We start from the raw sequence: 70,477 nt of genomic DNA, 5'->3' as shown, positions 1-70,477 counted from the left end.
CGCCACTGCTTCGCTGGTGTCTGCACACACAGCTTGTATCCCAAAAACCCACTTACTTTAGCCCTCATGTTCCTGAACTGATTTCCTTTTCTGAAGCGCCTCCCTTGATAGGGATCGCTTTATAGTGTGTTTGGGCTGCATACACCACCACAGAACCTCCCAAGGTAGAGTTACTCGCATCAGCTCCTCGCGTTGTGGTGGCGCCCAGCGAGGCACTCTCAACCTGTCGTGTTGTGGTCAAAGAGACTGTTACTGACTTCTCCCTGTTTCCTGCTGGTGTTGCTGTAGAACCTCCAGAGGTGGCAGCATCCACTGCAGAACTTCCAGAGGTGTCAGTACTGTGAATCGCCCAGTACTGTGAATCGCCCAGAGTGTTCTCATAGACCATTCCAAGATCTTTTTTTTTCGAACTGCAGCCACTGCAATGCAGTCTCAATGAGTTCCGTGAGGGCTAGCCCTAACGTGCTTTCGTCATCATGCGTAACCTTAACTTGTGCAACTACTGGTGGGAACAGTGACATCCAATAATATTTAAAAACTATTTTTAAATTTAACAACAAGGAAAAAATAAAGAAATACTTTAATCTCTTTATCAAATAACGGGAAAGATATGGGGTCCATTTATAGTTTCAGGGCTCAAGACAGGCAGGGTTTACGGTTCGAAGGCAGGTTTTTGGGCTGGAACAGACAGTTTAGAATCAACACCCATGGATGGTTCAGAACAGGACGGAAGCTCAGAGATGGCCTTCTCTGCCGGTTCAGATCTGGATAAAGATGCATAAATGGCCTCCATAGCCTTGACAGGACAGGCAGATAATTCACAAACGGCATCCATAGCCGTGACAGGACAGGCAGAGAGTTCACAGATGGCCTCCTTGGCCAGAACAGGACAAAAGTTCACAACTGGATACTACTGACACCTCTGGAAGTTCTGCAGTGGATGCTTTCCCGTTAACCCTGTAACTGACGTAGAGACCATTCAGGAACTGTCTACTTATTTCATTTCCCCAAGCGTGTCTAATTCTGAACTATATGTCTTGTCCGTCTCAGCCAAGAAATTAAATAATGAATTTGTTCCTAAATTATCTGTCTGTACCCTAATTTCAAGTAATATGTCTGGTGTACCATCTGTCTGTCCAGTTTCAGTCACTGATATGTCTACCAGTCCAGTTTCAGTTAACACACCTAATTTTGAATTGTCGGTCCATCCCATATCAACCCAGGAATCTGTTTGTGAACTGTCTAACTGTCTAGCTTCAGTGTGTGGACCAGGGAGACTACTGATGAACTTTCTGTGTTCCCTGCCTCGGTCCCTGAGACCATGAATACACTGCCTGTGTTGTCTGTCTCTTCTTTCCATGGGCCCCAGTGTCTACCATGGGTCCTGGCCTCGTTTGCTGCACCCTAGTGGGCTTCTGTACCGTCTGCCCCACCCTGGTGGGTTCCTGCTTCATCGTGGAAGTCTTCTGCTCTGCACTGGTGGGCTTCTGTCCCATCTGCTCCGACATGGTGGTCTTCTGCTCTGTCTGCTCTTGTCTGTTGGTCTTCTGCCCCTCCATTGTGGTCTTCTTCTCTGTGTGCTCTGGCCTGGTGATCTTCTGCTCCTCGGTTTTGGTCTTTTGTTTCATCTGCTCTGGACTGGCAATCCCCTGCTCTGGTGTGGGTATCTTTGGACCCGTCTGCTCAGCTATGGTGGTCCTCAGCTCCACCTTCACTGCCTCTTGACCCTGGTTCTCCCCCAGCCCTGGCTTCCTGATTTGGCAGTTCCCCCAGTGTGCCCTGCTCTGCCTCAGTCCGAAGTTTCTCCACTTACACAGGGACCTGGCCCTCCATCCCTCCCCCTTGTTCCGTCTCTGCTCCACTGCCCTTCTGGACTGATACTTTTGTTGTGAAACATGTCTGAATCCATGTAACATGCATCCATACATACCAGAAAACTCATTGTGTCCGCCTTAGAGGAGTAAACTGCTTAATATAAATAGAAGGCTTAGAACACAAGAATCTCTTTCTGATGGCCAACAGATGATTCGCTTCCTGAAGGAATTAAAATCTGATTAAATAGTGCACAGCAAGCATATATAGCATATGTAAGTATGGGCGGTATTGCCAATAAACTGCCGTGATGGTATAAGGGCTTCAGACATTCATCACCCCGGAAGTGTTCCCAAAGCGACGATGACATCATCGCAGCATTGAAGTGAACCTATGAAAGGGAACAGAAAACACAATATTGACATGAATTCAGTAAAGAGCTTCATTGTGCAGCATTACAGCATCATTCATTATAATGGCAGTTTGGGAAAATGTGCAGATACACTCGCGATGTGTGATTGACAGCTCTGAACAATATAAAGGGAGTTTCTTTAATTGCTCTCTGTAGGTAAATCACAATTTAAATAACAGATTTATTTCAGTAACTAAGAGAAACAACGTGAAGTTGATCATTTAGACACTGGCTTGATTCAATGATGCATAAAGAGTATTAAACGATTTAGAAATAAAGTCTATGTGAACTTGAATAATTAGCTACACATCATAACTGATCACAGATCAGGCATTAATGAAACACTGTTACTTATTGTTTATGGCTGTGCTGTCGAATCCATATCGTAAAAGTCTGTTTGTAATGCCTGTGCTGACATTGCGACTGAATTAAATGTAAATGTTTGGGCGGGCAAAGCAGAGAAAGGGGAAGTAACCTTTCCCATTATGACAACATAAGGGGAAGATTCAAGATCGGCCCGTCTGAGCCATAGACAGTAAAAGAAATGGACACAGCGACCCAATTGGATTCAACGGAGAAAAATGAAGTCAATTAAAAGCAAGCACGTCCTGGGGGTCGGGCGTACTGCGCAGACTCAAACTGAGCTTGATGACGTAAATGTCACGTGAGCAATTTGTACGTCTTCTAATCGCTGTGCCAAGAGAAATCTGAATCACCCACCGTATCTTCCAGAGAAGGCGAGCGTGAACAGGAGCAAAGTTTGGTAAGTATTCTGATTAATTATCTCCCTTGACTTCATGCCTCCACATCCCCCTGATAGCCTCATAGACCGTAAAAGATTTCCTGCGAGCTTCTCCTCCTGTCCATAAGGTAATTTCTCTACTATTTAAACAGAGAGAGTGTGTCTGAAGCTCGAACATTATCAGGAAGGCTATTCCAGAGTTTGGGAGCCAAATGTGTGAAAGCTGTACCTCCTTTAGTGGACTTTGCTATCCTAGGAACCACCAAAAGTCCAGCGTTTTGTGACCTTAGGGTGCGTGATGGGTTGTAGCGTGGTAGAAGGCTAGTTAGGTACGCAGGAGCTAAACCATTTAGGGCCTTATAGGTAATGATAATTTGTAACTGATACGGAACTTAATAGGTAGCCAGAGACTGTAAAATTGGGGTAATATGATCCTATTTTCTTGACTTCGTAAGGACTCTAGCTGCTGCATTTTGGACTACCTGTAGCTTGTTTATTGAAGAAGCAGGACAACCACCTAGAAGTGCATTACAATAGTCCAGTCTAGAGGTCATAAATGCATGAACTAGCTTTTCTGCATCAGAAACAGATAAAATGTTTCGTAGCTTGGCAATGTTGGAAGAATGCAGTTTTTGTAACATTGGAAATATGATTTTCAAAAAACAAATTGCTGTCTAATATAACACCCAGATTTCTGACTGTAGTGGAAGTCGTGTGCCATGTGTCGGCACATTCAAGTACCTGTGCATCTCATACTTCTGCGAGCCTAAGTGTAAGTGTGACTGTACTGAGCAATGATACTGCATAGTTGATTAGTTTTGGTTTGGTTTTCTCATGAACTCCCTCATCAGGCTCGACTGTTGATTTGTGTTTGCAAAGAATAACAGCTGATCTTGGATTTTACCTATTCTCTATCAGCATCTCTTCAATTTTAAATTCACTGAAGCTAAATTTATTTCTGAATGTTTTTTTTGGTCTTTCCTCTTGTAAGACCTAGCAGAAATATAATAATAGAATATTACGCAGATCTGAATACGGTTTTGTAAGATAAACATTTCTATGGGCCTTGCTTGTACACTTTGTTGAGATTTTCCTTACAAAAAAAATGCTTTGCAAATATGAATGATGTGTATCTTCTTCTTAAAGGGGTCATAATATGCTCTTTTACAAGGTCTTGATTTTGATTTGGGGGTGTACTAGAACAGGCTGTCATACAAGGTTGTTCAGAAAACACATTATTACAACACCTCTCTCTCCAGTCTGGCATGAACAGCTAAGATGGTTAACATAACACTCAATGTCTTCACTAGTGCAGCTCAACCAGGTCTCGTCCCATTCATCGGTATTTGTAATATCACAAATCCAGGAAAATATGCATTGTAGTCCAAACGAGTCGATCAATGTTGTTTTTGAAAAGTAATTTCTGTTACATAAAATATCTCCTTTTGAACTGGACTTAGTTTTGCAACTTTGCAGATCTTTTTATGCTCAAACAGCAACACTACAGCATAAAGTGGAAAAAGTGAAAGCACCCCTTTAAATCATGTTGATTGTAAACACCAGCTTTATCTTCATTTACCAAGTATTGGGATAAAGTAACATTTACAGGTTACCAACATCGTAACAATACAAAGTTGGATATTCTTTAACATATGAATTCCAAATGATTGCCCAAACCAACTTGTCTTTCATTGAATAATAATTAAATTATTATTATTATTATTATCTTTCACTGAAAAACTAAAGGCCAAGTAAACCTTATGGTGCAATCTTGCAAACCTTTTTTATACAAAATTTGCTAACTGTAACTCCTTTTTTTTTTTTTTGCAGTTTGAGGGGAAAAAAGATAAGTCAAATAGGCTAGGGCCGGCACCAAGTGGCACTTCAGTGTCCTTTTTAAAATTAATGTTTAAAAATGTCACTGCTTGTGTTTAGGAGTATGGCATTAATTAAAATACAGCTTAAGCACTAAAGAATTGAACACAAGAAAGCAGAGAAGTCAGACTTACTCTGTATTTGGTGAAAACAATCTGCCAGTTTAATAACCATACAATAAAACCTGTAAATACAGATGAATTACACTAAAAAAAAAATTATTGTTTAAAAAAAAAAAAAAAGGATGAAAAATGCACAACCAGCTAAAGTGGAACAAAGGGAATTATCAGGAAGGACGATTAGAGTTCACAACCCCCGATCCCCAATACACTCACTCTCACATTCAAACACACACACATTCAAACACACACACACACACACACACACACAGTTACTCTCTGTTAGCAGCACACACAATCTTACAGTCACTCAGTCACGCATGAAGGACAGGGATTGGTAATCAGTACATGTTAAACTCACAAAAAAATGACTGGGCCTGCTATAATGTCAGAATGTCACCCAATGAGCCACCCCACCCCCCTCCCAGCCACGGGGGCTTCGCAGAGCATCTTCCTGTAGGTGATCATCACTCAGAAGGTACAGGGAAGCGGATACAGGAACTGGATTTTGAGAGGGGTGGGTGCTGAAGGGTGGAACGAGGTGGGAGGGTTGGTGGAAGCCATTTGTGTATTTAAGGTGGATGTGTGTGGGTGTTTGGAGATCAGTGGTGCTCCTCTAATTCTCATTGTCGCCTGCTTCATCACCCTGGTTTTCTGATGTCCAAAGCTGCAAATATGAGAATTAATATAATATATGAGCCAATTAAGCACTTAGAACAGAAACATAACTGGTGCAGAATGTATAATGGAGGACTTACAGTGAGGTTGTCCCTTAGAAGCTGCATGATCAAAGTGCTGTCTTTGTAGGAGTCCTCATTTAAAGTGTCAAGCTCAGCAATGGCTTCATCAAAAGCCTGTAACAGAGGCACTGGTTTCTCATTTGGGTTGAACGGGCATGAAATACACTGGTGGTTGCATTTGATTTGGCTCAAACAATGTTCATTGCAGTCAAAGAAATAAAATACAAATTTATATGATGAAGAAGAGTAAGAGGCTGCTCACATAGGACACTTTCTATTATTATTATCATTACTTTTTAAACATGCACTAGATGGATATCTTTGGCAACTGTACTCTGTCTCAACTCAACTCAGTTCAACTTCTATGAAGGGTCTCTGTCCAAATTTTATTACATTCAAGAACTCGTCCTGTGTGAACGGCCCCTTATGCTGCCAGAATTTAAAAAGATACCAACCGTCTTTGCGAGGTGACAGGCATTCTCAGGAGAGTTGAGGATCTCGTAGTAAAAAACGGAAAAGTTGAGGGCAAGACCCAACCGTATAGGGTGTGTGGGCTGCATTTCCATCTTACTTATCTCAAAAGCATCTTGGTAAGCCTTCTGAGAGTTCTCAACCGTGGCTGAAAGAACAAAAAGTTGATAACGTGTTGATTACATTCAAAAAAGTCAAATATATAATTTAATATACGTCTCTCACTGGTCGTCAGACAGATAGATAACAGTGATGCAGTGAAATTTATGTTTTACCCAAACCAAAAAAGTTCTTATTTAATAAAAAAATAAAAAAAAACTGAAAATGAAGTTTCTTGAATTAAATTTGGGTAACTGAACTCATTATGCTGTTCATTGTGTAAAGTTCTTCAGCAACAAGTAATTTCTCAATGTTTCAGCCGAACAAATTTTACATACTACCCTAGAATCATTTTTAGTCACACTTAAGTGCATTTACACTGCTGACGTCTTCACCTGTTGTAGTTTTAAAAATGTGGGCTGATTTTTGCGCTGGTGTTAACAAAAAGAGCAGATGGGCTGATTGAAAATGCTAATTTTCGGCAAGTAGGAGGCACTTTTCAAAATGGCAGAAATAAAGTTGATTTCCACAGTTAACAGCAAAGCAGCACTGCGCTTCTAAACACTACTTTATCAGACATTATTTAATAAAATTAAAATGCCATCAATATCTTCAGAGATACATTCATATAAACACATTGCATTTTGACTTCATATTTATTCAATGAAATCATAGCTTTTTTAAGTTTAATCCAGCCGTATCGTGATTCCTGCATGAGTTTTGGACAAATCTGTGTAACTCTATTTGTGGCAGTCAATGTTGATATTGTGGCAGGCCGCCACAAAGAAATCAATGTATGGAAAACACTGAAGCGACAGACGATAGAACGACAGATAGACACACGCATACAGTGCACTTACTGGTCTTGGATTCTCCAGACGCAACCTCAGATAAGTATCTAAAGTAATCGCCTTTCATTTTCAGGTAAAACACCTTGCTTTCTGCCTGAGAAGCATTGGGAATGAGGTACTTCTCCAAAAGACCCTGTCAAGACAGATAGGGACCATCAGGATCTTTGGTCAAACATACTGAAATATGGAACAACATTTGACTCTCCCACTTTTAATACGGAGAATAATGGTTCTTTTGAAACCTGAATGCTAAATATTTAGTATTTAACTTCATGTGATGTCATCATTATAAAAGGTTCAGAAGATGAAGAGAAAGAAGTGAAGGTACCAGCACATCATTGCAGATGTCCTTTAGTTCAGCCTCGATCTTTTCACGATACTCGCGTGCCATCTGTTGCTTCTTCTCGTTCCCCTCGGTCTTCTGCTCGATGCTGGAGATCACACGCCAGGAGGAGCGACGGGCGCCCACCACGTTCTTGAATGCCACAGAGAGCAGGTTGCGCTCTTCATTGGAAAGCTCCACACCGCCCTCGGTAACAGACTTCATAGAGGCTGCCATGTCATCATAGCGCTCGGCCTGCTCTGCAAGCTTGGCTTTCTGCACCAGGTCACTCTTGTCCATTTTTAGACTAAGAATCAGATAAGAGTAGTTGTGAGCACAATAATTCACAGGAAACAACCACTAAATTTTACATTTTGAAAGCACAAGACAGAAACATGTAACACACTATTGGCATTAATGGACAAAAATGCATGATCAGCAGTAGTTTAAGGGCTGCTTCGAGGATATTAATTACAGTTTTTTTTTTACATCAATTCTTAAATCCCAAGATCAGCATTTTAGTCTATTCCGTTTTCATTTGATGTGCAAATCTTCTCTAAATATTATTTGTAGCGTGCCTCCCATCCAATAATGTTAATAAGCTTTGTGTTGTTGTTTCGTTTGATTTGAAACCGTCTCAGCTTTGAAATTTTGTAAATTTAAGCATTAAAAAATATTGAATATTAGAAAGTGTTGAAAGAAACAGTACAACTTACTGAAATGCATCATGTCAGTAAGTTGTACTCAATCTCAATCTGTGTTTCAACCACGGAAAGACATTAATAAAGCAGCTTGTAAGCAACGTCACGTAACAGGTTACATTTACACCTCCGAAAATTCATTCAATGTCCATAAACCTTTAGAAAAAGGAACTCTAGATATTATATTTTTACTTGCATGTTTGAATAAATCTGTCATGTAAACAAGTTATGACAGATGTTCAAATGTTTATTCATATATATATATATATATATATATAATGAAAATGCCTAATTAACATGATGTATGTCCTGGTGTCCTCTACAGAAGACATGCATGAAAATAACGCACTGTTCAAGACAATAATAAGTCATAATCCGATTTTTTTTTTTTTTTTACAACAAACTAAATGGAAAATTTGTGAGAATTTACAGTTAAGTTCAAAACATTATATTTACCTAAGAGTGCTAAATTTGATCAGACGGTCAGTATCAGTCATTTTTAAAAACCAAGGAGAGGGCATGTTTATGAACAATCCTCCACACATTTGATATCTCTAAAAAGCCCTGAATGTGCTCCGTACAGGACATCTGGAATTAAAACTGTGGCATGTTGAGTCTCAGAGAAATACACTGAAAATATGTAAATGATTCGAAACCGGATCGCATGATGTGAATCGGAAACGAATAATAGAATGTGTAACAAAACACAGCCCTATGATCTCATTGAGAAGCCTATTTTAGACTGTCTAAAACGTAATGCTCTACCAACAGAAAACATTATGGCATCATGTTTAACACTCATTCACATTTAATAAGGCCCGTCTTAAGAGAATATATGGTGGGAACCGCGACTACATAGTAAATGAGAACGTGTTTTTCTAAAAACAAATTGAGCATTCAGGCCTATCCTTAAATAATCGGTTTTCAGAATTTGTCCTTTTCTCGGTCGTGAACTCCAGCAATCGATTCGATTGCAGTGTCAGGCTTAGCTGGTGTGAGCTAGCGCGCTAAACACACATACTTTCACAGAAAGGACGAAATTATCCGACAATATGTAATGATTCTCAACCTTATACTCAACGTTATACTGATATCTAACACCAAATTCTGTCAGGGGTCTCGGATATATCATTGTAAGGATTGATCTCTTCTGACAGACCCTGAGGCCCGCAGCGCTTAGCAAACTGCTAACGTTAAATCCCTCCGCTGCCCGCGAGGAACAAACACAAGATCGCTTTCGCAATCAAAACATGTCCCGTAAGACACACGGAGAGTCATACAACGAATAAGGGATATACACTCACGGTATAAACAGCGTTTGCTCTGACTTTAATCGTTAAAAAGACACAAATTGGGTCCCCGTCCTCCAGCTCGCTCTTCGGTTGTTCTGGGCTAAACCTCTTCCGCTTTACAGTGACACTTCCGCTTCCTGCAAACCGTTCCCACTGCCACAAAGTTTTTTTTTTCTTATGTAACATATATTTGATACCATGAATAACCCGTTTAGAAAATACTGACTCATTAAAACAAGAACTAGTTAAGCACATTTGTAGCACACAGAGAGGAGGTGAAACAGTACAATAGTTTAAAAAAAAAAAAGTAAAAAAAAGAAAATACAAATTAACATTTGTGTTCTTAGCTGAGGTTTTTGAACTTGATTAGCATTATGTTTATTTATAAATGCCACTGTCTGCATGTATAAGTGATTTCCTGAAGAAATACAGCATAGATTAAAAATGTTGCGGGTTAGAGGCCAGTTAAAATCAGTGAACCACATTCATGAGTGAGGTAAGGTGTGGCAGCTTTACTTTGGGACATCTGAGTAATACACCTAATGCTATTTCAGTCTACTGAGATTACAAAAACAAAACATAAGGAAGGCCACAGAATAAAAATGTTTCTTAAAATAAATAAATAAAACAAGTAAATACTAGCAATCATTTTTAAAAGAAAAACCGAAGTTTACGGAATAAGCTACATCAGCCTCACAAAGTGAAAGATCTTTTGAATGATCAGGGTTTGAGACCAATAATATATATAAATATATTTAAGATGTTTTTATAAAAAAAATAAGAAATTTTATTTTCATCAAGGTTTCAAAAATATATTACAATTAAAAACTATTTTCTATTTAATGTAATACACTCTTTTGATGCAAGGCTGAATTTGACTGAAATTACTCAATTCTTAAGTGTCACATGATCTATAAAAAAATCATTCCAATATGCTGATTTGCTGCTTGAGACTAATTATTATCAATGCTTAATATATTTTTGTAGAAACAATTTTTTTTTTTCAGGATAAACAGGAAGTTTAAAAGAACAACATTTAATTTAAATAGAAATTGATTATAAATGTCTTTACTGCCACATTTATCTATTTAATGTGCCCTTACTTCTAATAAAACCCCTAAAGACCCAAACATTAGGATGCACCAATAAACACGTAACAAGTGCACAAAACATTTTTATTAAAAAAAAAAAAATTCTAATTCAAATATGCCAAAAAAAACTTCAAAGCACTGCAAACATGCTCTAACCTCTGCTGTTCAATGCTCTACTGAAGAAAACAATGCAATCTGAATTTGTCTGAGTAATTACATAAGAACAGTGATCTTGTATTCTAGTGTTCAGGAGAGATTTAAAGTCACACTTCTACTGGACCTCTGGATCAACAAACATTCGCTTGGATCCAATCTGAGCATTATGAAACGACTGTCCCATAAAAACATATTTTGAGATTTGGAGATTCTGTTTTACTTTGACAAATCAAAGTCTGATATAAAAAGCTGTGGTTCATTTTCCAAAAGCATGGAAGATGTTTGCCTATTTCTGGTTTCCATCCAGGAATATTACCTTTTTCTCTAAAAAAAACCAAACAAATACTGCTCAGAGTAAAAATTCACCAAATAGACAGAAATATGCTATGGTTATCAGATATGCTAAATGCACAAAATATATAATATGTCTGGAGGAAGGAGGTAAAGTAAGACAAGCAAATCAAAGGCTGTCTGTTCACAAGCCCTCTAGCTTCAAGGTCATATTTATTAATAGAGATTACACTCGAAACCCTCCAGAGTTCACTCCAAGCCTTGGGTCACTGAGCTTCAGAGGAGAGCAGAGAGGACCGTCGTCAGCCAGAGGAGCAGAGCATCAGCCTGGGAGGCCAGAACAGGGAGCTTGTATTAGTTGGCTTTGGCTCGAAGCTGGGCTCTTTTGCCGGTGACGGCCTGGAACCCGGTCTTGATGCTGGCTACAGAGCAGCGTGAGTGACAGGTTTCACACTGCAGGAAGTAGAGCCGTGTATCCTTCTGCAGAATTGTATCCGGTGAGCGGCAGGTGTGACAAGTCACATATTCCTCTGTGAAAAGCAAATGTGTAATATAAACAGTAAATACTGAGTTTTTCTCCTGTAAACCAAAAAAAGTGAGTGAACTGAACTAAACACTTCCATTCTACATGTACTACATTAGAAAAGAGGTCACTACCTTTTTTTTTTTTTTTTTTTTTTACATGAAACTAGGGCTGCCCATTTATTAGTGCAATAACCAAGATTACAAAAGCACAAATCACACGGGAAGACGTATGTGCCGTGACTCATTTGCATATGAGGGTGAGATAATACATTAAAATATTTGACTTACTTATATATCTTCTCAAGACGTTCTCTATTTGTTTCTGTTGAAAGCGTCCCTTGATTACAAGCTGGTTATTTCCATCTATGGATCCACTAGAAGCATGAAGGGAATACTTGCGTTACAGAAGAAATCACCTTTTCACATTAGACGGAATACTGGAAATGCAATTAAAAGCTCACCATGTTCCCAACTCAGCTAATAGGAACGCCAAAAGATGTTTGGGCTGTCGATGCAACCTGAAGATGAAAAATATTAACATTTCAAAAGATTATTAGACAAAATTATACCAATAAACTAGAATCACTGATCACATGTTAAAGAAAAGAAAAAATGTATATCTTCCCCACTTATGTGTGATTATATACACTTTAATCAGAAAATTTTAAATATATTTTTCAAAAGTACAAATATTTTACAAATATCATAAATTATATTTGTATAGTAATTCATGCATATTCACTGTTATATTTTTTGTATTTATTATTAAATAAAAATTACAATCTGACCTAACCATGTCTTGCTATAAAAAGCCATTAAATATTTTATATAAAATATTTTCAGAGACTTCTCTATGTCTTGACACACACACAATTGAAGGGGTCTTTTTTTGTGCATTTTGTTGCACCTGATTTTGATTTAGCAGACATGGTAATTGTATTATTTTAATAAGGATTTACTTTATTATATTAGGACAGTTCTGTCACTCTGATATTTTCTATTTTGTCCATGTATTCATTTTTTGCACTTCAACGCTTTAATGTATTTTTGAATAAATTGGAAGGACCAAAAACATAAGCCTTGAGGTTGACCCATGTATCATCTGTTGTATTATTTTTAAGAAAATACAGCAGACACGGATACTAAATGTTTATACTCACAGTTTGCAGATGTCAGTGAAGTTGACAAAAGAGGTTTTCTTTGTCCCAACTCGGACCACCTGAGGCGGCTTCATCACAAACTTCCTCTTCTCCCCTGCCACCATATCAGGGTTCTTCTCCCTCATGATGTTAAACACCCGGCTCAACAACTGTAAAGACGCAGACATGTTAATAATGACAAATGAAAGGAAAACTATGTCACAAGCGTGGGGTAGAAGTATATCGCGTGTGAGGAATGAGAAGGATTACTCATCATACCTCATCGTAGGTGTAATCTCTCTCTGAACCGGCCCAAGCTGGGCCCGACTGTGAACTGAACGTGATGCCATCTGTGCTTTTATCATCCTCGACAACTGGAGTAAAAGATTCACACAATCAAATATTTAATCTTTGCCGATAAAATATTTTTAATTAACTCTATAGTTACTGGTATTAGAAAATTCACAATTTAAAGGTAACATATCATGAAAATCTGACTTTTTCCGTTTTCCGTTGTGTTTTAAGTGCTATAATCCCCGGTGCAACTACCAACCCAGGTGAAAAAGATTAACCCAGTAACTTTGTTTTGGTAAGCCTTTTTCTGCAAGCTTCTGAAAAAACAAGCGAGTGATTTAGAGATGTGGCAAAGGGATCTTATTATAATATCAAAACCCCTTTATCTGCACATTTCCACACACGGCGCCGCCATTCTTGTTTTCACAAGCAACACAGGTGTACCAGTTCTAGTGCCTTGGTAAATGTTTGAGCAAAGCTTGTTAACCGTTCTATCGTTGGAGTCCCAGCCTCAGAAGAGACCAGGGAGAAGTGGATTTATTAATTTATTTACTGTATACAGCTGCTGCCACACAGATATAATATAAACATGTTTTCTTTTCCAGCTGTTTAACTTTCTAGACATAGCGGACTGTTTTTGTTTTTAACAAACTTTTGTGCATTTGACAGTTTAAGCACAAGAAGACATGAAAGAGAACTTCGTTTAGTCCTCACATGCTGTGTGACAGCTGCTTCGGATGTGTGCGCTCAGAAAATCCTGTATCAGAAGTTTAAATTAATGTTGCTTCAAAACGCATGATTTCAGCGCGATAGACATGACAATCAAAACAAAAAAAGGTATTTTTTTTTTTTATCAGAGTATCTGACCTAGGAGCTGTGAAGGAAAAGCCCAATTCTGGAAAAGGGGGCGGGGAGCAGCAGCTCATTTGCATTTAAAGATACATGTAAAAAACAGTGTGTTTCTGCTTCCTCTCAAAATAGGTGTTTTAAAAATTGTATAATAAATGATTTGTGGGATGTTTTGAGATAAATTTCACAAACACATTCTAGGGACTTATAGTACATAATGTAGAAAGGGGCATATTAGGTCACCTTTAAAACAGTGCAATTGTAGTGCATTAAATATCCTGAAAAAGAAAAAATAATATATAGATTTGATAATGTAACACAGACTTGATTTTTTTTTTGCAGACATATGGAACAGAACATGTAGAAGGGAGACTGTTTCTTGTAAAAGCGCAAGATGAAACTGAGCTGCATAACTAAAAAACTTTTTAAAGCCAGTTTTGAGACTGATGTGAATGGGAGCTCTTGCTAACAGAAAGCTTGTTATACACACTTATTCCCTTAACTTCTGCCTTTTATTATTCTATAAATAAATACAATTATGCAGCATACTTATTAAAATTAAGTGTCTTCATACCATCATCCTTTTCCACAGTGTCACTTTCCTCAGCGAATTCCACTTTTTTTTGTTTCTTTTTTTTAGCTGGAAGCATCAGATCCAAGTCATCTTCCTCCATCATTTCCTGCTGCTCTCCCTCAATTTTCAGCTCCTGGTCACCAATAAAATGAAAAGAGTCAACAGCCTTTAGAAGAACCACCCAATACAAGAATATAAGCTAAATGGATGTAACATTAGGAATCATTATACCAGACGGTTAAAAAAAAAAAAAAAAATACCATAAAATGTAATGGACCCACTTTATATGAGGTGACTATGTACTTATGTCAAAAAAGATCACTGTCAGGTACTTAATGTTGCATAACAAAACACTTCTGATGTAAGACAAGATTAAAAGTTAGAGACCGGTTTGGCGGTATGGTTAGGTTTACGTGTGGGTTGAGAGGTAGGTGTAGATCACAGTGTAATTATAAATGAACAACAGAAACTAATTACAGATGTAATTGCATACAGGAATTCTTTAAATAATATAATGTAAAAAGTTATCTACACACGGTAAGTGCAATGTTTCATGAATAATATAAATGTTAGTACACAGTAGTTAAAGTTATTAGTAGTTAAACAATATAAAGTGGGTGCAATTTCTTTAAATATTGATAATGCTTAGTAATGCAGCACACAATTAATGTTTTGATCATATTTTCCCCTGTTGTGACATATAAGTCAAACGCCTTCTTGAACAAGAAAATATGGTTTTCAAGATTACATCAACTTAATAATGAAGTGAATGGATAAATCATTCAATAAATGATAACATAGCAGCATAATTCCGTGGCAGTTTCCTCATTAACAATTACCTTCATGCCCTCCTCAATGTCATTTTCAAACACCTTCTTTGGTTTCTTTTTCTTCTTTTTCTGGTTAAAGAAGTTCAGATCATCTAAATCATCCGAAGGCTCTGTAAAGATAGACGAGGGTCACACAGTGTCAAAAATTACCAGAAGTACAATCCTAAAACAGCACTGTACACAAACTCCACACGTGCGGTTACATTTTCAAGGTTGTGGTTTAAATACAATTGTTGAGAAACATTTGACTTCACCCAAGGCCCAGAGATAAAAGAGAAGAGCAATTGGTCATAATTGCATCCTCTCACCCTTTTTCTTGACTTCATCATCTTCAGGGTCCAGTTCTCGCTCCTCTGCTGCTTCAGGCTCAGCTTCCTTCTGTTCAGTCTGTTGAGCCTCCTCGCCTTCTCCATCCTCGTCGAGCATAAAGGGCTTCTTCTTCTTCTTCTTTTTCTTTGTTGTGGAGGGGTCGAATAAAATCTGAGGACACATATCGCACCAGGTTAATTTGCTCAAACATGCCTCACTGTGCAGTAAGGAAATGATACGACGTTTAACTCTTTTTACAACGTTACTCAAGCAAGTGTTGTTTATTTGTTTTTTTAATTATATACAAGCAGAAATAAGTCATGAAAAACACGGTTGTGAATGCAGCCTACAGCACGCTACACTGAAACTGCTCTCACAATCTAAGCCAAAAATCAAAACATGACTGAATGTATTCCCTCAACTGTGAATAATAAAAATACATATAAATAGACCATCACAATACCTCGTCTTCTGACATGATGATTGACTCAAATATCGCTGTTTCTCGTCCTGTTCAATGTCGTTGGCACGGCTAAAACACTACTGCTCTCGCCCCATCCAGTCTTGCATCAGCTCAGCGCGCAAATGATTACATCATAATGACGACATCATTACGCGACTTTACTTTTGACAGTGGAGCTGTTGGGTTTCGATTTTCTTTTACTGTCTATGGTTTCAATCAAATACGAGATTTATGTTCCGATATAGATTTATAGTTATAATTATTGCGGTTGTTTTGATTCTTATAAACATGCATGTAGAACACTACGACTCTAAACACGAATCATTAAAGAGCAAGAGCAAGATTTTTTTTTTTTCAAGAGGCAAACGGCCAAGTGCTTTATTGAAAATCAGTAATTCCACCCCTACCAACATGAATGTAAAATAAAGAACAACGAAAGGTACTTGCCAACGAATATACGGGCAAGAAGAGTGAAATAAGCATATGGATGCAGTACAAACACCATACCTCACTCTTCTCATAAACCTAACCATGAGGCATTTCAGTCATTTAATAGACATGCCATTAAAACTGCATCAGCATGCCATCCATTAAGGCACATAACACAGCATTATATGCTTTTCAGTGCACATAAGTTATTTTTTTATTTAACTTCAACAAGAGCTTGTTGAAAGTTGGATACTGCAGAAAGACTAGAGAAAAGGAAGAAAAGGAATCCAAAAGTTTAATGATCTCTCAAATAAAAGCCATCTGCATTTTTTTTAAAATACAAATGTACACATACAACACATACACCTCAACCTGAATAGATACAGCATTTTTGCATCTCAAAAAAGTACATGATCCCATACGAGAGGGGAAAAATATGGTATAGTTTATTTTATATAATTACAAACATCTACTGTCAGATAAAACCTCAGCACATCAATGAATAAAGTCTGAAAAGAGTACAATAGGTTAAGATGTGTTATAAATTAGGTAATTTTCTGTAACTATTTGGATGCACCGAGTAAAATGTGATGTACAGTCAGGTAATATATATATATATATATAAAATGAAGCTAACATCAGTTATTTAAATGTCTTACCAAAACGTTATGTCACTGTCAACAAACTAAAAAAAAAGTTTATGCTATTGGAAGTGCATGAATAACATTAATGAAACACATTGAGATTAAAGATAGAAGTAAACAACAGTACCAAATATATTTCATATATATCAGATGAGATGAGAGTGTGTTGGCCATATACATAAAAACTGTATTGGCAAACATGCAAATCTCCATGACAGAATAAAACTTTATGAATAGTAGAGAGGTAAAAAAAAACAAAAAACACTTCTATAAAAAGAGGAAAAATTAGAAACACCAGTTCATTACCTAAATAACCATAGCCAAACATTTAAGGGTCACTTCATATATTATGTCATCAGATTTTATTGTCCGATTAACCTGCTTCATATCCATTTTCGTTTGTAACTCTTGTTGTTCTGGGATTGTTTTAGCCACACTGCAAGAGCAATGGTAAATTTTGTTTTGTAGTGTAAACCCTCTGAAGGTTCCCAGGTTTGCCTGCAAAGGCCAACCACGACGAGCAATGGGAGTCTGTCAGATTGGGTACATTCACATGGCCCATGCCTTGAGATCTTCCATGTCATCCTCATCCTCCTCTACTCTCTTTTTTTGGGCTGGGGAAACACAAAGACAAATGGTTATAAGGTTTAAGCCACAGGGGAAACTTTATACTAGTGTCAAAGACCATTACATTGATAATCAATTTTTTTTACCTACCAAAGTCAAATTTTACATGTATTATCTCATATGTAAACTCTTGAAAGTAGTTTGCCAGATAAAAAAAAGATTTGTATTTTTGTTGGTATTATGTGAACAGCAAGAAACAAACCAGCAGATTTCTTGGGTAATGGGTTTGAAGGCACACTCGGCAGAGGGACATCCTCAGTGCCACCGATCTCCAGCAGGTTCTTGTCCAGCTCCTCCTGTTCCAACTCCTCCAATTCAGCTAAGAGCTCATCCTAGAAAGGGCAAGCATAACATTGTTCGGTCAACATTTGTAAAAAACTGCATTAGAAGAGAATGTTGCAGCAAACAGCAATGTGAGTCTAAGTAAAATGCATTTATTATGATCTAAAAATATAAGTCCAATTGAGAAGAAAAAACTTTTATTTGTTGGTTCATCTTCATTTTAATTTAACATTAGCATCACTATGTGAACTATGTGTTTGTGTAAAACCTGATGAATCATGTTCTCAACAAGATTTAAGATTCCTAACAAGTTCTGTTGAGGAACTTTGTATACCATACTGAAAATATCAGATTTTTTTCCCTAAAGTGGATTAGAATTCTTAAATGCTCCTCAGTGTGCATCAAACATCTCACAAGTTCACTCCCTTCGACCCAACTCACCTCATCATAGTCTTCTCCAAAACCTACAGGCCTTGAAATGGCATCGGATATCTCCTGTGCCAACTCCTGCTGCTCTGTGATGTCCTGCATGAGGTCATCCACTTTGTCAATATCCCTGAAACAATAAAAAAAAAAACATCAAATAGACACTTATCTATATATCACTAACTGTATTCTGTGATACAGATTCAACAGGAAATTTTACTCCGGTATCTTACATATTTTCATGGGCTGTCTTCATGGCCTTGGCTGCAAAGCCCATATTTTTAAGCACTTCTGTGTTTGTATTAGCATTCTCCAATGCTTCCCGCTGGAACTCAATAGTGGAGAGAGTGCCATCTATCTGAGCCAGTTGCTTCTCATATCGCTTCTTTCTTTTCAAGGCTTGTAAAGCAGCTAGAAAATGGGACAACAGACATACAGACAATTCCTTTACTTATATATATATATATATATATATATATATATATATATATATATATATATATATATATATATACACTCAAGAGATTCCCATCATGTGGGATGTTTAATTATTATGTAAACAAAGCACTAGATTAAGTCAATGGCTGTTATTTCACAACACACCACATGACACTAATGAGAAGTAACAAAGTTAAGTGATAAGAACGTCAACCCTTTATTAAACCCAACTCTTGAATTTTGTTCCTTGACAGCAAGGATTTTATTGTTCGTAGCCATGCTATTCTACGAGATATAAGTCTTATTAATAAACTGACTTGATAGTTTCGATTTTCGCCCAGTTTAAGGCAAGTGTCGCATGGGTGTAGCTACCCAACCAACATCAATGAAACTGAAATCGACGACAGGTGGGCGAGAGAAGGAAACACGAGAGAAGATTTCTTTTAAAAGTTAAAGAACACTCATATGATCCAGATCACATTGAAATTGTGCATACATACCTCGTTTGTTTTTTGTGCCGTTTTTCTTTGCTGTTAACAGTTCCGCATTAATCTTCTGCTCTAAGTACTCTTGTTTCTTGGTTAACATCTCTTCTGTCTCACGGAGTTTCTGAATGGCTTCTTGTGGGCTCGGGCCTTTGCCTCCTTTCCCCCCACCGCCAAACAGTTTGCCAAATACGGACATATTGTTTTATATTACGCGAAACTAAAAAAAAAAAAAAATCACTCCGAGTCTGTTTCTAGACACTACTGATAAGGTCTATCGCTGTTCCGTGTTCAGTTGTTGATTGTCTTACTTCCTCCTTCAGGCCCGCTGACGTCATGGGACTCGTCACGGTCATGCCACCAATCAACGCGCAGCTGCTGAGCAGTAAAACTACAACTCGTGACCAAACCATTTTTTGTTTGTTTGTTTGAAAGTTTAGGCCACCTTTTATGAAGTCTTGACCTAGTAAGTTTTTTCTGTAGCGCCACAGAAGATATTTTAAATAAACTTTTAGTTTTACAAAAGGCCTTGGCTAAATCTAGGTCATGATCTAGTCAATGAAGAATGAAGATATTCATGTTTAAGTGAAACTATTAATAGAAAATATTTAAATACTGAAACACATACATCTATCGAAATATAGCAAGCAAGAATATTATTTCAATCTGTAAAACGATTAAAAACAAAGAGGTCCTTAAAACGCACTAAACTTCTGGCTACATACGTACACATGGATTGACCCCCCAACGAAATGTAATTTAATTTGTTTTATAATTTTGCTTCACATGTTTTGGTATTATTTAACTAGAAAACTATTTATTTATTTATTATTTTTCTTGTGTTTATGATATCCTGCATGGTTTTATTGTTAATGTGTTTAACAGTGGAATGATGACAATGCCTATTTTTTATTTAAAGGTTTAATAAAGTGACAAAAATGGCACTAGCTTATTATAATCATTCACTCATATGTTTGAATTTTGTTCTACTGAAATTATCTTTATACATCTTTTTAATAACTTGTATGTGTTGTAATGTTATTTGTCAGAGAGTGTCACATGAACCTATAAGTTTGTTCAGTGCCACTTTGAGTGATTATGGCATGACATTTTGTGTGGGTAGCCTACAAATTTATATTTAGAGAGCAGGATGTAGAAAAACAAACTTTATTACTAATTAGTATTACAAGAGTGCCACACTCTCAAGTGTGTGCAAAACTTAATTTTCAGTAACCTACCCATTCTGCTGGTAAAATTTGTACACTCCATTATTTCATTCAATTTTCCCCCGTTACTTTTAATATAATTTTTGGATTATAATAAAAAAAAAGATTAAATATTAACTTATTGCCTTTTTGAAAAGATGAAAGATTGTCTTTTGAAAGATGAAATATAAATAGCCTTTTTCTGGACTTTCTGGAAAAAAGAATTGAGAAATACAGAAATTTTACATAATGTTGCACATTTCATCACTGTACATTGTTCACTGACACCCCATTTGCACTTCTTTTGAATAGTTTTCTCAACATTCATATAGTTATAATGTCTGTATTATATTTTTTGTGTTTAATATGTTTATATTTCTAATAAATCGCGATTAATCAAATCCAAAATAAAAGTTTTTGTTTACATGTGCGTGTACTGTGTATATTTTGTATGTATATATAAATATACACACATACCGCATATATTTAGAAAATATTTACATGTATGTGCATGTATATGTAAAAGTAACATATTTTTCTTAAATATATACATGCATGTGTGTGTATTTATATATACATGATAAATATGGACAGTACACATTATTATGTCAATAAATAACTTTTATTTTGGATGCAATTAATCGTGATTAATCTTTTACGGCACAAATGTATAACTATTTATTTTGTTACCTATTATTGTTTTAACGATGTGTGGAATACTGTCAATCAATATACTGTTAAAATGATCCATGCATCTTCATGGCATTGCAGTTAACATATGTCCCATGCAGTGATAACACAGAGATAATCAGATCACTGCAGAACCGAGATCGAGGGGGCGTGGTTGGATCCAGATACCTTCACCCCCTGATTCCTAAACCCCGCCCCTATATGTGGATCCAACCACGCCCCCTGGATATTCAGAGTGAGGGGCTAAGGTAAGGTTAATACATATCGATATTAAATGTACTACATATCAGTAAACACATCCTTGTTTCCCGTAGTTTATCTTTTTTTTATGTATTATTTATTTTTTATCGTACTTAGATAGTTTAGTAATAAAATAATCACTAGACATACAGTGGGCGCTCACAAGATTTATTTTCTTACGATGAACAACACGGAAAGGCAGTTCTCACAGATGAGATTTAATTGATACGCAAAGGAGTGCGGTACAATTTGTATCAATTAAATCTTTGTGCCGTACATATGACAGGTGTTCCTCGGTCATAATTAAACTGACACAAAATCAAGTCCCAACGGGGTGGAGCCCGCTAGCAGCTACACCGAAGGAAATGCTTATGTGCTCCACATTAAACCAGGTAACTATAACTAACGTTTCCTCAGAGGGGTTCATGTTTTAATAATAAAACTTTAGGTATTTTTAGTTTTTGCCCATCAGCCGCAGTTGCTGGCGATTCACAGATAGCGTCGTTCAAATATATAAATAACGCATATAACGTTACACATGAAGTTAAACACGGAGCATCAAATCACACGCTGTATTTTTTTCGCGTTTGAGTTAATTTGAAAAAGTAACGTTAACTGAACTAAAAAATGTAATCCAAGTGAGCTCGAGGGGATTCCTCCAGTGTTTTATCGGCTACAGGAATTCGTACACTTACAAATATTACAATTTTGTAACACTTCACAGTAAGATTCCATTTGTTAACATTAGCGAACTACATTTGGTCAACAAGAACTAACAATGGAAAATATAAATATCAACGTCATAATGTTAATTACATTTACTGAAATTAAAAGTTGAATCTGTTCATATTATTTAATGGACTAACAGTTAGCCAAGCAGTTGTATATATATATTTATTTTTTTTTTGCTTTAAAAAGTCAAATGTATTGCTAATTGTTTGAGGGGCATTGAATGTATTGCTAGTTGTCAGTTAAAGTGTAAAGATGTCCTTGAAGGTGGGGAAAAAAAATGTCTTCGTCAAGGTTCTCTGATCATAAGGTGCTCTTTTGCAGAGTGCTTCTGAAGGATGAATAGCAGTGGACCAGCATACCCATTAGCCTCTCTCTATGTCGGTGACCTTCATCCTGATGTCACGGAGGCCTTGCTGTACCAGAAGTTTTCTCCTGCTGGTCAGATCATGTCCATCCGTGTGTGCCGTGATGTCATTACACGGAGATCCCTCGGATATGCTTACATTAACTATCAGCAGCCTGCTGATGGTAAGCACACGCTTATTAGGGTGTTGCAAATTGATCCGAGAATCCTTTTAATTGAAATCTGAAAAAAGAGCTGTGATTTATAGCACTTTTTTTTTGAATAGTGAATTTAACTTTTTTTTTTTTTTTTTACATTGAAGCGGAATGTGCCCTTGACACGATGAACTATGAAGTCATCAAGGGTCGTCCGATCAGGATCATGTGGTCTCAGCGAGATCCAGGTCTGAGAAAGTCTGGTGTGGGAAACATCTTCATCAAGAACATGGATGAGTCTATTGACAACAAGGCTCTCTATGACACCTTTTCTGCCTTTGGTAACATCTTGTCCTGTAAGGTACATCCTTTTTCAGTAATGTGACTTTAAATGATTATTAAAATATCTTAACAACAGCTTTATCCAAGTTCATTTAAATAATTCACATAGAAAGTAACGATTGCATTCTCTGTTATAGGTGGTTTGTGATGAGAATGGCTCAAAGGGTTATGGTTTTGTGCACTTTGAGACCCAAGAAGCAGCCAACAGAGCCATTGAGACCATGAACGGCATGCTTCTGAACGACCGCAAAGTGTAAGCATTGACACCAGTGGTTCTCAACCAGGGGCCTGAGGAACACTGTAGGATCTGTGCAAACGTCCCTTGGGGCTGCAGGATGATTTAAAAATTATTTAAATAAATACTATAATTGGATATATAATCTAATTCAAATCTTATTCAAAATGCTAGAAAACGCACACACACACAAAATCAAGGTGTAAACTTAATCATGTCTAACTTTCGTTTTATTGAAGAACATGCAGTTCTTTAATATAGAACAACTTCTGAAGTTATGACGTGAATCATAATTAATTATATAAAATTACTTAACCATGTTAATGTAATATAGGCCTGTCAATAAAAAGTTTGAAAACAAGCAGCTTTGTCATAATTATGACAGGAATATCACAGATATCTTGGTGTATGTGGAATATATATCAAACATTTAGTTGGATATGGCGGGACTTCAAGTTCAAGAAAAAAGGTGAAAACTGATTTCATGCAAAATAATTTCTGATAATTTTTAATTTGTGCTTTGAGGTTTGCCCTTGTAAGTGATTTGTTTTCCAAATTAAACACACAAAAACTTTACGCCTTAATTTCAACTGCAGAGCACACATTCTTAGATTTTTATTTTGTTGTTTTGTTTTGTTTGGCTTTCTTTTTAAGTGTTTATTTCAATTGGACTTTGCAGTTTTGTAGGGCATTTTAAGTCTCGTAAGGAACGTATGGCAGAGATGGGAGCTAAAGCCATGGAGTTTACCAATGTGTACATTAAGAACTTCAGTGAGGATATTGACCGTGAGAAACTCAAGAGCATCTTCTCTGAATTTGGTAAGCAGTTTTATATGGGGATTTTCTTGTAAAGATATCTTTTTGGAATATACAAGTGAAATATGCAAATACAAGTATCAGCCGGGGGCTTTAATCTTTGACTTCAGATCTACAATTTGTTGCCTAGGAATATTGATTCTGCTTTTAAATCTGGCTCTGGTTCACAGGTAAGACCCTTAGTGTCTGTGTAATGACAGATGAAAGCGGATGTTCTCGTGGCTTTGGATTTGTCAACTTTGAAAACCACGAAGATGCCAGGAGGGTAAGAAAACATTGTATTTTACATGTCAGTAGATATGGAGACTAAAACCAATCCTGTTCTCTGTGATAGGCAGTAAATGAAATGAATGGCAAAGAGCTGAATGGCAGAGTCCTGTATGTGGGCAGAGCTCAGAAAAGATTGGAGCGGCAGGGAGAACTCAAACGCAAGTTTGAGCAAATAAAGCAGGAACGCATACAACGCTACCAGGTACACACACATGCTAAACTGCACGGTAACTTGTATAAATCTGAAAACACAGCCACAATTCAATATTTTTTTCCTAATGGTATGAGAAGGATTTGCATATGCTCAACCATGTGTGTTGATTTGTCAGTAATGTTTTGATGCAAGCATTGTTTTTTTTTTTTAGGGGGTCAATCTCTATGTTAAAAATCTTGATGACAGCATTAATGATGAGAATCTAAGGAAAGAGTTTGCACCTTATGGAACCATCACCAGTGCAAAGGTAATGTAAAGAGCAAACACCTCTTACTAAATAGCAGCAAACTTAACAGGACAAAAAAATAATACAAAATGCAGTATAAAGTTTGAAAGGACTTTAGATAGGATTTAAGAAAATGCACATTTGTTTTGGCTCCATGGTAACAAACTTTTCACCATCCAACCAATTCATAATTAAGTTCCTACCCACCTTTTTTCCATCTCAGTAGAGAACCTGCTTCACCTGTGTTTATTACGATTACCTTAAACTAAAACATACTTTTGTTACTTGAAATTAAATTCTGTATACTGTAGAGTTGGGTGTTGATTGGGTTTTATTCCATTCCGGTGCCTAAACTGTGCCTGAATCAATACTTCTATAAAAATAAATAAATAAAATAAAAAAGCCCTAAAAAGGTTAACATTAAAGAACATTAAAAAGATTTAAAATAAGTCCATAGCATTCACACGCTCCTTGGATGCTCTCATTTCCCTAGCTTCCCTTACTCTAAGGCTAATAAATGTATTTCATGATCTGGGTCATTATTTAATACGAAACCACACATAATGTTTTGACTATCTCTTTCTATCACTGTGATATTTAGTTAAAATGAGTGCTGTCTGTTACTGTCTTTTAATCAGTTCTGTGAATTACTGTATGCTCATTCTTTATAAAGTAGCAAAAACATGGTTTGTAAAGTACAGTCTTAGGCACATTAGTATTTTCACCCCCAAAAAGGGTTTTAAGCCAGTTATTTATCTTTTGCTTTAGTATGTCAGTAAGAAATATCAGTTTACATTTCCAAACATTCATTTTGCCATTAATTTTAATAATAATTTAGTGGGATTGTTGAATGCACAAGCAGTCTGACAACAGACTGCCTAAGACTTAATCTAATTACTTTATACATACACTACTTTGCAAAAGTCTCTGATTTAAGAGCTCACTGAAAGACCGGAAGGAGACCGGTCTGCTGCCGTGTATATATGAAATATAAGCCCAGCGGGCCATTGATGTCAAATAGACATTAAATTGACGTCAAACATAGTCATCAAAGAATTGGTCAAAAATGCAAATCAAATCGATGTCAAAACTTGACATTAAATTGGCATCAAGTTTTGACATTCATTTGATTTGCATTTTTTATTTTTTATTTTAACACATTGATGTCCTATTCTAGACCACAAGAATAATGACAAAACCGTATTAAATGCAAGACGTGTTTTATTAAATCTACTGGTTTATATCAGAATTTTGTAAATTTTCCATATATGAACATGTAATGTATATACTTTGTATTACAATTTCATTTACATTTATTCATTTGCTGACGCTTTTATCCAAAGCGACTTACAATTGCTATATCTATATATATATATATATATATATATATATATATATATATATATATATATATATGTATGTATGTGTGTATATATATGTGTGTATTTATATGTGTGTATATGTCAGAGGTTGCATGCCTCTGGAGCAACTAGGGGTTAAGTGTCTTGCTCAGGGACACATTGGTGTGTCACAGTGGGTTTGAACCCTGGTCTCTCACACCAAAGACATGTCTTATCCACTGCGCCAACACCACCCCAGTTCCATTATCAATTATGGCGAATGTATTTTAATTTTAAAGTATATAAAAAAATAAGGATGAACATATACTTAATGTGGGGTTACAGCAAAAATGCTGCTTTTTTAATTTGTAATTAAGCAAATCAGTATATTTCTGGTAAAATATAATAATCACCTCTTTCGTTATCAGTAATTTATGGCTATATTTATTTTATAAATAGTTTTTTTTTTTTTTTTTTAACCACAGAAGTTACAGAAGTCCACTGTCATGCATTAATTAAACAACATATGATTCAAAACATATGCCGAATGGATGTTTTGAAGAAAAAAAACCCCTTGCTATTTACATTGATATCAATGTGATGTCAATATGACATCAACTGAAGGCCTATAACACGACGTTGATTTGACGTCAACTCAATGTCAAACATGTTGGCCCATATACTTGCATAATGGGATTGTTCGATTTTGCCGTATTTGGCTGAGCAGTAGTTTGGGTGGCTCGCCAATGTACTAGATTTCTCTAATACATAAAATAAGTAAGCTTGACCAAAGTTCTTGTGGGGAGAAGAATTTATTAAAGGTAGCAGGGTAGCAGTTCTTCAGCAGTGATGTTAGCATGTCATCCTTCAACAGGCTTAACCCAAAGTACTGTCTGTGAGAACAGACCTTTTATACCTGTTAACAAATGTGCTACAAACAATAGAATAACACCCCATGGAGAGACAATGATAGTGTACCCTTTTGATGACTTGAAAGGATCTCTCCCATGGAGAGCCCATTCATTGACCTGATGTTGACCTAAGAGGCTGATTCTATGGGCCTGTTGTTTCACACTATTGTGAACAGAGTACAGTTGCCTACAGTTGATTCCAAATACATTCAACCAAAGTTAATTAAAAACAAATAATCTTTCAGGATGAGCCTAATATTTTCACCAATAATTAACCACTGCAAGGACTTGATGTATAATCTGACTTTGAAATTATGTTTTGCAGCATCTTGATCAAATCTTGTCTAATATTTGATGTCAAACTGACATCAAGATGCCCGCTGGCTAAGGGGACTGACTCAGAGGTGATCGCAAATTTGTGTACAGTTAATGGCACTAAATGCTATAGCCCCGCTAAAAAAGCCTAGCAGCACCAATGCTGCTTGTGTACATTTCGGAGAACCAGGACAAATATTTCAATTGATCGCTCAGGCATTAAGAGGCACCGAAATCTGCGTTCTTATTCGGTTTGGTGCATACCGGTTCCATAGGTACTGGTGCCATATTGGTACTGGGTTTCGGTACCCAACCTTAGTATTAAGTATAAAAAACTTGTATACAGCCACTTGTCAAGGCAATATTTATTTTAATTTTACTATGTACTAAAATAATTTAAGGCAAATGAAAACTATATATTATTTTTAGCCAAACTGAAAGTTAAAACAAATTCAAATTATTGATAAAAGAGTGATACTAAAATAATGCTAGTTTTGCCTAAAAAAAAAATTGCATTAAAATGGTAGTTCTTGTTTACAAAAAGGGAAATTGTTATTTGTGCGTTTTTCTAGTGAGAAATTGAACTAAGTCTTGCTATTGGTTTTCTTATGTTGGATAGGTGATGACCGATGGAGGCCACAGTAGAGGCTTTGGCTTTGTGTGTTTTTCCTCTCCTGAAGAGGCTACGAAAGCAGTGACTGAGATGAATGGCCGTATCGTTAGCACTAAACCACTATATGTGGCTCTTGCCCAGAGAAAAGAGGAGCGAAAGGCAATCCTCACCAATCAGTACATACAGAGACTAGCCAGCATTCGAGCCATTCCCAGCCCTGCCATACCCACCACCTACCAGCAGAGCTCCGGCTACTACATGACCTCTGTGCCACAAGTGGGTTGAAGGGTTTATATGCATGTGTGGTTTTGAATGATTATTCCATTATCTACATTACTTCTGCTGTGTGAACTTGCATGCATATCTGCTTTTCTAGCATCAGGTTCGCTCTTTTTACAACACCGTACCAAACCTGCGGCCTGTGCCACGCTGGACAGCTCAAGCACCGAGGACTCAAGGTAAAGATCTATTCTATTCAATTCTTGTTGGGCTCTGTGAAAAGTAAAGGGGAAAAAAGGGTCATGCTCTGATTATTCACATGATTCAATGCTTTAAAATATGAATCCATCTGACAATACAAATCAATATGTGCAGTAGTAGTCTATCACATAATACACTGTTGTTCAAAAGTTTGGTATAGCATTTATGAATTAAACTAACTAAAGTAACATGAAAGACATTCACATATCAATATTACACAAATGCTTTATCATTTATTAACATGTGACACTGAAGACTTGTGTAAAGATGTCTTTTTTCTTTCTTTTATTAAACAAGAATAACTGTTATGGAATAAGACTATTTTGTCTCTTTTCATTTTTGGTCCTCTCTCTGCCCTTTTGTTTTCCATCTTTCTGTGCTTTACTGTATATTTAGCTTGTTTCCTGTTACTAAGAGCAATACTGTAGTTCTATTATATATCAATTATATCATTCAAATACACATTTTCCTTTTTTTTTTTTTTGCTATTCTTTTGTTTTTTGTATTTGTCAATTTCTGTAATTGGCTACACTAGCTCCATTTACAGCTCAGTTTGTGAGACAAGCGGTGCCCCGCAGGCCCTCTACCACCATTAGCACAGTCCGCCAAGCCTCCACCCAGGTTCCTCACGTTGTTAACAACACCCAGCAAATGGGTAAGGTTCTGTGTGAGCTTTAAATCTACATTGTGGGGTCAAAATGTTCCCACAACCATAGTAAAACTTGAAATCCACTAAACCGTGGGGACCAGCCAATAATCATTGTCTTGAAAACTAATTTATAAACATGCTAAGTTAGCAAAATATATAAACAATGTCAGGAGAAAGTCCCCACAATGATAAAAAACAAATGTGTTGTAAATGTTTGTATAGGCCTTTTGCATTGTTTCTCTTGTCTCTCAATTTCTTTGAACTACATGTTAAAATGTAGTAATATGAGTTATAGTTGAGGATTGTTAGTTTCATCCTGAATGTTCTGTTTCTAGCTGGAATGTGAATCATCTTGTTGTACTTGGTTTTTCTCTTGACTTAGCCAACATTGGCACACAGACTGCAGGTGGAAGAACTGCAGGGGCTGGAGCTGTAGTCAGAGGAGTCAGTCAATACAAATACTCCGCAGGAGTGCGAAATGTGCAGCAGGTCATTAATGCTCCATCTTCTGCCATCCACCAGGTAACATGTACATGCACACCTGTATTTTTTCATTCTGTACTCAAGCTGAACTCCCTTGCAGCTATGCCATTTAAACCTGGAGTTACATTAGGGACTGTTTGAAGAGACATGCAAGATAGTGTAATGGACTGGCACTACATACTGTATTTAAAAAAAAAAAAAAAAAAAGTAAAGCCAAAATGCTCCGCAAAATGCCCCCACAAAAGTTGTTGCATTCAATTAATGAAAGTGAAAGTTACATGTGGCCAAGTATGGTGTCCCATTGTGCTCTGAATTTAACCCATCCAAGTGCACACATCTTGAACCCACCCAGAGCAATGGGCTGGCCATTTCTGCTGTGGCACCCAGGGAAGAAGTGGGGGTTCGGCGCATTGTTCAAGGGCACCTCAGTCATGGTTATTGAAGGTGGAAGAGAGTGCTGTTCATTCACTCCCCCACCTACAATCTGTGACTCGAACCTCCAACCTTTGGGTTACAAGTCTGACTTTCTAATCAGTCCATGACTGCACCATATCAAGTCAAGTCTGACGTACAGCACGCACATGCAGATAATTTAAATAGTTACTCTCAGACCCTTGGTGCATACAGATACCACTAACAGTAGAGCATAAAAATACAGGTGTATATACAGATTAAATATAAAATACAACTACACAAATAAGGGCATGCTAAAAAAAAAATGGTTAAAGCAGCACATGGCAGATGGTAATGAAGTACATTTAATCATTTAGCAGATGCTTTTATCCAGAGCAACTTACAAATGAGAAAAATAGAAGCAATCAGAACAACAACAGTTTACAAGTGCCATGACAAGTCTCAGTTAGTCAAGCACAGAACCCTTAGGCAAGGTTTTTTTTTTGTTTTAGTTTTTTTTTTGGCTCATTGAAGACTACACTCAAAATTGTTTTTGTGGCACTGTTTGTTTTACACAGATTTTTTGTTAAAACAACACATTTAGTTTTCCGCCAAAACACTATTGTATTGTGCTTAAGCAACTTAAACCGTTTATTTTTCATTTTTACTTAATCGTTAAACTCTTTACGTTAATTTATTTCATCAAAAAAAAAAAAAAACGGAAGTGACGACTTTCAACTCATTTGATGACGGCGCGGAGGAGAGCAAGGAGAACCAGTCAGGTAAGAAAATCTAAAGTTTTCTTTCTAAGCCAAAGTCTTTAATTTCTCTTAGTTTCTGTTTTGGGGTGTTTTTGTTTTGCAGTCTAGGGATGTGTAATCAGTTTAATGCACCGTTAATAGATGATTTTGAGTGGTTGGGAGATGTGAAAGCGTACGACTCTCTGTAACGTATTGACTTTAGTATATATAACGTTATACCAGGGCTGAAACAATTAGTCGACATTATTGACAACATCGACAATAAAACAAATTGTCGGCAAATGTTTTTGAGTAGTGGTTTGTTCTCGTATCTGCCTAATGTAAGAGCATGCAATAATGCGGTTTGACCAGTGTGGGGCTGTAGCGCAAGACTGTAAAACACTCTCCTGATTCAGTTCAAAAGAAGATAGCACATCAGTTTGTGCAAACCGAGCTTATCCGAACCTTGGATGAATATGTAAATATTAGGGGTGCTCCAATCACGATCGGTCGATCATTAATGCGCATCTCGTCAGTAAAGCCGGTTCTCTAATCAGCGGTTAATTCCATCAGGTGCTTGATTTCACATAGAGCAGCTGTTACTACACAGAGCCGTTGTTAACTGAGAAGATGCGCCAAAAAACGCTGAAAATGAAGTGGATTCATTCTCTATTAACAACGGCGCTGCGTAGTAACAGCTGCTCTATGTGAAATCATGCACCTGATGGAATTAACCGCTGATTAGAGAACCGGCTTTACTGACGAGATGCGCATTAATGATCGACCGATCGTGATCGGAGCACCCTTAGTAAATATACTGTGCGCCTTCCTCTCAATAACACCTACGGTGTTTACAGAGGTTTCCCTTTGAAATGGTAGAAAACTGGATTAATAACCCCACGCAGTGGCCAAATATGGACCTCTAACGTTACCATTATCTCGTGGAATCACCAAGTAGCCTACTTATGTCATTAACATACTCACAGTATGATAAACTAGACGATGAGGCCATGCCAAGAGGAGTCGGTGGTTTACTTGGATCATATTTCACTTGATTTAAGCTGTTGACAGTTTTGTTGTAGTTAGAAATACGAAGCTGCTAGTAGCTACGTGATTAATGTTAGCTCTCATTAGGCATGCTACATTGGCTGTTAACTGATTTTAAGTTTCAAATATTCGCAGGCTAGGACTAAACAATATAACTATTATACAATATCTGTTTGTAATTGTGTCTGACAGGCCTGTAAACATCAGAAACAATGAAAAACAAAAGGTCCCTGGAGCGAGTTCTGTATCAGGAATCCGTTTGTTTTCCCCCAAAAAGGGGCGTTACCCTTCGATGACGCCCAAGTAGCGTTGGTCTATAGTGCGGTGCGACTTATAGTACGAAAAATACGGTAGCTAATCAAATGGCGAACAGGAGTTTCTTAATCTAATTTTGTGTGCCAAATATATGTATTTGTATAAATTAATTGTATAATAGTAATACATAATGACTTTCAAATGCGGAAGTATTTAGCTTTTATTTGTTAGATTATTCAACTTTTGCAATTAGTTAAAATATACATAATCAATAAATGTCTAATCATGAAATGTCGACCGAGTTTGGAGACCCCTGGCTTAGCACAGTGAAAGTATTTGATGTTTTGTTTATGAACATGGCGGTGTGGTCATACAATGACTTTAAACCGGACACTACTCTGAGCTGTTCACATTATACATATGCTCCAGATATATAATCAGGTCCACCCTTTAGGAATGGTAAACATGACACTAGTCATCACTCAGACAAATAAATCATTTAATATTTTGATCATTGAATTGGTTTTTACTCTTAAACTTTTTTGTAACCAATTGCACTTCATGTGTTTACAGATTTGTGCAGAATTTGAGATATACAGAATTACCATAGGCCCATTAGAATCAACAATCTTTACCAAAATGGATCCGCACTGCAAAACTTATGAAGATGTTTGCATACTGAAGAAGAGTCCTTGGACAAATACTGAAACCCTCTTGGTGCCCACTACACGGGTAAGAACAACTGCTCTCAACAAAACCTTGTATTAAAACATTATTCTCTTACTGCCCACTGAATTTTAGGGTTATGGAAATTAACAAAAAAGGGCAATTATTATAAGATTAGGTTTATTGATACAATACAAAATATGTAGTATTAGTATAAACTGTCAGATTATGAGTGCATATGCCTCCCAATAACAACTTATTTTGATGAATGGCAGGGGTGTTCAGAACTGCTCTTGGAGAGCCAGTGTTCTGTGGAGTTTTGCTCTAACTCAACTGCCTGGAACTTCTAGTGAGAACCTTGATTAGCTGGTTCAGGTGTTTTTAAATGGCTAGGTCACCCAAAAATAAACACAGTCATTAATTACTCACCCTCATGTCGTTTCAAACCCGTAAGACCATCATTCATCTTCAGAACACAAATTATGATATTTTTATGAAAATGTGAGTGCTTTCTGAACCTCCATAAAGGCTGCTATGGAACTGAAATGTTCCCAGACTCGGATTCATAGTAAGGACCTCAGTAAAACAGTCCATGTGACATCAATGGTTCAACCACACTTTTTCAAAGCTACAAGAAAACGTTTTTGTGCAAAGAAACAACTTTTATTCAACAATTCTTCTCCAAATCAAAAATGTAGAAAAATGTATATAATGGAGTACACCATGAATCCCTTTTCCGTACCGTGTTTTTAGCTTGTCCTGAATCACTAGGGTGCACCTATAATAAGTGTTTTTATATTCTGACTATTTTAGATTGCTTCGGGGGTACCGCGGCGGAGTAACTCAGTACCGTTGTGATTCTTCATAGACATAAACAGAGAGAAGTAGTTCCGGCTACGATGTTCTTCCGCAAGACGCAAGCAGTTCTGTTTATTAACCACTAGAGCGTCAAAGGTTACCAACTGCAGCTTTAATATTAGAATTTTCATTTTTGGGTAAACTATCCCTTTAATTGAGAATATTGCTGAACTCTGCAGGACAGTGTCTTTCTGTGCTGATCTGACCCAGTATTTTCCACTCTAATGTTTGTTAGAATCCCATCTTGACTGCTGGCCTGTATTTCCCATAAAGAATGAATGACTGACTTTTTTTTTTTTTTACTTGTAATTTTAGAAAAAAAACAAAGGCTAAATTTCTTTTTCTTCATTACAGACTAATGAAATTGAAGTATCCAAATGAAGACCCTAGCAGTATGGCGTATAAAATGAGTTTTGTTTTTTCTAGGTAAATAAATGCTTTGTTAAAATTAATACACAATAATTTTAGTACTCCATCCTTTTAAATACTTCTAGGATACAGACGTTGCCAGCAATCAGGAGGTGATCCAGAAGACTTGTGGGAATCTATTTGAAGCTGCAGTCATTGAAGACAGTCCAGCAGAAGTTGGAGTGTTAAAGGATAAATTTTTTGAGGAGCAGTTTACTGTATGCAAAACCATGTTGCTGGGTATGATATATGACCTGAACTTGAGCAACCCTCCTGAACTCAGGTACACATTTGGAATACTGAAGAAGTTATTTCTGGACCCAGTTCCTATTCCTGGAATAAGCTTTGGTTTGTTACAATGCTAATTAGAAAATTAGTTGTTGTTTTTTTTCTGCTATTTTTCTTGTAATTTTGTAATGTGGTTTCAACTGTATTTAACTGTGTGTAACTATTTATTGCTTGTTTAACAAATACACTTTGATCATTTGTGACATGTCTTTTTACTCATTACAAGACAAATCACACAAAAAATGTTGCTTTGAACGGGATCAACTTTAAATAGAAAGTATGTAAAGTAACTAGAACTAATTGTGTGGAACCACTGTCCATAATTCAATTAAGTAAGTTTAAAGAGTAATTTTTTTTGAGTGTACCCTCGCTGCTGCAGTCTGGATCAGTTTAGAGGCTTGATGGTACATGCAGGAAGGCTCGCCAGGAGAGCATTACAATAGTCCAGTCTGGAGCGAACAAGAGCTTGGACAAGAAGTTGGGTGGTTTGCTCTGAAAGGAAGGGTCTATTCTTCCTAATGTTGTATAAAGCAAATCTGCAGGAACTGGTCGTTGTAGCAATATGGTATGTGAAGATTAATTGATGATCCATCACAGCTTCTTGGTTTCTGGCTGTCCTGGAAGGAGTTATGGTTGATGAACCCATCTGTGTAGATTAGTTCTGATAAACTATTGGTGTTTCCAGCTAGCCCATCGTTTCGTGTCGTATATATGGAGAAGAGGAGTGGTCCAAGAACTGATCCCCGAGAACTGATAATTTGGAATCCGCTTTTGCCAATTCTGAAAGCCACTTCTGAAACCTGACTGGTTATCATCCAGGTTGTTGTTCTGTGAAAGAAACAATGATATCTGGTTTTTGCTATGAATGGAAGGAGAGAGACAGGTCTGTAAATCTCTCTGTAAATGAAGTGATTTAATGTAGGTGGGGTTACCTGGTCCTGATTGAATGCTGTGGAGAAGGTGCCTGTGAGGAGAGATGTGTTAATTATGTGTGTGAGTGCTGGTTAAAAGTGTAGGAGAGATTGCTTGGAGAAGGTATGATGGGATTGGGTCTAGAGGACATGTTGTTGGATGGCTGGAGAGGAGAAAATTTGATACTTCTGCCTCAGTGAGGGGATAGAAGGAGAAGATATGAGTTGTAGCAGTGGGTGTGGTTGGTTTAAAGTCCTTTGGTGTGGGGTTGAGAATTGACAACTGATTGTTCTGGTTTTGTCTTTGAAAAAGTGCTCACGGAGAACATAGGATAAGCTGGGGTTAGAGTGTGCAGCCTATGCTATTCCTGGAAGAGAGAGGACACATCATTTAGATGAGGTTAAAGTAGAGCATAAAGTGTCAGTTGCTGCATTCACATCCAGAGATGAGAAATGGGTAGTTGAGGGAAGACCGGAGAATACTACAGAGAAAAGATTGGAGGGGGAAAAGGGGGTGTAGGTTAGTGTTAAGTTCACCTGTAAAACATGGTCAGACAACAGTTGTCATGATGGTCAGGCAGCAGGTGGATCATGATCGGATGACTGGTGTATCATGATGGTCAGATGCTAGGTGGTTTCTAATTTTCCTCATTATTTTGGACCATCAGTTTGGGTGTTAACTTTGGTCAGGTTCAGCATTTTCTCAGCCTGGGTCCCTCTTTTCCGGTGGCTCCATTTAATGGTTCGTGGAAGGGCAGCTGTGCACCTGTTCATGGACCTTTGCACCCTGTTGACTCTGTTAAACCGTGCAAAGGCAAAGCAGAGAGTTAGGGTGTACCTGATATCTTCTGGCAGCCGAGACGGTGCTAGGAGGGCTGTGTCAATTGGGGTGATGTCAGTCGCCTGAGACCCCCCTTTCTCAATGCTCAATTCCCATTCAGATTCCGGAGTGAGATTGTGGTCCTTAAAGAAAGCTGGAATTTCTACCTCAGATTGGTACCCAATCCCCGAGGTGGAGGATGGCATCTTTGGGCACTTGAATCCACATACTCTGATTGGGCAGGCTGATTTGGGTAGCAGTAGCATGCTGGTCAGTGTGGTAGTATGGATGGGTGTGTTAAAGAGCCACTGATTTCCCACAATCTCTGCTTGTATTTCTGTGACTTGTTTGTGAGGCTTGGCCTCAGCTGGGCAGAGTGTCTCTCTTATGTACGAGTTGTAATCTGCAGACTTCTTCAGTGTTATCTTTGAGGAAGGGATTGCCAGGTCAGAGATAATGAATGTCTTTGGTTAGGGTACACGTATGCAGATTTGGGGCCAGGTATAACTGTGGGTTACTGTCGTGGTAGGCTACCTTGACTGGTGTGTGTATCCTGATGTGAGTGTTTCCTTGCCAAAATCCAACATTGACAATGTCTTTGAGTCTGTAAATCAGGTGTTTTCTGATCCACTTCTTGTTACTACTTGTACTTTGAAGACTGGAAGTCCAGCTTGCAGTATTGCTGTGGGAGAGGTTTGCTGTTAACCCACAAAACATCTGCTCTAAGCACACCATGCCTCAACATTGCGTCCTTAAAGGGCCTTTGTTCATGTGGCTTTGGGCCGTTGGTCCTCTGTACAGATGCGTTGGCTGTCAAGGGACATTAAAGTTTTAAAGGCACATCGGTGATCACTTTCCAGGTTCTGTTGTAACTGGAGAATAGCTGGATGCTTCAGGAAGTGCAGAGCAGGCTCTTTTTGTCATCTGACTAGTTTGTGCTCTGGTGGCAGCAGTGTTCTGCTGAAGTGGGCACACCCTCTAGTTCTGGCCATGTTGTTGGTGAATCCGGCTGTCAGGTGAAACTCCTTGGGTTGAGGGTAAATCAGGCATGGCAAAGAGTGCAAATGCCATTGGAGTTTGATGATAGGTGGTCTTGAGTTAGTCCATGTAGTTAGCATTAGCTAACTCTTCACATTGCCTCTTGTGAAGAGCAGCTTTAGCATTGGCAGTTGTCTCTTCAGAAAAGGTGGTATTGCTCAAAGTGGGGCTGGATTCCCTCCATTCCCTTAAAGATGTGTGATTTGAGGGTTTGGCCACACTGTCTGTTGAGCTGAACAGTGACCCCTTTTTGTATGTGCTGGGACTGCAGTCTTATATATTCACAAGTGTAAATGTCTGGTAAGGTCTTGGCAGAAAGTTCACACACTTCACAGGGATTCTCTGGGGGTTTGCAGTGTCTGTGAGAAACAGGAAGTAGCAGGTTGAGCTTTGGTTATTTTACTTCAGGTTAAAACGCAGGTGTCTTTGGCGGTCATAGGGAAGCTCATGCAATTGCTTGTGAAGGCACGTCTGGTGTATGCTTGATACATGCTTTGAAGAGTGTGAGGCTCGAGGCCATTCTCATGGCTGGCTGTGAGATATACTTGTGACCTCAGTGACCTTACGGTCTGTCTGGGTGAACTGTTTGTGGCAGGGGTTTTGCACTTCAGCCTTGAGTTTAGGCTGTCCCAAGTTCCGCAAAGGGTCAATGTGATCCAGCAGCTCTCGATCAATGAGAAGGTGGCATGCGTGTATGACTGCATGTTCGGTGCACACCATTGAGGCCTTATGAGTTCAGTTCTGTGTCTGAGCTTCATCATGGGGTCGATCAAAGAGTTAGAGATGACATAAAAGTTGGGTTTACTTCAGTGTCACCAGAGTTCCATGTCTCGCCTCGTTTTCCAACATGCTGTTTCCTGCTTGCCCCCCTTTTAGATTGGGTTCCTCAGGAGTCTTGATACTGGGTTTGTGTGGTGACCGGTATGTTGAAAGGTGTTGGATCATCCTGGGTGTGCAGTCATTAGCTGAAGTGGCTGGGTGATGGTATTACTTGGTGATGGACTGGCTGGACCTGTGGTCAGTGGCTGGTTAGTCAAGAGTCCATTGAAGCTCAGGACAATATAGCAGTTCTATGTTGGTGAAGAGAGGGCATGTGTCCATTTGTGTTGTGTACACTGTGTACAGTATCATGAAGCTGATGGTCAGATGGAGGGGAGTTGGCCATGTGTGAATTTTGGTCTGTAGTGGGTGGTCAGCCGTCTGCTGAAGTGCTGTCTTGGGGAGACAGCACTTCAGACAGACAGTCTGAGGGAGAAATTGAAGATGTCTGTAAGCACCTCCGCTAGCTGGTTGGTCCGTGACTGAGTGTAAGCAGTTCCACAAGAGTTTGAAATGTAGATCCCTGAATGTTTTCAATCATGTCTTTATAGGCTCTTTTTGCAGAACTGATAGCTCTCTGAAGATCATATCTGGCCCTTCTTTAGGCCTCGGTGTCACCAGAGTTGTAGGCTGAAATAAGATCTTTGAGCTTGGCCCTGACATCAGCATTCATCCAGGGGTTCTGGTTTGGAAAGGTTTTAACCCAGATTTTTGGGATGGTGTTTTCAGTGCACATACTGATGTAATCAGTGACAGAGTTTGTATATTCCTCAATGTCTGTGGCAGCTGCATCCCGAAAGATCTTCCAATCCGTTGTGTGAAAGCAGTCCTGAAGTGTGAAGATGGCTTCCTTCCTCCATTGATGGATTGTTCTGATAATTTTTTTTCCTGTTTTAGCTTTTGTTTATAGACTATGCAGGCAGAGGAAGAATGGATGAGTGATCTGCTTTACTGAAGGCAGGGCGGGGGAGGGGTTTGTGACTGTTTTTGAGTGCTGTGTTGCAGTGATCAAACATCTGATCTGCTCAAGTGTGAAAAGTTATGTGTTGGTAGAATTTACGTAAGTGAGCAAGGGTTGGCGCTGTAATGTATGCTAGATAATATAGCTTTGTGTGGAGCTGAACAGTGATGAAAGTCTAACATGTTAGCTCACTTACCTTTTGACAGAACTTTTCTTTGTTTCACTGATATGTATGTGTAGATTTCATAACATTTAAAATAAAAGTGGTTTCATGCAAAGGAATCAGTAAATGATCTTGCTAATGTACATGCATTTCAGACACAACTTTCTGCTCTAATTTTGTAGTGAATTGTGCTAGAATTTTATATTTTTATCGTGCTATAACTGTGCTATAACTGTGCTATAACTGTGTTATAAGCATATACTTTTGCTCATTAGGAGATCCCGCTTGTGGTAGTTGGAGGCATTGTAGACTACCGTTATAAAAGTTAAATCTAAAGTGAAGACCATTTGGATTCTTCGGCTTCTCGTGTAATGGTCTCACACGAGTGACGAGAGAAGTCCTGACGTTGGGGGTTGGGAACTGCATTGCTGGGGGAGGAGAGCAGATCACATGGCCTGAATGCGTCAGCACAGAGAGCCAATCCTACTGGCTAGAGGGCTGCCTGATCAGCATGCTGGTCTGTTTCTTGGTGGTAAAGCATAAATAACACCAAATATATAGTTAAAAGGATAAGAAAGGCATTACTATATGTACATATGTATCTTGCAGCAACCCAAATGTGCTTGTATTCTCTTGGTAAATGACTAAATCTTGGTTTAACTGCTCACCACCTTCGTGAAAACCTTCCCCAAGACACTGCTGTATATACCAGACGTCTAGGCTACTTGTTCGTGCTTGCTTCGGCAGCACATATACTAAAATTGGAACGATACAGAGAAGATTAGCATGGCCCCTGCGCAAGGATGACACGCAAATTCGTGAAGCGTTCCTCATTTTTGGATAATTTTAATCAATTAACGTAATTAAGATTAAGTTGGATTAAAAAAAAGTCCTTTTGAAATGCATAGAAAGTGCCCAAAACATTTATGTATATCAAACTTTGTGAAATGACAGTGTGGTGGTTTTTTATTCACCATTGATTTATGATGTAGCAGCACCCCAGTACAACACAGTCCAGGAGCCCCAGTTTAACCGTCTCTCGCAGAGTGAGCTTTGCTGACCAACTGTGAATACAAGAACACTGTAAAAACTAGAAATAAAGTTTGTAGACAAACTTTAAGTTGGCTTGAAAAAGCCTAACCTGAAAGTTTGAGGGTTTTCAGTTTTAACTAATTGAAGTAGTTTTACAATATTGAAGGCAAAACAATCAAGTAGAAAAAGAGATGAGAAATGGTAAACTAGCATGTTTTAGCAGTATTGCTAACATGATTAAGTTACTAGCATGTCACTAGCTTGTTTCCAGCATGATTAGCATGTCGCTAGCATGTTGCTGGTATAATTAACAAGTGACTAGCATGTTGCTGCCATGATTACCAAGTGAATCATATGATCAGCAAGTAACTAGCATGTTTCCAGCATGATTTGCAAGTGACTAGAATGTCACTAGTGTGTTTCCAGCATGATTAGCATGTCGCTAGCATGTTGCTGGCATTATTAACAAGTGACAAGCATGTTGCTGGCATGATTACAAAGTTACTAATATGATCAGCAAGTAACTAGCATGCTTCCAGCATGATTTGCAAGTGAGTAGAATGTCACTAGCATGTTTCCAGCATGATTAGCATGTTGCTAGCATGTTGCTGGCATGATTACAAAGTTACTAACGTGATTAGCATGTTTCCAGCATGATTAGCATGTCGCTAGCATGTTGTTGCCATTATTAACAAGTAACTAGCATATTGCTAGCATTATTAACAAGTTATTAGCATGTTGTTAACACGTTTCTATGTTAATCCAGGTAAAAGCAGTTGATTGAGCAAAAAACCAGCTAAAACCAGTCTGACCAGCTTGAAAGGTCTCATTGTACAAAAGTTTTTATGGATTAAGGTGGTTTTGATAGTCTGGTTTACAAAAACCATAAGCTTAAGTTAGAAAAGATATAGAAACCTGAGTCAGACAAGTCTGAAGGTCTGACCCAAATTTGGTGGTTGTAGTTTAAAAGCTCTAGGAGGAGACGGTGTTTAAATTTTGGTTCATAATAATAATGTTTAAATAGTACATCAGTAAGTTGGCTTTTTCAAGCCATTTTAAGATATCAACAGAATAGCGACAAAAACGAATGACAACTTCATGAACCCGTTTCAGTCCATAGAAATGTGATTACACTTAGGGCTGTTTTCCACTGTACGGCACGGCTCTGTTTGCGTTCCCACTGCAGTTTAGTGGCGCTTTAGGGTACACATGCCCATTATAGTTGCGCTGCCTCTATTGCTGAGATTCCTGAAACATTTTTTCATTCTGGATCATCCCATTAAGCTCTCGCTGGATCTGCTCATCTGCTATCAACAAGAGGAACGTCGGTACTTCAACACACAAAACAGCCATTTTTTTTTGGTTCAAAACGGTTGTGTTCGATCCTTCGTTGCCTGTGCTGATTTAAATCTAGTGGTTCTGTTGTGCTTTTGTTTGTAAGTTTAGTGACGCAGATAGTGATGATTCTCTCCAGCCAATCAGTGATCAGTAGAGTTTACACATCACGTTTTGGTAAAAGTGAACCGTACCGAACTGTACCGTGCAGTGAAAAAGCACCATTAGGAGCATTTCAACTGAAAGATATAACTGTCATTCTTTTATGGTTTCTTTAGGTAGTACAGAATACAGAGCCAGCGTGATTTAATGTAGGTTTTTCTTAGCAGTGGGGTTACCTGGTCCTGATTGAATGCTGTGGAGAAGGTGCCTGTGAGGAGAGATGTGTTAATTATGTGTGTGAGTGCTGGTTAAAAGTGTAGGAGAGATTGCTTGGAGAAGGTATGATGCGATTGGGTCTAGAGGACATGTTGTTGGATGGCTGGAGAGGAGAAAATTTGATACTTCTGGCTCAGTGAGGGGATAGAATGAGAAGATAGCAGTTGTAGCAGTGGGTGTGGTTGGTTTAAAGTCCTTTGGTGTGGGGGTGAGAATTGACAACTGATTGTTCTGGTTTTGTCTTTGAAGAATGTGGCGAAATAATAATCAGCTGTTATAGAAGTGTTGGAGGGGGACAGAGGAGAGAATTGAATGTTTTGAAGAGATTACATGTGTCTAGAGCACTGTTGATCTTGTGGAAGTATGAAGATTTGGCAGTATGGAGTTCAGCAGAGAAAAATGAAAGCAAAGACTGATACATACTCTGGTCTGGATCTTTTTGATTTGCACCATTTTCTACCTGCTGCCCTGAGTGTGGTCAAGTGCTCACGGAGAACATAGGATAAGCTGGGGTTATAGTGTGCAGCCTGTGCTATTCCTGGAAGAGAGAGGACACATCATTTAGATGAGGTTAAAGTAGAGCATAAAGTGTCAGTTGCTGCATTCACATCCAGAGATGAGAAATGGGTAGTTGAGGGAAGACCGGAGAATACTACAGAGAAAAGATTGGAGGGGGAAAAGGGGGTGTAGGTTAGTGTTAAGTTCACCTGTAAAACATCATCAGACAACAGTTGTCATGATGGTCAGGCAGCTGGTGGATCATGATTGGATGACTGGTGTATCATGATGGTCAGATGCTAGGTGGTTTCTAATTTTCCTCATTATTTGGACCATCAGTTTGGGTGTTAACTTTGGTCAGGTTCAGCATTTTCTCAGCCTGGGTCCCTCTTTTCCGATGGCTCCATTTAATGGTTCGTGGAAAGGCAGCTGTGCACCTGTTCATGGACCTTTGCACCCTGTTGACTCTGTTAAACCGTGCAAAGGCAAAGCAGAGAGTTAGGGTGTACCTGATTTCTTCCAGCAGCCAAGACAGTGCTAGGAGGGCTGTGTCAATTGGGGTGATGTCAGTCGCCTGAGACCCCCCCTTTCTCAATGCTCATTTCCCATTCAGATTCCGGAGTGAGATTGTGGTCTTGAAGAAAGCTGGAATTTCTACCTCAGATCGGTACCCAATCCCTGAGGTGGAGGATGGCATCTTTGGGCACTTGAATCCACATACTCTGATTGGGCAGGCTGATTTGGGTAGCAGTAGCATGCTGGTCAGTGTGGTAGTATGGATGGGTGTGTTAAAGACCCACTGATTTCCCACAATCTCTGCTTGTATTTCTGTGACTTGTACATAATAGAGACACTCTGCCCAGCTGAGGCCAAGCTTCACACACGAGTTGTAACCTGCAGACTTCTTCAGTGTTATCTTTGAGGAAGGGATTGCCAGGTCAGAGATAATGAATGTCTTTGGTTAGGGTACACGTATGCAGATTTGGGGCCAGGTATAAATGGGTTACTGTCGTGGTAGGCTACCTTGACTGCTGTGTGTATCTTGATGTGAGTGTTTCCTTGCCAAAATCCAACATTGACAATGTCTTTGAGTCTGTAAATCAGGTGTTTTCTGATCTACTACTTGTACTTTGAAGACTGGAAGTCCAGCTTGCAGTATTGCTGTGGGAGTGGTTTGCTGTTAACCCACAAAACATCTGCTTTAAGCACACCGTGCCTCAACATTGCGTCCTTAAAGGGCCTTTGTTCATGTGGCTTTGGGCCGTTGGTCCTCTGTATAGATGCGTTGGCTGTCAAGGGACATTAAAGTTTTAAAGGCACATCTGTGATCACTTTCCAGGTTCTGTTGTAACTGGAGAATTGCTGGATGCTTCAGGAAGTGCAGAGCAGGCTCTTTTTGTCATCTGACTAGTTTGTGCTCTGGTGGCAGCAGTGTTCTGCTGAAGTGGGCACACCCTCTAGTTCTGGCCATGTTGTTGGTGAATCCGGCTGTCAGGTGAAACTCCTTGGGTTGAGGGTAAATCAGGCATGGCAAAGAGTGCAAATGCCATTGGAGTTTGATGATAGGTGGTCTTGAGTTAGTCCATGTAGTTAGCATTAGCTAACTCTTCACATTGCCTCTTGTGAAGAGCAGCTTTAGCATTGGCAGTTGTCTCTTCAGAAAAGGTGGTATTGCTCAAAGTGGGGCTGGATTCCCTCCATTCCCTTAAAGATGTGTGATTTAAGGGTTTGGCCACACTGTCTGTTGAGCTGAACAGTGACCCCTTTTTGTATATGCTGGGACTGCAGTCTTATATATTCACAAGTGTAAATGTCTGGTAAGGTCTTGGCAGAAAGTTCACACACTTCACAGGGATTCTCTGGGGGTTTGCAGTGTCTGTGAGAAACAGGAAGTAGCAGGTTGAGCTTTGGTTATTTTACTTCAGGTTAAAACGCAGGTGTCTTTGGCGGTCATAGGGAAGCTCATGCAATTGCTTGTGAAGGCACGTCTGGTGTATGCTTGATACATGCTTTGAAGAGTGTGAGGCTCGAGGCCATATTCTCATTGCTGGCTGTGAGATATACTTGTGACCTCAGTGACCTTACAGTCTGTCTGGGTGAACTGTTTGTGGCAGGGGTTTTGCACTTCAGCCTTGAGTTTAGGCTGTCCCAAGTTCCGCAAAGGGTCAATGTGATCCAGCAGCTCTCGATCAATGAGAAGGTGGTATGCGTGTATGACTGCATGTTCGGTGCACACCATTGAGGCCTTATGAGTTCAGTTCTGTGTCTGAGCTTCATCATGGGGTCGATCAAAGAGTTAGAGATGACATAAAAGTTGGGTTTACTTCAGTGTCACCAGAGTTCCATGTCTCGCCTCGTTTTCCAACATGCTGTTTCCTGCTTGCCCCCCTTTTCGATTGGGTTCCTCAGGAGTCTTGATACTGGGTTTGTGTGGTGACCGGTATGTTGAAAGGTGTTGGATCATCCTGGGTGTGCAGTCATTAGCTGAAGTGGCTGGGTGATGGTATTACTTGGTGATGGACTGGCTGGACCTGTGGTCAGTGGCTGGTTAGCAAAGAGTCCATTGAGGCTCAGAACAATATAGCAGTTCTATGTTGGTGAAGAGAGGGCATGTGTCCATTTGTGTTGTGTACACTGTGTACAGTATCTTGGAGCTGATGGTCAGATGGAGGGGAGTTGGCCATGTGTGTATTTTGGTCTGTAGTGGGTGGTCAGCCGTCTGCTGAAGTGCTGTCTTGGGGAGACAGCACTTCAGACAGACTGTCTGAGGGCGAAATTGAAGATGTCTGTAAGCACCTCCGCTAGCTGGTTGGTCCGTGACTGAGTGTAAGCAGTTCCACAAGAGTTTGAGATTTAGATCCCTGAATGTTTTCAATCATCTTGTCTTTATAGGCTCTTTTTGCAGAACTGATAGCTCTCTGAAGATCATATCTGGCCCTTCTGTAGGCCTCGGTGTCACCAGAGTTGTAGGCTGAAATAAGATCTTTGAGCTTGGCCCTGACATCAGCATTCATCCAGGGTTTCTGGTTTGGAAAGGTTTTAACCCAGATTTTTGGGATGGTGTTTTCAGTGCACATACTGATGTAATCAGGGACAGTGTTTGTATATTCCTCACCGTTGTGTGAAAGCAGTCCTGAAGTGTGAAGATGGCTTCCTTCCTCCATTGATGGATAATTCTGATAATTTTTTTCCTGTTTTAGCTTTTGTTTGTAGGCTATGCAGGCAGAGGAAGAATGGATGAGTGATCTGCTTTACTGAAGGCAGGGCGGGGGAGGGGTTTGTGACTGTTTTTGAGTGCTGTGTAGCAGTGATCAAACGTCTGATCTACTCCAGTGTGAAAAGTTTAGTGTTGGTAGAATTTATGTAAGTGAGCAAGGGTTGGCGCTGTAATGTATGCTAGATAATATAGCGTTGTGTGGAGCTGAACAGTGATGAAAGTCTAACATGTTAGCTCACTTACCTTTTGACAGAACTTTTCTTTGTTTCACTGATATGCATGTGTAGATTTCATAACATTAAATTAAAAAAGTGGTTTCATGCAAAGGAATCAGTAAATGATCTTGATAATGTACATGCATTTCAGACACAACTTTCTGCTCTAATTTTGTAGTGAATTGTGCTAGAATTTTATATTTTTATCGTGTTATAACTGTGCTATAACTGTGCTATAACTGTGTTATAAGCATACTTTTTCTCATTAGGAGATCCCGCTTGTGGTAGTTGGAGGCATTGTAGACTACCGTTATAAAAGTTAAATCTAAAGTAAAGACCATTTGGATGCTTCGGCTTCTCGTGTAATGGTCTCACACGAGTGACGAGAGAAGTCCTGACGTTGGGGGTTGGGAACTGCATTGCTGGGGGAGGAGAGCAGATCACATGGCCTGAATGCGTCAGCACAGAGAGCCAATCCTACTGGCTAGAGGGCTGCCTGATCAGCATGCTGGTCTGTTTCTTGGTGGGAAAGCATAAATAACACCAAATATACAGTAAAAAGGACAAGAAGGGCGTAACTATATGTACATCTGTATCTTGCAGCAACCCAAATGTGCTTGTATTCTCTTGGTAAATGACTAAATCATGGTTTAACTGCTCACCACCTTCGTGAAAACCTTCCCCAAGACACTGCTATATATACCAGACGCCTAGGCTACTTGTTCGTGCTTGCTTCGGCAGCACATATACTAAAATTGGAACGATACAGAGAAGATTAGCATGGCCCCTGCGCAAGGATGACACGCAAATTCGTGAAGCGTTCCTCATTTTTGGACAATTTTAATCAATTAACATAATTAAAATTAAGTTGGATTTAAAAAAAAGTCCTTTTGAAATGCATAGAAATTCCCCAAAACATTTATGTATATCAAACTTTGTGAAATGACAGTGTGGTTGTGTTTTATTCACCATTTGATTTATGATGTAGCAGCACCCTAGTACAACACAGTCCAGGAGCCCCAGTTTAACCCTCTCTCGCTGAGTGAGCTTTGCTGACCAACTGTGAATGCAAGAACACTGTAAAAACTAGAAATAAAGTTTGTAGACAAACTTTAAGTTGGCTTGAAAAAGCCTAGCCTGAAAGTTTGACGTGGTTTTAAAAGCTTAAAGTTTGAGGGTTTTCAGTTTTAACTAATTGATGTAGTTTTACAATTTTGAAGGCAAAACAATCAAGTAGAAAAAGAGATGAGAAATGGTAAACTAGCATGTTTTAGCAGTATTACTAACATTATTAAGTTACTAGCATATCACTAGCTTGTTTCCAGCATGATTAGCATGTCGTTAGCATGTTGCTGGCATAATTAACAAGTGACTAGCATGTTGCTGCCATGATTACCAAGTGAATAATATGATCCGAAAGTAACTAGCATGTTTCCAGCATGATTTGCAAGTGACTAGAATGTCACTAGTGTGTTTCCAGCATGATTAGCATGTCGTTGGCATTATTAACAAGTAACTAGCATATTGCTAGCATTATTAACAAGTTATTAGCATGTTGTTAACACGTTTCTATGTTAATCCAAGTAAAACCAGTTGATTGAGCAAAAAACCAGCTAAGACCAGTCTGACCAGCTTGAAAGGTGTCATTGTACAAAAGTTTTTATGGATTAAGGTGGTTTTGATAAGCTTATGGTTTTTGTAAACCAGACTAAGTTAGAAAAGATATAGCAACCTGAGTCAGACAAGTCTGAAGGTCTGACCCAAATTTGGTGGTGGTAGTTTAAAAGCTCTAGGAGGAGACGGTGTTTAAATTTTGGTTCATAATAATAATGTTTAAATAGTACATCAGTAAGTTGGCTCTGTTTACGTTCCCACTGCAGTTTAGTGGCGCTTTAGGGTACACATGCCCATTATAGTTGCGCTGCCTCTATTGCTGAGATTCCTGAAACATTTTTTCATTCTGGATCATCCCATTAAGCTCTCGCTAGATCTGCTCATCTGCTATCAACAAGAGGAACGTCGGTACTTCCTCAACACACAAAACAGCCCTTTTTTTTGGTTGTTCAAAACGGTTGTGTTCGATCCTTCGTTGCCTGTGCTGATTTAAATCTAGTGGTTCTGTTGTGCTTTTGTTTGTAAGTTTAGTGACGCAGATAGTGATGATTCTCTCCAGCCAATCAGTGATCAGTAGAGTTTACACGTCACGTTTTGGTAAAAGTGAACCGTACCGAACTGTACCGTGCAGTGAAAAAGCACCATTAGGAGCATTTCAACTGAAAGATATAACTGTCATTCTTTTACTGTTTCTTTAGGTAGTACAGAATACAGAGCCAGCGTGATTTAATGTAGGTTTTTCTAAGCAGTGGGGTTACCTGGTCCTGATTGAATGCTGTGGAGAAGGTGCCTGTGAGGAGAGATGTTAATTATGTGTGTGAGTGCTGGTTAAAAGTGTAGGAGAGATTGCTTGGAGAAGGTATGATGGGATTGGGTCTAGAGGACATGTTGTTGGATGGCTGGAGAGGAGAAAATTTGATACTTCTGCCTCAGTGAGGGGATAGAAGGAGAAGATGGGAGTTGTAGCAGTGGGTGTGGTTGGTTTAAAGTCCTTTGGTGTGGGGGTGAGAATTGACAACTGATTGTTCTGGTTTTGTCTTTGAAGAATGTGGCGAAATAATAATCAGCTGTTATAGAAGTGTTGGAGGGGGACGGAGGAGAGAATTGAATGTTTTGAAGAGATTACATGTGTCTAGAGCACTGTTGATCTTGTGGAAGTATGAAGATTTGGCAGTATGGAGTTCAGTAGAGAAAAATGAAAGCAAAGACTGATACATACTCTGGTCTGGATCTTTTGATTTGCACCATTTTCTACCTCCTGCCCTGAGTGTGGTCAAGTGCTCACGGAGAACATAGGATAAGCTGGGGTTATAGTGTGCAGCCTGTGCTATTCCTGGAAGAGAGAGGACACATCATTTAGATGAGGTTAAAGTAGAGCATAAAGTGTCAGTTGCTGCATTCACATCCAGAGATGAGAAATGGGTAGTTGAGGGAAGACCGGAGAATACTACAGAGAAAAGATTGGAGGGGGAAAAGGGGGTGTAGGTTAGTGTTAAGTTCACCTGTAAAACATCGTCAGACAACAGTTGTCATGATGGTCAGGCAGCAGGTGGATCATGATTGGATGACTGGTGTATCATTATGGTCAGATGCTAGGTGGTTTCTAATTTTCCTCATTATTTGGACCATCAGTTTGGGTGTTAACTTTGGTCATGTTCAGCATTTTCTCAGCCTGGGTCCCTCTTTTCCGATGGTTCCATTTAATGGTTCGTGGAAGGGCAGCTGTGCACCTGTTCATGGACCTTTGCACCCTGTTGACTCTGTTAAACCGTGCAAAGGCAAAGCAGAGAGTTAGGGTGTACCTGATTTCTTCCAGCAGCCGAGACCGTGCTAGGAGGGCTGTGTCAATTGGGGTGATGTCAGTCGCCTGAGACCCCCCTTTCTCAATGCTCAATTCCCATTCAGATTCCGGAGTGAGATTGTGGTCCTTGAAGAAAGCTGGAATTTCTACCTCAGATTGGTACCCAATCCCCGAGGTGGAGGATGGCATCTTTGGGCACTTGAATCCACATACTCTGATTGGGCAGGCTGATTTGGGTAGCAGTAGCATGCTGGTCAGTGTGGTAGTATGGATGGGTGTGTTAAAGACCCACTGATTTCCCACAATCTCTGCTTGTATTTCTGTGACTTGTTTGTGAGGCTTGGCCTCAGCTGGGCAGAGTGTCCCTCTTATGTACGAGTTGTAATCTGCAGACTTCTTCAGTGTTATCTTTGAGGAAGGGATTGCCAGGTCAGCGATAATGAATGTCTTTGGTTAGGGGACACGTATGCAGATTTGGGGCCAGGTATAACTGGGTTACTGTCGTGGTAGGCTACCTTGACTGGTGTGTGTATACTGATGTGAGTGTTTCCTTGCCAAAATCCAACATTGACAATGTCTTTGAGTCTGTAAATCAGGTGTTTTCTGATCCACTTCTTTTTATTACTTGTACTTTGAAGACTGGAAGTCCAGCTTGCAGTATTGCTGTGGGAGAGGTTTGCTATTAACCCACAAAACATCTGCTCTAAGCACACCGTGCCTCAACATTGCGTCCTTAAAGGGCCTTTGTTCATGTGGCTTTGGGCCGTTGGTCCTCTGTACAGCTGCGTTGGCTGTCAAGGGACATTAAAGTTTTAAAGGCACATCTGTGATCACTTTCCAGGTTCTGTTGTAACTGGAGAATAGCTGGATGCTTCAGGAAGTGCAGAGCAGGCTCTTTTTGTCATCTGACTAGTTTGTGCTCTGGTGGCAGCAGTGTGCTGAAGTGGGCACACCCTCTAGTTCTGGCCATGTTGTTGGTGAATCCGGCTGTCAGGTGAAACTCCTTGGGTTGAGGGTAAATCAGGCATGGCAAAGAGTGCAAATGCCATTGGAGTTTGATAGGTGGTCTTGAGTTAGTCCATGTAGTTAGCATTAGCTAACTCTTCACATTGCCTCTTGTGAAGAGCAGCTTTAGCATTGGCAGTTTTCTCTTCAGAAAAGGTGGTATTGCTCAAAGTGGGGCTGGATTCCCTCCATTCCATTAAAGATGTGTGATTTGAGGGTTTGGCTACACTGTCTGTTGAGCTGAACAGTGACCCCTTTTTGTATATGCTGGGACTGCATTCTTATATATTCACAAGTGTAAATGTCTGGTAAGGTCTTGGCAGAAAGTTCACACACTTCACAGGGATTCTCTGGGGGTTTGCAGTGTCTGTGAGAAACAGGAAGTAGCAGGTTGAGCTTTGGTTATTTTACTTCAGGTTAAAACGCAGGTGTCTTTGGCGGTCATAGGGAAGCTCATGCAATTGCTTGTGAAGGCACGTCTGGTGTATGCTTGATACATGCTTTGAAGAGGGTGAGGCTCAAGGCCATATTCTCATGACTGGCTGTGAGATATACTTGTGACCTCAGTGACCTTACAGTCTGTCTGGGTGAACTGTTTGGCTGAAGTGGCAGGGGTTTTGCACTTCAGCCTTGAGTTTAGGCTGTCCCAAGTTCCGCAAAGGGTCAATGTGATCCAGCAGCTCTCGATAAATTCGAAGGTGTTATGCGTGTATGACTGCATGTTCGGTGCACACCATTGAGGCCTTATGAGTTCAGTTCTGTGTCTGAGCTTCATCATGGGGTCGATCAAAGAGTTAGAGATGACATAAAAGTTGGGTTTACTTCAGTGTTACCAGAGTTCCATGTCTCGCCTCGTTTTCCAACATGCTGTTTCCTGCTTGCCCCCCTTTTCGATTGGGTTCCTCAGGAGTCTTGATACTGGGTTTGTGTGGTGACCGGTATGTTGAAAGGTGTTGGATCATCCTGGGTGTGCAGTCATTAGCTGAAGTGGCTGGGTGATGGTATTACTTGGTGATGGACTGGCTGGACCTGTGGTCAGTGGCTGGTTAGCCAAGAGTCCATTGAGGCTCAGGACAATATAGCAGTCATATGTTGGTGAAGAGATGGCATGTGTCCATTTGTGTTGTGTACATTGTGTACAGTATCATGGAGCTGATGGTCAGATGGAGGGGAGTTGGCCATGTGTGTATTTTGGTCTGTAGTGGGTGGTCAGCCGTCTGCTGAAGTGCTGTCTTGGGGAGACAGCACTTCAGACAGACAGTCTGAGGGAGAAATTGAAGATGTCTGTAAGCACCTCCGCTAGCTGGTTGGTCCGTGACTGAGTGTAAGCAGTTCCACAAGAGTTTGAAATGTAGATCCCTGAATGTTTTCAATCATGTCTTTATAGGCTCTTTTTGCAGAACTGATAGCTCTCTGAAGATCATATCTGGCCCTTCTTTAGGCCTCGGTGTCACCAGAGTTGTAGGCTGAAATAAGATCTTTGAGCTTGGCCCTGACATCAGCATTCATCCAGGGGTTCTGGTTTGGAAAGGATTTAACCCAGATTTTTGGGATGGTGTTTTCAGTGTACATACTGATTTAATCAGTGACAGAGTTTGTATATTCCTCAATGTCTGTGGCAGCTGCATCCCGAAAGATCTTACAATCCGTTGTGTGAAAGCAGTCCTGAAGTGTGAAGATGGCTTCCTTCCTCCATTGATGGATAATTCTGATAATTTTTTTCCTGTTTTAGCTTTTGTTTGTAGGCTATGCAGGCAGAGGAAGAATGGATGAGTGATCTGCTTTACTGAAGGCAGGGCGGGGGAGGGGTTTGTGACTGTTTTTGAGTGCTGTGTTGCAGTGATCAAACATCTGATCTGCTCAAGTGTGAAAAGTTATGTGTTGGTAGAATTTACGTAAGTGAGCAAGGGTTGGCGCTGTAATGTATGCTAGATAATATAGCGTTGTGTGGAGCTGAACAGTGATGAAAGTCTAACATGTTAGCTCACTTACCTTTTGACAGAACTTTTCTTTGTTTCACTGATATGTATGTGTAGATTTCATAACATTTAAAAAGTGGTTTCATGCAAAGGAATCAGTAAGTGATCTTGCTAATGTACATGCATTTCCGACACAACTTTCTGCTCTAATTTTGTAGTAAATTGTGCTAGAATTTTATATTTTTATCATGTTATAACTGTGCTATAACGGTGTTATAAGCATATACTTTTGCTCATTAGGAGATCCGGCTTGTGGTAGTTGGAGGCATTGTAGACTACCGTTATAAAAGTTAAATCTAAAGTAAAGACCATTTGGATTCTTCGGCTTCTCGTGTAATGGTCTCACACGAGTGACGAGACAAGTCCTGACGTTGGGGGTTGGGAACTGCATTGCTGGGGGAGGAGAGCAGATCACATGGCCTGAATGCGTCAGCACAGAGAGCCAATCCTACTGGCTAGAGGGCTGCCTGATCAGCATGCTGGTCTGTTTCTTGGTGGTAAAGCATAAATAACACCAAATATATAGTTAAAAGGATAAGAAAGGCATTACTATATGTACATCTGTATCTTGCAGCAACCCAAATGTGCTTGTATTCTCTTGGTAAATGACTAAATCTTGGTTTAACTGCTCACCACCTTCGTGAAAACCTTCCCCAAGACACTGCTATATATACCAGACGTCTAGGCTACTTGTTCGTGCTTGCTTCGGCAGCACATATACTAAAATTGGAACGATACAGAGAAGATTAGCATGGCCCCTGCGCAAGGATGACACGCAAATTCGTGAAGCGTTCCTCATTTTTGGACATTTTTAATCGATTAACGTAATTAAGATTAAGTTGGATTAAAAAAAAGTCCTTTTGAAATGCATAGAAAGTGCCCAAAACATTTATGTATATCAAACTTTGTGAAATGACAGTGTGGTGGTTTTTTATTCACCATTGATTTATGATGTAGCAGCACCCCAGTAGAACACAGTCCAGGAGCCCCAGTTTAACCCTCTCTCGCAGAGTGAGCTTTGCTGACCAACTGTGAATACAAGACAGTGTTGTAGTCAAGTCACCAACTGTCGAGTCCAAGTCGAGTCTCGAGTCTCAGTGTCCGAGTCCAAGTCCGAGTCACCAAAGAAGAGTCCGAGTTGAGTCCAAGTCGAGTCACCATTACCAGAGTTAGAGTCCGAGTCGAGTCTCAAGTCCCGTATTGGATTTTTTTTTTTTCAAGGTTTTATTTAAGTTTTTTGAGGAAACAATAGCAACCAACTGAGTTTGTAGGCATCGAAGTCCATTATATGAGGAAAACATCCTGAAATGTTTTCCTTAAAAAACATAATTTAAGAAAAAACGCCATAGATATCCTGGATGGCATTGGGAGGAGTAAATGATTAGGAAATTTTTCATTTTTGTGTGAACTAATCCTTTAACACTGTACTACAGAAATACACTCGGCAAAAAAAAGAAACGTGCATATTACTGTGAGTGTGTGTGTGTGAGAGTGTGAGAGAGAGAGCGTATGTGTGTGAGTGACCTTGTGATTTAGCGTGAGTGCGTTTGCATGTGAATGTGTGTGAGGGCACGCGCCTGGTCAGAAAGCTGCGTTTAACGATAAGGGCCGTTCAAATATCGCGTCTTTTGTACGCTCAAGTTCGTTATTTCCAATGTAGGCGTGCGGTATGCACGCTCATAATGGAAGCGTATGCGCGCTCATAATGGAAGCATCCAGGCGCGTCCGCACCACATCGAGTTAAAAACAATTCAACTTTTCAGAATGCCGCAAGCGGACCGCGGGTCATGTGACAAGAACTAACCAATCAGCTTCACCCTTTCCCGCAAGTGCCCGAGCGCTTTGGAAAAAAAGTAAAGTGAAAGTAAAGTGAGTGACGTCAGTTAGTGTGTTGTCAAGCAAAGAGAGCGAGCGGTAGCAGTGTCTGTGAGGGAAAAGAATAGATCCCGGCCAGTCTTGGGCACGAAACATTTTTAAAAAAATTTTTTAGTCAAAAACGTGATGAATGCTCAAGTCCGATTTTATATCCTCGAGTCCGAGTACGAGTCATCAGTCCACGAGTCCAAGTCGAATCATGAGTCCAGAGAATGGAGTCTCGAGTCGGACTCGAGTCCAAAGAATAGTGACTCGAGTCCGAGTCCAGGACTCGAGTACTCCATCACTGATACAAGAACACTGTAAAAACTAGAAATAAAGTTTGTAGACAAACTTTAAGTTGGCTTGAAAAAGCCTAGCCTGAAAGTTTGACGTGGTTTTAAAAGCTTAAAGTTTGAGGGTTTTCAGTTTTAACTAACTGAAGTAGTTTTACAATTTTGAAGGCAAAACAATCAAGTAGAAAAAGAAATGGTAAACTAGCATGTTTTAGCAGTGTTGCTAACATGATTATCAAGTTACTAGCATGTCACTAGCTTGTTTCCAGCATGGTTAGCATGTCGCTAGCATGTTGCTGGTATAGGGCTTGGGCGCCGAGTTGCATTCTGGGACGTGGCGGCCATGTTGCCAGCTTCGCGAATGTAAACATACAGTGAGTTGAACGAGAAGAGCAGAGTTGGGAGAAAGAAAAAAAAGATGTCAAAATCGCGAAAAGGTTGTGGGATTTATAGGGATACGCTAAATAGGGATACCAGGGACCGGTATGTGGACAAAATCGGCACTATTAACGGTTTGGATCCACATGATATTTCCAACAAATAGTGGAGTACTGACGGAGAGTTGTTGCTTCAGATATCTTCGGCTACCTTGTTTGTTTTGTGAGCGCCTACACTTCAGAATAGTTCCGAAGCTACAAGTCATTGAAGTCTCATGTACAGTTCACAAATGGATGGGTTCAGGAGCTGCAAATCATAGAACCGGAACAGCGGCAAACAGTAATCCAGTAAACTGCGCTCTAATGTTACCTAGCTGCTAGTTTAGTAACTGTTAGTGCTAACAACCATTCATACATGGACTTTTAACAATGTGTTTCAAAAATGTAGTTAGTAGCGGTCAACCCTCCTATTTTTTTCCGGGGTTCTCACGTATTTGAGCTCTTTCCCCGCTGTCTTTTTTAGTATTTTCCTGTAAAGTATCCCGTTAGCCCCTCCATCAGACCTGTCAAGTCTGTGTGCTGTTGTCCTGTTGCTACTCCTTGTCCTTCCAGCGAAACAACAGATGTTTTCAAAGCATCGTTTTGCTTACTTAAAAGCAACCTTAGCGTGATGTTGGGCTTTTTAAGATAGCGTGGTTGTTGTGAGAGCACGATTTCACGCCAATCTGTAACTAAAATCACGTTAGACCTAGCTTCACAAATAACGTTAGTAAATGCAGCAGTTTTATAGTACAAATTTTTGCTGTCAGCAGAGGGATAGCAACAAAAAGATGAATGTTGAAATTTCCCGTATTTTGGATGAGTAACTCGAGAAATTTCCCTTATTTTCAATGTTGACTTAAGCTATATAAACTAATATTCAGATGTTATGGTCTCCGTAGTCGCGCCTCAAAGCAGGAAAGCATTGTAAAGTTAATCCATTCTCATTTTATTTTCCCCATGGCTATTACACACCACAATACAGCAACGGTTGAAAATGGTTAAAATAGATTTTTAATTCATCAAATTAAGACACATGGATGAGAGGGAGTATGTCTAAACACTGCGCAGTAGTCCGAGTGGCAGTAAAGGAGGCATTCAACGTGGCGGCCACGCCAAGTAATCACGTCACGACGCCCAAGCCCTATTATTAATAAGTGACTAGCATGTTGCTGCCATGATTACCAAGTGAATAATATGATCGGCAAGTAAATAGCATATTGCTAGCATGTTTCCAGCATGATTTGCAAGTGACTAGAATGTCACTAGTGTGTTTCCAGCATGATTAGCATGTCGCTAGCATGTTGCTGGCATTATTAACGAGTGACTAGCATGTTGCTGGCATGATTTACAAGTGGATATGATCAGCAAGTAACTAGAATGTTTCTAGCATGATTTGCAAGTGACTAGAATGTCACTAGCGTGTTTCCAGCATGATTAACATGTTTCTGGCATGATTACCAAGTGAATAATATAATCAGCAAGTAACTAGAATGTTTCCAGCATGATTTGCAAGTGACTAGAATGTCACTAGCGTGTTTCCAGCATGATTAGCATGTTGCTGGCATTATTAACAAGTGACTAGCATGTTGCTGGCATTATTAACAAGTGACTAGCATGTTGCTGGCATTATTAACAAGTGACTAGCATGTTGCTGGCATTATTAACAAGTGACTAGCATGTTGCTGGCATGATTAACAAGTGACTAGCATGTTGCTGGCATGATTACAAAGTTACTAACATGATTAACAAGTAACTAGCATGTTGCTAGCATGTTTCCAGCGTGATTTGCAAGTGACTACAATGTCTCTAGCATGTTTCCAGCATGATTAGCATGTTGCTAGCATGTTGCTGGCATTATTAACAAGTAACTAGCATATTGCTAGCATTATTAACAAGTTATTAGCATGTTGTTAACACGTTTCTATGTTAATCCAGGTAAAACCAGTTGATTGAGCAAAAAAACAGCTAAGACCAGTCTGACCAGCTTGAAAGGTCTCATTGTACAAAAGTTTTTTTTATGGATTTTAGGTGGTTTTGATAGTCTGGTTTACAAAAACCATAAGCTTAAGTTAGAAAAGATATAGCAACCTGAGTCGGACAAGTCTGAAGGTCTGACCCAAATTTGGTGGTTGTAGTTTAAAAGCTCTAGGAGGAGATGGTGTTTAAATTTTGGTTCATAATAATAATGTTTAAATAGTACATCAGTAAGTTGGCTTTTTCAAGCCATTTTAAGATATCAACAGAATAGCGACAAAAACGAATGACAACTTCATGAACTAGTTTCAGTCCATAGAAATGTGATTACACTTAGGGCTGTTTTCCACTGTGCGGCACGGCACGGCTCTGTTTGCGTTCCCACTGCAGTTTAGTGGCGCTTTAGGGTACACATGCCCATTATAGTTGCGCTGCGGTTCCTGAAACATTTTTTCATTCTGGATCATCCCATTAAGCTCTCGCTGGATTTGCTCATCTGCTATCAACAAGAGGAACGTCGGTACTTCCTCAACACAAAACAAAACAGCAAACATTTTTTTTGGTTGTTCAAAACGGTTGTGTTCGATCCTTCGCTGGCTGTGCTGATTTAAATCTAGTGGTTCTGTTGTGTTTTTGTTTGTAAGTTCAGTGATGCAGATAGTGATGATTCTCTCCAGCCAGTCAGTGATCAGTAGAGTTTACACGTCACGTTTTGGTAAAAGTGAACCGTACCGAACTGTAACGTGCAGTGAAAAAACACCATTAGGAGCATTTCAATTGAAAGATATAACTGTCATTCTTTTACTGTTTCTTTAGGTAGTACAGAATACAGAGCCGGCGGTTCATGTGAGAGGCCAGGAGTCCCTTACTGCCTCAATGCTGGCGGCTGCACCATTAAAGGAGCAGAAACAACTTCTAGGTATGGGATGCGCACACACGGTCACTTCAAAGTTAAAGTTGTGAGCTAGTAAAGTTTGAATCATGTTATAGCTCCTGCTGCTTACACCAGTGATTGTAACCTAAATTAATAATACTCTTCAGTAGAGGGTGAAGTGTGACACTTTACAGGATCTATTTAGTGTAAAGCAGAAGATGGTTCTCATATGGCTTCAGAAGGCTTGGAATATAGCACACTACATATGTATTATGTGTATATATACATATACATATTATATATACTACATCATAACATGAGGAAAACCACCAAACTTTGCATCCCATTCAGGTGAGCGGCTGTATCCACTTATCCAGGCTTTGTATCCGACTCTTGCGGGAAAGATTACAGGCATGCTGCTGGAGATCGACAACTCTGAACTACTGCACATGCTCGAGACTCCAGAGTCCCTGCACTCCAAGGTTTACCTGCTCAGAACATTTACTCAACAATCAGTCTAAGACCAGATTTTGTTTGATCATTGTGCTTTTCTGTAATGTGTAGGTTGAAGAGGCTGTAGCTGTTCTTCAGGCTCATCAAGCCAAGGAACTGTCTGAAAAGTAAAGGAGCACTGCAATACAGGTAATTTGCTTGCATTCTTCTATTTTAATATGTGCCCTTAATAGTGTACAATGCAAATTAATAGCACATGCGAATGTCCCATACAAATGTCAACCAACTTAACATTTTTTTGCAGGCATGCACACTGAATGTCTGTGAGGGCTGTTCCAGAGAACAAGGATAAAGAAAACCACACTTCATGTGATATTTAATGCGTGATTCGCACCCTACAAATGTCCTTTTGCTCTCCACAGTGTTAAGTTTTTGATTTTGTTTATTAAAAAAAAAAAAAAAAAGTAAAATGGGGAAAAAAAAAGGAAGATTGGAAAAAAGAAAAATGCAAAAAAAATATTTTTTGAAATTTCTTTGTGCAATAAAAATGATCCTGGCTTAATGGACATGGAAAAAGAGTTTTGAGTGTCTTATTCTTATAACAGTGATTTTGAGTTTGTGGCGTGGACATCCTTTCAAGGACACCTTAAAGAGCTTTTTATTAAAATAAGTTTTGCGGACCCACTTTATATTAAGTGGCCTTAACTACTATGTACTTACATTTTAATTAATAATTTAGTATAATTTACTTATTGTGTACATGTTTTTACATTGTACTTATATATATTTTTTTTTTAAAACTACATGTAATTACATCTGTATTTAATTTCTGTAATAACATTCATAATTACACTGCTGACCCATACTTTACACCTTAACCCACCCTTAAACTTCCCCATACCTCCAACCCTCTCCCTAACCTTACCCCTATCCCACATCAATAGCAGCAAAAGTGTTTTACAATACAATATGAACACAAAAAGTACATTGTACTTATTTTTTTATGTTAAGGCCACCTAATATAAAGTGGGACCAGTATTGCTTTTAAATGTGTGTGATAGATTTATCAGTTTTGTAGAGCTGAACATACAGTAAGCACAACCTGAGATGTACAGTCCAATATACAAAACTTGTAATTGTATAATGTATGGATAATATTTGTTCCTGTTTAAGCTGAATGATAAATAGCAATGTTTTATGATGGTTTTCCATGAATACAATTTAAAAATGTCAGGATAATACATTGAAAATATCTGATGAATTTGAATGGTTTGGTCTGCTATTAACTTGAGATACTCCTAAGGTAACTAGAGCAGATATGTAGCCTACACTTTTATTGGTATTTTATTAATATTAGAATTTAATGTGATTTTGCACATCTCCTCTTTTTGCTGACCGGTGCCCTTGAAATGTAAACATTACAATTATTAATTGCAATCGTTTTCGTAAAAAGTTGTTGCAAACATTTAGCAGATTTTGCAGACAATTATTGATTATTTGAATAATGGAGAAAATGTTTCAGACTATAATTTTATTGGCTGCTGAAGAAAATGTAGCGCGAGACTTCTATCTGTGATTAGATGCATGAATCCACAAATATGAGTGGTTACACTGTAGAATATGGAAACTTTGAATTAAAGAATTGAATCCAACCATAGACCGTAAAAGAAAAGGATCCAACTTCGCCATCATTCCGCTTGTGCAGTAAAATACTGAAACTTAAGACCAAATTGACGCGGTTATTAATGAACAAAGGCATATCCTATACTCGAGAGCCATCTAGTGGAAGAGAAAGCCATAACTTAGAATTGTCAAGTTGTAGAGAAACCATGATTTATACTTGAGCTCTTTTAGCGGTGAACTGACACATTAATGTTTAATGCAACCAAAAACAAGCTTTCAAGTTTTGCATTGCTTCTTAGAACCTTAAATCATATTTCTGTTGATTTGTAGAGGATTTGTGATTGTATTGAGTGAGGGAAGCTGCTATAAGGTAGATAATGTGGAGCTGTGCTGGGGAACAGTAACAAACGCTAACATGTTAGCTCAATTTCCTTTTGAAAACTGTCTGTCTTTAATTTTAAACATACTCCGTGTAGGTAGGATAATTTTAAGTGACCTTTTAAAATGTATTTTAGACTGACTAATTCGGACAATTTTGTTTCTTAGCGGTTATAAACGTTTGTTTGTGCAGATGATGAGATCCCTCTTGTGGCAGATAGAGGCGCTGTAGCCTCTAACTTATGGGGTTTGTGAACTGCAGTGCTGTGGGAGGAGAGCAGATCACATGGCCTGACTGAGTCAGCACAGAGAGCCAATCCTATTGGCTAGAGGGCCGCCTAATTTGCATGCTGCTTTGTTTCTTAGCAGAAAATATTAAATATCACCAAATATATAGTTTAAAGGATCATAAATCCATTTGTATACTTGTATACAATACTTATATCTGTATAACTTAGTTGTGCTGGTTCTGTCTTAGTAAATGACTAAATCATGGTTTAACCGCTGACCACCTTCGAGAAGACGTGGGAATTAGTCATTGAATGAGTAGAGACAGGGGTAGCTGCAGCCTGGATCAATGGGTGCGCCGAAAGGTTGGGGCGTGATAAAAGGTTTCTCGTTGGTGGAAGGAGTTGTACTGCTGGCCAATCAGCAGCTTAATATACATTTACGTAATTTCCTTAGACAAGGTGGCGGCGATAAGACGTGAGGTAATTATTCATCGTTTATACGTGGATCTATACTTAATATACCACAAATATGTATATTAAGATAAGTTTGTTACAATACGATGATATTTTTTACTTTGCGTTATATCTTGCAGCGTTAGTAATTAGTTTATTGTTGTTGACAGACATATGTACAGTGAGACAAAACGATGACCGCACTGACGGCGAATCCTTCAGAGATGATTGTTTATATCTGCGTCTTTTTTGTACAAGAGAGTACAGAATACATCCTGTAAGTATAATAATTATTACCACCTCTATTGCAACTGTATGAAGATCAATTCACAATCTGGAGACGATTAGACAAAAAATAAATAAAAAAAACCTCTAATTTGGAGTTTGTTTCTACCTTTCTGCCAGGTCTCTCAACTATGCAGAGTATATTCAAGCTGCCAACACACTGGTTGTGAAGAACCCTTTCCAGAGAAATATAGAAAGAAATGACTGTGTAAGTTACATTGTTTTTAAACCATTGATTTATCTCTATCAACATAATCATACACAATATTGTAGTAACAAGATGTTGTAATCTTTATTTGCTGGAAAATGACAATCAGTCAAGTTTTCACTGCCTGACCATCATCTTGATGTTAATGAAGTTAAGTGTTTTTATTATTTTTATATCTAAAACACCTTGTTTAGAAAAGTATTTAGATGTTTTTCATATATGTCACGGTCTAAGCATGATCTGTTTCTGTTGTTCTGATGAAGGAAACTTGTGTTGGAGAGGATTCAGTGTCTGTTGTGGCACATGTGAATGTGTAATAAAGTGAGTATCAGAAAACACATCCAGACACATGGACTGTCAAAGACCACACGACAGGAACATTCTCCTGGAGACGCTGAGAAAGCACAGAAGGAATGTCTGTGGAGGATGTACTCAAAAAATACACATACTTAAGGACACCTGCTGGAGTGAGTATATTAAAGAAAAAACTGTAAAATATCTAATATTTTATTATTCTGTACCTTTTTAGCCCATCTGTTAAAAATGTAAAGCAATAGTTTTAGAAAACAATGTAAGATTTATCTGTGTATACAAGAACATGAACTGCACCGTATATTGTGAACCTTATACATTAGCTTCTGATTGTTTCTGCAGTTCTGCAGGGTTTGTAGCTCAACTGTCTGAGCCAAAGAGGATGCAACAGAATCTGAAAAGTGTTTTCTTTTTTTTCTCGTTATTATTATTATTATTATTATTATTATTGTTGTTGATATTATTTATTTATTTTATGAAAGGGGGACCTGGCTACACCTTTCCTACCATACACCTGATGGATACTGACTGTAAAATGGCAATCATAGTTCGAGGACTCAGTGTGGTGACAGAAGATGGAAAAGATGAGTGTCAGTGCACCAGCCTTGATGAAGCTTCATAACACCCTTGTGGATGTATTCTGCTTTCAACATTGCATATCCACCACACCTGAGAAAGACACTGACTTTCCTTCAGAGGGACATTGTCAACATTAGAAGACGAGACAAGCTCTGTCAGTAACTTTACTTGTATTTCTTGTATTAAATCCTCATGCCTTGACTGTACCATTGCCCAAAGTGCACTCGAAGGACATTCACTCTTCTGAAGTTAACCCAACATGTTGGAGCGGTACATGCACATTAACCAAATAGCTTGCTCTATTATTTTTCTATTCTATCTGTTTTCTTTTTATTTATTATATTATTTAAAAGCCCTTGCTATGTGTACTGTGTTAAGCTAACTGAGACTTGTTATAGCTCTTATATATCATTGCTCTTTTTGTTGTTTTTGATTGCTTCAACTCTGTCCTCATTTGTAAGTCGATTTGAATAAAAGCGTCTGCTAAATGAATAAATGTAAATGTAAGTATTAGTATAACCTGTGGTATAGATGAGTGCCAGTCAACTTTTTTGTTATTCCATTCTTTTAGAAACCATTCACAGGAAGCATATGTACTTTTGGTACTCAGTAAAGAGTCAGTAGTACAGTTGTATTATAATATAATGGAGAAGGGTCTGGCTGCAGACGTGGACTCTCAGACACTTGTGCTTCATTTTTTATTGGATATTTTATTCTACTTATTGGTTAATTATTTTTTGAATCTCTCAACATTTGTTTTCTCTTGTGTAGGTATGGTTTACTGGAAGTCTGTCAGTCCAGATGTGAGGAGGACATACAGAGTGGAGCTGGAGCTCAGCAGATGTGGTCTTGGAAAGAAGGGATCTTCACAGCTTTCTATTCAGACAAAGAAAACAGAAGTTTGCTGGATTCTGTTCTATGGACTGCTACTACAGAATGAATGAATGAATGAATAAATGAATGAGTGGTTTATCTATCTATCTATCTATCTATCTATCTATCTATCTATCTATCTATCTATCTATCTATCTATCTATCTATCTATCTATCTATCTTTTTACTTGAATTGGTGACTGAAACTGAAAGCTAAATAAAAGCTGTGTCTGTTTGCTTAATTGGTTAATGTCACTTAAAACAAGGTTACTAAACTCTTCTAATTTTTAAATTTATTAGTTTTTAATTTTTACAAATTTTTCTTTATCAGGCAAAACCTGGTTTTCCTGTGTAACACTTTACAATAAAGGTTCATTTGTTGACTGATGTATTAACTAAAATTAACTATGAGCAATACATTTGATACAGTATTTATTAAACTTTGTTAGTTAATAAACATACATCTGTACGTTGTTTGTTCTTGTTAGTTCACTAATGTTTACAAATACTGCTGACTTTAAATGACTTTAAGAGCAGCAAGTGCGACTAACCTTGTTTAGAGACGTTTGTATTCTCAAAAATAATTGTAATCTGTTACAATCTGTCTGGGGACACACACAAAATGACTTATTTTCAATATAAAATTAATTGTGGCTGGATTTTTTAAAAACTTATAATAACAGTCTTGGGCATGTCAAAGATTAGTAGCAACATTGGCTTTGATGCATTTTTAGTTTTTGTGCAGCATTAGATTACATTTTTTTTCTCCCTAATTTCTTGTTGGTGTAGAGGTAACATTTGTTATTTTTACAGTTGATCACTAGGTGGGACCATTAACCATTTAGATAGGCCTGTGCAAAAAAGCTTAGTTTCTGACTTGTATATGAAGCTATATGGAGTATAACAGCATATTATATTGAGTGTGTATGTGTGTGTGTGAGAAAGAGAGAGCGAGTGTGTGTGAGAGAAACCTTTGCACACTTACCTTAATTTATTTCAGAAAATCACAACGTATACCTCAGCTCTTAGAACTACATGGAGTAAACAAAAGTTTATTTATGCACCTGCTGCCTCTTAATGGTGATGAAAGTATTCAGTTGTTAAGTGATGACGTAAGAAGCACTGTTTCCGGGTCCAGGCCTCAACTCGCTTCACTTGAGAATATGACCTCAGCAGCCGTTTATGAGCACTGTTTATTCATATTGATAATTTAAGTTAAATGCTTTCAAACTTACGATATACACTACAGTCTCCGTGCTCACAGCGTCCCAAACACAAATAATTTTTATATATATTTTTTATATTAATATTTTCATTGTCTGGCTATCTGGTACTTCAGTATGGAGTTAAATAAACTTTTTGGCTAGCATTCTATAACATTGTGAGTTTATGTTAGCACCTTTTGTTGTTTTCTCGTGGTAACTGATAGAGCGTTTGGACACGGAAGCGCTGCTACGTGACGTCAGACTTAACAAGCAAATAGACTAAACAAAAGCAAAGTATGTGGATTTAAACATTTGCATGCCATTGTGCTGGATATTTATTGGTGAGAAGAGCAGCAAGCAACACGAGAAAGGGCTTGACTTGTACCAAAGTTTTAGAAATTATTATGTAGCGTGACCCCTCCAGCGAGCTGCAGCTTATTTGAAGTTGGTATTGCATTTTGGTTCATAATACATTATGTTCATAAATTTGGCCAATTGAGCACAGTAATACCATGGTCAGTAAACCCTTCACCAGTGGTTTTGGCACTGTGAGCAGGTGCCAGGTCGTGCTGAAAAACGAAATCTTCATCTCCATAAAGCTTTTCAGCAGATGGAAGCATGAAGTGCTACAAAATCCCCTGATAGCTAGCTTCATTGACCCTGCCCTTGATAAAACACAGTGGACCAACACCAGCAGCTGACATGGCACCCCAGACCATCATTGACTGTGGGTACTTGACACTGGACTTCAGGCATTTTGGCATTTGCTTCTCCCCAGTCTTCCTCCAGACTCTGGCACCTTGATTTTGCGAATGACATGCAAAATTTGCTTTCATCCGAAAAAAGTACTTTGGACCACTGAGCAACAGTCCAGTGCTGCTTCTCTGTAGCCCATTTCCTGCACATGCCTGTGCACGGTGGCTCTGGATGTTTCTACTCCAGACTCAGTCCACTGCTTCCGCAGGTCCCCCAAGGTCTGGAATTAGTCCTTCTCCACAATCTTCCTCAGGGTCCGGTCACCTCTTCTCGTTGTGCAGCGTTTTTTGCCACACTTTTTCCTTCCCACAGACTTCCCACTGAGGTGCCTTGATACAGCACTCTGGTCTTACCCTCTCGCTTGAGGGTGTCAGTGATGGCCTTCTAGACAGCAGTCAGGTCGGCAGTCTTATCCATGATTGCGGTTTTGAGTAATGAACCAGGCTGGGAGTTTTTAAAAGCCTCAGGAATCTTTTGCAGGTGTTTAGAGTTAATTAGTTGATTCAGATGATTAGGTTAATAGCTCGTTTAGAGAACCTTTTCATGATATGCAAATTTTTTGAGATTTTGGGTTTTCATGAGCTGTATGCCAAAATCATCAGCATTAAAACAATAAAAGACCTGAAATATTTCAGTTGGTGTGCAATGAATCTAAAATATATGAAAGTTTAATTTTTATTATTACATTATGGAAAATAATGAACTTTTGTCACAATATGCAAATTTTTTGAGAAGGACCTGAATAGAAGGACCAGATGGCCTATCTTTACTTTTCGTTATTTAGTCTTCAAAGGATGGATCCATGGGAACAGTCTTTACAAAATATCCCTTGACAAATGGCTTTCTGCAAATCGGAAGAGCTAATAAAATCTATGTAGCTGATTGGTTAGAGGAGTTATATGGACGTCTCAGACCCTTGACTCCTCCAGTGGTAGTCATCGTTGTCATCTGGGTCCATATCTATTTTAATCTGAGGCACATTTAATGGCAGTCTCGGAACTGAAAAAGACAGACAACTTACAATTCAATTCATTTCCCAGTAACTACCAAGAATTTCTTTGCTACTATTTAACCTGTGGTTCATTTTCTTCAACAGCTAACAAGGGTAGTATAAAGGCATTAAGTAAGCCTTGATAAATTGTGATGTTGAAAGAAATAAAGGTGGCTTTTAGTGTAAGCATCTTGATCTTACTGATTTATTGTAATGCATACCCCATTCTTTTTTTTAGTATACAAAATCTGGACACATTCTCAATGTAAGTCAGACTGCACAGGGAAAAACATTCAAAAAGAGCTTTAGGAGCTGAACCTAGTTCACACTTGGATGGATAGACTACCAGTCAAATGTGTATAATGCACAGGTATTAAAGCATATTATTAAAGGCCAACTAAGTCAACTTATTCCCAAAGTCTTAAGTGTACTTTATGGTCTCACATTACAGGTCAATGATTTAATCTTCTCTTCCTTCCCCTAAAGGTAGGAACTGATACTGAGGTGCTACTGATACTTTTCACTCTTACATCTTGTTTAGACACTGTTTGCCCCTTATCTTATAGGCCAGCCCGTAACACCCCTTCTGCCTCTTGGTTATCTGATGTTCTAGTGAACACCGTTCTAAGCTTAGAGCTGCTGAAAGGGTGTGGCGCAAATCCAAAAATACTACTGACCTTAATGTATATCAGTCACTCCTATCTTCCTTCTCTGCTAATGTCTCTACTGCTAAAATGACATACTACCATAACAAAATTAATAATTCGTGCTTTTTAAAACATTTCCCTCACTTATTTGTCCTCCTCCTCCCCCTCCTGCTTCATCTCTAATAGCTGACGACTTTGCCACATTTTTCATTAATAAAATTAAACACATTAGTGCACAATTTTCCACACCACAATCAGTCAGACAGGAAGTGGACATTCTACTGAGTCTGCCTTGCTCTCAGTTGTTGAAGCTCTAAGACTGGCAAGAGCGGAATCCAAATCTTCAGTACTTATCCTGCTTGATCTGTCCGCTGCTTTTGACATGGTTAACCACCAGATTCTCCTATCAACCCTGCTGGCAAAAGGCATCTCAGGAACCACACTTCAATGGTTTGAGTCCTACCTATCAGATAGATCCTTCAAAGTATTTTGGAGATGTGAGGTGTCCAAGTCACAACATCTAACTTCTGGGGTGCCTCAGGGCTCAGTTCTTGGACCACTTCTCTACATGGCATCATTAGGTTCTGTCATTCAGAAACATCGCTTCTCATACCACTGCTATGCTGATGACACTCAACTCTACCTCTCATTCCATCTTGATGATCCGACGGTAGCTATTCGCATCTCAGCTTGTCTAACAGACAGTTCTTCCTGGATGATGGACCATCACCATCAACTCAACCTTGCCAAGACAGAACTGCTTGTGATTCCAGCAAACCCATCGTTTCATCACAATTTCACCATCTAGTTAAGCACATCAACCATAACTCCTTCAAAAACAGCTAGAAGCATTGGAGTTTTGATTGATGATCAGCTTACTTTCTCAGACCACATTGCTAAAACTATCTGATCCTGCAGATTTGCTTTATTCAACATCTCTTGGCAGGTCTTCCAGCCAATTCTATCAAACCTTTACATTTAATACAGAATGCGGCAGCAAGAATAATTTTTAATGTAAAAGAATACACGTCACACCTCTGTTTATCAATTTGCACTGCCTTCCAATAGCTGCTCGCAGAAAATTCAAGGCATTGATGTTTGCCTACAAAACTACCACTGGCTCTGAACCCATTTACCTAAATTTGTTACTTCAGACTTATGTGGACTCTAGAAGCTTGCGTTCTGCAAGTGAACGTCGCTTGATTGTGCCATCCCAAAGAAGCACAAAGTCACTTTTAAATTAAATGTTCCCTCCTGGTGGAATTACCTCCCCAACTCAATCTGAGCAGCTGAGTCCTTAGCCATCTTCAAGAATCAGCTTTCGATTTCGAGAATCAAAATGATTGAAATACATTTTTTCAGAATTTTCATACTTGTATAATTCCTGTTAGCATATAATTCTTGAATATCAAATGAAGGAGTGGATGCCTGAGTTGCCATATCCTTCATACTGATATTAATTATATTATTACATGATTTCTTGTTTGACTATTAATCATGTTATGGCAAGAGTGAAATGTGTAACCTTATGTGCGCTTATGAGATATTAAAGAATCCTGTTCTACCCTGTATTTCTTTTCCTCAAGATTAATGTCCACATATTATGTGTGTGTATCCGACCGTAATGATAAGACACTCGCCTGTGCTAGAAAGCCTTGAATTTTAGATAAGTTCTCTGTGTATGTGTGTTAGTATCTGTCTGTACAGGGAGAAGCTCAGACAGTCCCAGGACAAACGATCAACTGCCAGTGTCCAGCGTATCAGATATACGTCTTTGGAGAGTTTATCTAGGTTTTGGAACCAATCAGAATTTTGTTGACTTATGTATTGACGCAATCAGTATCCTCTGTCATGGTATAACTGTGATTGATTTTGAGTTGTATGGGGGGCGGCCTATACGAGCTCCGTCGAGAGTATTGAAGCTGACTTCTGCTGATGAAATTGCAAACTATTTTCTTCAAGTAAAATTATTATTATTAATTGAACTCATCTCTGACTCCTGGTCTTCATTGCCAAATATCTGGTCCTTGGGTTTTAACTGTAAATTCCCCTACACAACAAAGCCTTTCTAGCTATCATCTTACAAACTCAGTATATTACAGTAAGTTTTCAGTTCAGTATTAAGAATATTAAGATCAAATATCAATTCCTGCATTATTGATGTATAGCTCTTTTCTCTTTTGTCTTGTCTCATATCTGTTTAAATAATGCTATTTTTGACCCCAAGTTCTGATTTACATCCTCCAGAAAAAAAAAAGATAAAGAGTTTTATTCATAACAGACTTCTATAAATACCCAGACACAGTTGCCCATGGCACTGCAAGTGTTTCCTGTGGTCCTGGATGGCTCAAAGTGAGCGTGATAAACTTTCTGGCTCGGGAGAGAGGACTACCTTAAGCTTGTGTTCCTTGCGATTGACAATGACAGCGGTTATCTGCTGATCCATGAAGAGCAGGATGGTGACCAGAAGGACAGGCAGAGCTGCTGCCAGGTACACCCACCAGGGGATCCCACCGAATGGAGGCACAAACCAGCCACGGTTTGGGCTTGTTGGCTGAGGATTTGAGAGGAGTGCAGTTTGAGGATCACAGAAGTTTGCAGTTAGGGCACTTGGGAAATGTTTTCAGGATACAAACAGTACTGTGCTGAGTGGATTGGCATTGACTGTGAATCAGTACAACAGAGCATGCCAGCCAGTGTGCCTCTGATACCTGAGTAGAAACACCCCATGTACTGACCCATGCAGTGTGCACAGTCCCAAAACCATTTTACTGAAATAAATAACATGTATAATAACACATTTTAATACAAATAAATAAATAGCTAATACAGAACAGATCATCTCTTTAATTTGGCAATTTTCCCATTATTCTGTTTATACAGTGAACAAAACATATTTGAAATAAATATTATTTAAAAAAAACTATTATAATAAAACCTATTTTAAAAACTATGTTAAATGTGGCTGGGATCCTCTTCCACTCCATAGTGACATCACGGAGCTGCTGGATGTTAGACACATGGTGCTTTTCCACCTTCTGCTCAATAGGGTTCAGGTCTGGAGACACACCTGGCCACGCCATTACCATCACCTTCTGCTTCCTCAGCAAAAGAGTTGTCATCTTTGGTGTGTTTGAGGTCATTATCATGTTGGAAAACTGCCATTCTGCCCAGTTTCTGAAGGGCATCATGTTCTGCTTCAGAATGTCACAGTACATGTTGGAATCCACGTTTCCCTCAATGAAGTGCAGCTCCCCAGCACCAACCGCACTCATGCAGCCCCAGACCATGATGCTACCACCACCATGTTTGACTGTAGGCAGGACACAATTGTCTTGGTACTCCTCACCAGGGTGTCACCACACATGCTTGACACCATCTGAGCCAAATAAGTTTATCTTAGTCTCATCAGACCACAGGACATGGTTCCAGTAATCCTTGCTCTAGGACAAGTTGTCTTCAGGAAACGGTTTGTGGACTTTCTTATGAGCCAGCTTCAGAAGAAGCTTCTTTCTGGGATGACAGCAGTGCAAACTGACTTGTTGCAGTGTGTGGCCTGTGGCCAGAGCACTGACCAGCTGACCTTCCACTTCTGCAACATCTAAAGCAATGCTGGCAGCATTCATGCATCTGTCTTTTGATGCCAGGTTCTGCACCTGATGCACGGCACTAGTACTCGACTTCTTTGATCGACCCTTGCGAGGCCTGTTCCAAGTTGAACCCATCTTGGAAAAACTCTGTATGACCCTGGCCACAGTACTGTAACTCAGTTTCAGGGTGTTACCGATCTTCTGATAGCCTGGTACATCTTTGTGGAGAGTAACAATTCTAATTCTTAAATCCTCAGAGAGTTCTTTGCCATGAGGTGTCATGTTGAGCATCCAGTGGTCTGTATGAGAAAATTTTACTCAAAGCACCAGATCTTAACTGCTCTAATACAAGATACACAAATTTGTATGGTCCTGTCAAGCAGACAAAAGCCTGAATATGATGAATAGGACATGTGTCTTTGTTGTCACTTAGGGTGTACTTACTTTTGTTGCCAGCTTTATTGACAATAATGGCTGTATGTAAATCTA

At 38.9% G+C, this 70,477-nt stretch overlaps 4 protein-coding genes, 1 long non-coding RNA gene and 3 other non-coding genes across 14 annotated transcripts; 5 read left to right on the top strand and 3 right to left on the bottom strand.

The window, feature by feature from the left end:
- Positions 1 to 4,981: 4,981 nt before the first annotated feature.
- On the bottom strand, positions 4,982 to 9,612 carry ywhabb (tyrosine 3-monooxygenase/tryptophan 5-monooxygenase activation protein, beta polypeptide b). Its single transcript, XM_052603779.1, has 6 exons — positions 9,449 to 9,612; positions 7,450 to 7,750; positions 7,131 to 7,254; positions 6,156 to 6,319; positions 5,719 to 5,814; positions 4,982 to 5,627 (listed from the first exon to the last, which is right to left on the bottom strand). Exons 2-6 carry the CDS (start codon positions 7,741 to 7,743, stop codon positions 5,577 to 5,579), a joined length of 729 nt encoding a protein of 242 aa, XP_052459739.1. The 5' UTR covers positions 7,744 to 7,750; positions 9,449 to 9,612; the 3' UTR covers positions 4,982 to 5,576.
- Positions 9,613 to 10,618: 1,006 nt separating this feature from the next.
- Positions 10,619 to 16,120, bottom strand: LOC128018326 (eukaryotic translation initiation factor 2 subunit 2-like). Its single transcript, XM_052603777.1, has 9 exons — positions 15,958 to 16,120; positions 15,494 to 15,665; positions 15,195 to 15,295; positions 14,356 to 14,488; positions 12,918 to 13,012; positions 12,660 to 12,808; positions 11,961 to 12,017; positions 11,788 to 11,873; positions 10,619 to 11,504 (listed from the first exon to the last, which is right to left on the bottom strand). Exons 1-9 carry the CDS (start codon positions 15,970 to 15,972, stop codon positions 11,329 to 11,331), a joined length of 984 nt encoding a protein of 327 aa, XP_052459737.1. The 5' UTR covers positions 15,973 to 16,120; the 3' UTR covers positions 10,619 to 11,328.
- Positions 16,121 to 16,664: 544 nt separating this feature from the next.
- chmp4bb (charged multivesicular body protein 4Bb) lies at positions 16,665 to 19,622 on the bottom strand. The gene is made up of 5 exons (XM_052603778.1): positions 19,304 to 19,622; positions 18,599 to 18,776; positions 18,381 to 18,495; positions 17,860 to 17,989; positions 16,665 to 17,644 (listed from the first exon to the last, which is right to left on the bottom strand). Exons 1-5 carry the CDS (start codon positions 19,485 to 19,487, stop codon positions 17,580 to 17,582), a joined length of 672 nt encoding a protein of 223 aa, XP_052459738.1. The 5' UTR covers positions 19,488 to 19,622; the 3' UTR covers positions 16,665 to 17,579.
- A 1,820-nt stretch (positions 19,623 to 21,442) lies between these two features.
- On the top strand, positions 21,443 to 58,434 carry LOC128018320 (embryonic polyadenylate-binding protein). Of its 4 annotated transcripts, none has more exons than XM_052603770.1 (16): positions 21,443 to 21,815; positions 22,477 to 22,683; positions 22,821 to 23,014; positions 23,133 to 23,248; positions 23,910 to 24,049; positions 24,217 to 24,311; positions 24,381 to 24,518; positions 24,682 to 24,777; positions 27,942 to 28,211; positions 28,312 to 28,393; positions 28,951 to 29,070; positions 29,447 to 29,586; positions 57,348 to 57,450; positions 57,757 to 57,887; positions 57,970 to 58,047; positions 58,163 to 58,434. In XM_052603770.1, exons 2-15 carry the CDS (start codon positions 22,491 to 22,493, stop codon positions 58,027 to 58,029), a joined length of 1,878 nt encoding a protein of 625 aa, XP_052459730.1. In that variant the 5' UTR covers positions 21,443 to 21,815; positions 22,477 to 22,490; the 3' UTR covers positions 58,030 to 58,047; positions 58,163 to 58,434. The 4 variants fall into 4 exon arrangements, with proteins under 4 accessions (XP_052459730.1, XP_052459733.1, XP_052459732.1 ...); XM_052603773.1 differs by having other exon boundaries at positions 21,666 to 21,815; positions 28,963 to 29,070; XM_052603772.1 differs by lacking the exon at positions 21,443 to 21,815 and adding an exon at positions 21,840 to 21,871.
- Positions 39,646 to 39,752, top strand: LOC128019210 (U6 spliceosomal RNA). Its single transcript, XR_008185108.1, has one exon. It is a non-coding gene; the product is annotated as a U6 spliceosomal RNA (small nuclear RNA).
- Positions 46,315 to 46,421, top strand: LOC128019209 (U6 spliceosomal RNA). The gene has a single exon (XR_008185107.1). It is a non-coding gene; the product is annotated as a U6 spliceosomal RNA (small nuclear RNA).
- Positions 52,685 to 52,791, top strand: LOC128019208 (U6 spliceosomal RNA). Its single transcript, XR_008185106.1, has one exon. It is a non-coding gene; the product is annotated as a U6 spliceosomal RNA (small nuclear RNA).
- Positions 58,435 to 60,426: 1,992 nt separating the features above from the next.
- On the top strand, positions 60,427 to 63,258 carry LOC128018323 (uncharacterized). Of its 4 annotated transcripts, none has more exons than XR_008184814.1 (6): positions 60,427 to 60,569; positions 60,713 to 60,819; positions 60,948 to 61,035; positions 61,145 to 61,502; positions 61,830 to 62,080; positions 62,698 to 63,258. It is a non-coding gene; the product is annotated as an uncharacterized LOC128018323 (long non-coding RNA). The 4 variants fall into 4 exon arrangements; XR_008184813.1 differs by having other exon boundaries at positions 61,830 to 62,196; XR_008184815.1 differs by lacking the exon at positions 62,698 to 63,258 and having other exon boundaries at positions 61,145 to 61,185; positions 61,299 to 61,502; positions 61,830 to 62,605.
- Positions 63,259 to 70,477: the final 7,219 nt, after the last annotated feature.

The sequence above is a fragment of the Carassius gibelio genome, chromosome A8 (assembly GCF_023724105.1).
Source record: "Carassius gibelio isolate Cgi1373 ecotype wild population from Czech Republic chromosome A8, carGib1.2-hapl.c, whole genome shotgun sequence".
NCBI classification, from domain to species: domain Eukaryota; kingdom Metazoa; phylum Chordata; class Actinopteri; order Cypriniformes; family Cyprinidae; genus Carassius; species Carassius gibelio.
The sequence above is the reverse complement of the archived record's forward strand: the minus strand, read 5'-3'. Positions and strand labels throughout refer to the sequence as shown.

Bases quoted from the DNA above. Each gene is read 5' to 3' on its own strand.
- LOC128018326 (XM_052603777.1), bottom strand. The intron at 14,489-15,194 runs GTAATTGTTAAT...ATTGGTGACCAG, and splicing joins ACATTGAGGAGGGCATGAAG to GAGCTGAAAATTGAGGGAGA. The intron at 11,505-11,787 runs GTAAGTCAAATA...TGCTTTTCACAG, and splicing joins CGTCTTGAGAAGATATATAA to AGGAATATGTGACTTGTCAC.
- ywhabb (XM_052603779.1), bottom strand. From the start codon at position 7,743: ATGGACAAGAGTGACCTGGTGCAGAAAGCCAAGCTTGCAGAGCAGGCC. The intron at 6,320-7,130 runs GTAAGTGCACTG...TTGTTCTTTCAG, and splicing joins GTCTGGAGAATCCAAGACCA to CCACGGTTGAGAACTCTCAG. The intron at 5,815-6,155 runs GTTGGTATCTTT...CCTCTGTTACAG, and splicing joins CCTGTCACCTCGCAAAGACG to GCTTTTGATGAAGCCATTGC.
- LOC128018320 (XM_052603770.1), top strand. From the start codon at position 22,491: ATGAATAGCAGTGGACCAGCATACCCATTAGCCTCTCTCTATGTCGGT. The intron at 28,212-28,311 runs GTGGGTTGAAGG...CTGCTTTTCTAG, and splicing joins ACATGACCTCTGTGCCACAA to CATCAGGTTCGCTCTTTTTA. The intron at 29,587-57,347 runs GTAACATGTACA...CTGTTTCTTTAG, and splicing joins CATCTTCTGCCATCCACCAG to GTAGTACAGAATACAGAGCC.
- chmp4bb (XM_052603778.1), bottom strand. From the start codon at position 19,487: ATGTCCGTATTTGGCAAACTGTTTGGCGGTGGGGGGAAAGGAGGCAAA. The intron at 18,777-19,303 runs GTATGTATGCAC...CCCATTTTCTAG, and splicing joins CGGCACAAAAAACAAACGAG to CTGCTTTACAAGCCTTGAAA. The intron at 17,990-18,380 runs GTGAGTTGGGTC...TGCCCTTTCTAG, and splicing joins TTGGAGAAGACTATGATGAG to GATGAGCTCTTAGCTGAATT.